We start from the raw sequence: 70,665 nt of genomic DNA on the forward strand, positions 1-70,665 counted from the left end.
TTTTCGTTGGATTCTGCTCATTTCTACTTCATTCCTTCGCTAGACTATTTCCTCCAGCATCTCCTGGATCTAGCGATTATGTCACCACCCGTGTTAGACCCAGCAAAATGTAATGTTTTTCACTACATAACCGATACATGAAATTAGCCTTATCAGTGACACAATTGCAACCACACTTTGATTAACTAATTGACGTAATAATTATTGTAATTTTTAAATACTCCTCTGTCCATAGTCCACTATTTACAGAACTATTTTTGATTCGGCATGAGTTTTAAAAAATAGCTCGATTTTTTGAAGAAACGTAAATGGGAAAGTAAATGAAATGTGAGATCCATTTTTAATACTGCTAGTTTTATATTGATTGTGAGTGTAAGAAATTAGTGGAATGTGAGGTCTGTATATAAAAAATGGAATAAAGTAAAGAGTTATTTAAACCGTGGATAACTCAACATAGCAAAATGACTATTTAAATGGTGGACAAAGAGAGTAGTGTTTTCCTAAAACAATGTAATTTTGTTATTGTTACCATTATATTTCTAATTTAGAAAACACTTCATCTGTCTTCATTTTATTTTTATCATTTTTTGTAATGATAATAATAATAATGATACAATACTAGTAATAATAATAATATAATCAACAATTATATTAATAATGCTTATAAAATTAAAAACATAAAAATTATTATTATATGCATAATTTTGAAAGTCACACAGAGTCAAATGTTGGGATAAAAGAAATATTATTTATTTGTATTATAATCAAAGTATGATTTATAATTTTAAAATTATATTAAAATTTCTTAATTATTTATTTAATTTATAATAAAATAATAATAATAATTTTTTAATACTATTATGATTCATAATTTAAATAGTTATATTAAAGTCATCATAACATATAATAATAATCATTATTATATAAAAATCTTCTTATAATTATTTTTATTATAATTATAATAATAGTTAGCTGTCACAATATAAACTAGTAGTCCATGTGTCCCAAATTATTTGAGTCGTATTCTATTTTGAAGTATCTCAAGTTACTTGAGGTATTTTCATTCATTGCGAAAAATAAAATAAAATATCTAATCTTATTTACTTTATTTTTTTTTACTATCTTCTTTCTTATAAATACTCAATTCTATCTTTTTATTTTATTTCTATTTAACTCACCAAACACAATTTCTTAAATTTCATGTAAAAAGGAAACGCCTCAACTAACATGTGACAAATGAGGTATAATTTATAATTTTAAAATATAGAGTAGTATTAAACTTTTCTTATTGAATCATGAATTTATTATATAATAAAAATAATTATTATAAATATAGTTATATACGATAATAAATATTATATATATCTAGAATCTTAAAATCTAAAAATGAAAAAAAGAATATCTAAGAAAAATCTCATTATTCAGAAAACGAAAATACGAGGGGCAAAGTGGAATTTGTTATAAAGTAGAAACAGTTTGTAAGAAAGTAGATAAAGATTTTAGCAGAAGGTCGAGGAGAGCTGCTGCTCCTGTTCCTGCTCCCTCGCATTCAAAGCCGTCGCCTTTTTGCGCGTCCGTTAATGGGTTTTCGACCAACTTCTCAGAGGTAAAAGCCTCTCCTTCTACTTTCTTCTTCGCATTACTTCGTCTTTGCTTGCCCAACTTTTAATTATATGCTGTTTGCGCCTGACTTGTATTTACCTTCACGACTCTATGTGAGTGAAATCAATTGATTAGCTGGTCTTCTTTGTATTGATTGTTGATGAAAAAGGCAAGGCCTTTCTTGAATTGAAGGAAATAAAGCTTTCAAATTTCTATGATAAGTACTTCTTAATAACTTAAGTAATTGGCGAATAAGTGTGTGCTCTTACTTGGTGAACGATTTAATGTAAATTGATTTTAATTGGTTTTCAATGGTGAAGGGACCTTGAAGTGAATCAAGTCTAATTCTTTTCCAAACCAAGACATGTGGGCATCTTCTGATGTCTTGTGGGGAACCAGAATTCAATATTCTGTGCTGCCATTTTCGCCAAGCCAGCAATGTAGAAGATGTACGGGAAAGTCCAAACCTCGAAACAGGAGAAAACCGGTATTTCAGTCATGGATGGGGAATAGGACTCGGCGATTCCTCCTTCCTGCTTTACGAAGAGGTATTGCCTGTATCCTTGTAGTCATTAGAGTCAGATTTTGCTCCAATATGTTGCTGAACACTCAAATGTGTCCAGTGGTTTCACAGATGATGAAAAGATTGCAAGATGTTCTGCAAGTTACTACTTGGCATCCAACTTGTTCTTTGGTGATTGCCATATCTCTCCCTCTCGTATTCCAAGGAATTCACATGTTACTGGAGCTTTCCAAGTAAGCGACCAGGTTGTGGAGGAACCTTGGCTAATGCAGCCGTCCCTTGTCTCTCACCATTTTGATGATACATGTACTTCAAGTGATATTGGTAATGAAAGTGAGAAATTGAACTGCTCGAATGGTAGTGTTCAGAACTCGGAAACGTTAAATGAATCCAGCCATGGTGGGGATTCCAGTAAGTATACTTATAATGTGAATGGAATGGATATCTTGGAACAGTCTGATTCTTTATTAACGAATTATATGGTTGAGGAGCCCTGGATTTTTGAATCTGTATGCTCTAGAGTCAAGGAGGCTTCAGGCGTGCTCAGGAGCGAGTTGGGTAATGATGAGGTTACTCAGATTGCACTCAGTGAACCGCATCAGCCCACAACACCTGAGAATCTGGTGCACGAGGAAGAAAATAATGAGACGACAAAGGAGGACTCTGTTTCCACCGTCATATTGATCAATTCTTCGATATGCACCGTTCAAAGGATTGCTGTACTAGAAAATAATAAACTTGTTGAACTATTGTTGGAGCCTGTGAAAAACAATGTTCAGTGTGATAGTGTATATCTAGGAGTAGTGACAAAACTCGTACCTCATATGGGTGGTGCATTTGTAAATATTGGCAGTCCAAGGCCATCTTTTATGGATATAAGGCCCAATAAAGGACCATTTGTATTTCCTAAATTCTGTGGCCCTATGGAGGAAACAGAGGTAATAAGCTCCACATCTGATAAACCTGAAGAGCATGTTGATTTTCCTGAAAATGGAGCCTTATCTACTGCAGTAGAAGAGCTAGATGAGGAGGATGACGACCAAAGCGAAGATGAATTGGTCAATGACGAGTTTGAACTTCATGGGAATCAGGCTAATTTTGATGTGTTAGATATCTTAAAGGAAAATCTGAATGGTAGCATAGTCGAGCATGGAGTTGACGTTGAAAAACCCAAGTTTGGAAAACATCTGAATGGAGAGGCTGAGCAGCTGCAGAGTAGAAGCCAACCCCAGGATGCCAGCATTAAGATTAAAGAGAATAAATGGGAACAAGTTAAAAGGGGCTCTAAGATAATTGTACAAGTTATTAAGGAAGGATTGGGTACAAAAGGCCCCACGTTAACGGCTTATCCAAAGTTGCGAAGCAGATTCTGGGTATCTAATACTTAGTGACCTCAACTTCTATGCTAAATGCTCCAGGATTTATATATTTGATCAAGTCTCTAAGATTGTCTTTAATGTTGTAGGTACTGATGACTTGCTGCAAAACAATAGGAATTTCGAAGAAAATTTCTGGTGTTGAGCGAACACGATTACGACTTATAGCCAAAACTTTGCAACCACCTGGGTTCGGGCTCACTGTAAGGACTGTTGCTTCTGGTCATTCACTGGAGGAATTGCAGAGAGATTTGGAAGGCCTCCTATCAACGTGGAAAAACATAGTTGATGATGGAAAATCTGCTGCTCTTGCTGCAGATGAAGGTGTTGAAGGAGCTGTTCCTGTTATGCTGCATAGGGCAATGGGCCAAACACTTTCAGTAGTTCAAGATTATTTTAATGAGAAGGTGACTGCATTGAATCTTTTTCTCTCGATCAAAGTTTCACTCCTTCGTTGAGTTTTATTGTTTTGTAGCACTACTTGTTAATTGTGAATCAAAGTCACAAGTCAATGCATCTGATCACTTTGACTCTTTGTTTCTTTAGGTGGAAAGCATGGTAGTTGATTCTCCACGGACTTACCACGAGGTATGAAAGCTGGTTGCTCGTTGCAACATCCTAGTTACCATTCTAGTTGTGCATCTGAGAGGATTAGATATTAGTCTGAACTGTTTAATTAGCCCTTACCATCTGAAAGGATTACATGTTGCGACAAGTTATTTTCTATTAAACCAAAAAGGAACCAATATGGTTGTATTAAAGCAATATATATGCTTCTTTTAATTCCAAATACAAGTTATTGACTTCTTTGCTATGTATTAGGTCACCAACTATCTTCAAGATATAGCTCCGGACCTTTGCGACCGAGTTGAGTTATACAGCGAAAGGACCCCCCTCTTTGATAAATACAATATTGAGGAAGAAATCAATAGCATTCTTACCAAAAGGTTAGTCTTGTTCTTTTGATCGTATCAATCATGAAAAGTAAACGCCCCATGAACATTATGCTTTTAGTCAGCTCTAATATTGTAAAGTTGCAATTTTATACTCCTACTCTAAAAAATCATCATAGTATCCTCTTTCTTTATCAATCTGATGGATGGTTGAAATGGGTTTCAGCACCAACAACTGGTTGAAACTTATAGCAACTAGAATGAAGCATATTTTTTACCCGGGGCAAAAGAAAATCACCACTGAATGCTTTAATCAGGTCACAGTCTTGAAGCATATGAAAGTGATGGGTTTAGTTAACTTTACTATGATATTAGACATTCCTCGTTTTAATTCAAATAGTAAGTCTTCCAATATCCACTCGTTGATGGGAACTGTGTGGCTCTATGTTGGTCCGTAGGTTACCTTTCCGAGATAATTATTCACGATTAAATTCTGGAGGTCTTTTCTCTGCTTTCTTGTTTTAATCTCATTTTTTAAAAATTTCTTGGAATGAGAAGAAAGTTTCTATCTGAAGCGTTAGGGCTATAAAATTTTCTTGCCATCAAGGACAGAAAAATGAAACAAAGTGCAAGGTTTTATTCTATACAACGAAAACATATCTCATATGATTGAGGTTACATGTCTGATAGGAGTATGTTAAAAGTAAAAAGTGCTGCAAACTTCATTCATATTCTTTAGTGCTATCTTTCAGTTGAATTCAGTTGCATGACTTGCGTTCATTATCACTCAACTTGGTCTCATATATGTATTTATTAATTTGCAAGTCAAGTTATTCCTAATCCTCCTACCTGAGAAGAATCTCATTTACTTTTTAGGGTTCCTCTGGATAATGGTGGTTATCTAGTGATTGAACAAACTGAGGCATTGGTATCTATTGATGTAAATGGGGGCCATTGTATGCTAGGTCAAGGGACTTCACAAGAGAAAGCTATTCTTGAAGTGAATCTTGCAGCAGCCAAACAGGTATTCAGATTCAGTTAGATTTGCTTTCCCTGTCTATGTTTTACTTTCTCTGTTCCACTAATAATGTCTCAAAACTGTGGACACACATATATTGAATGCAGTTTTTGTGTTTATAAATTAAAGGGACCCACTGGTTAAGGCACTTCTTTGGATTTGAGACATTATACATGGTACAACCCAAAAAATGATTTTGAGACAATATTAGTGGGACGGAGGTAGTGTTATGTGGTCTGTAAGCAAGACCCTTTAACATGTCTTATTTAGGAATACTTTGAATGATGAGATTCTTTATAGAGCCATTTATTTCTAGATGTAGATATGTGCTTTGAATGAACATGATTGATTTAGAACATCCTCATGGTTAAAACTTAGAAGCTATTTGTCATTTTCTATGTTATTAGTAGCATGCTGGGGTGATATTGTACATTAATTTGATATAGTTAACTATGCTTAGTATTGTTGTATAAATGAACTTGTAATTTATGCTGGACATGTTTTTCTTCCTTGTAGATTGCCAGAGAATCAAGGCTCAGAGATATTGGTGGAATTATTGTTGTGGATTTCATTGATATGGTAGATGATTGTAAGTATAAGAGTTTTTTTCTTTCTTCCTATAGCTTTGTTTTATGATTACCCTGTATTTAGTAAGACTTATACTTGAGGTTTGGTATTCGGCATGCTAATTGAGCTTCCTCCTTTCTCTAGCTCCAAGCCCATCCTTTACCCACACCCTCCACACATCTTATAAATAAGGCTCATGGTGTTTGTAAAGGGAAGGCTAATGATGAATATCTATTTGAGAAAACGTTACAACTTAGTAAGGAGGAGCGGACTTGTATTAGGAATGGAGAAGCTCAGAAGTCTAATGTATCAATGTCCTACGTCTCTATTTTAACATTTTTCTTTGATGGTGCAGCGAATAAGAGGCTCGTTTATGAAGAAGTTAAGAAAGCTGTTGAAAGGGACAGATCAACCGTGAAAGTATCCGAATTGTCCAGGAATGGGCTTATGGAAATAACTCGAAAGCGGGTATGTTGATATTTTCAAGATTTCTTGACAAATAGATATATTTAGTAGAGAAGGCATTAGCTGCTGATACCTTTTCTATTGTAATGCTTGATAGGTTCGACCGAGTGTTACATTCATGATCAGTGAACCATGCATCTGCTGCCAGGCAACTGGTAGAGTGGAAGCTTTGGAGACATCATTTTCCAAAATCGAGCATGAAATATGTCGACTTTTAGTAAGTGGTTTTCCTTGGGAATGGTGAAAGTTAGTTGAGAAAAATTACAATAGCTTATATTGGAGGATTTACTTCTGCCCATGCCTTCATCTTCTGCTGTATTAGTTGTTCGTTCACAACGTAAAAAAGACTTGCCTACTTCACGTTTTGATGTCTTATGTTTCACTGTGCTCTAACGGATGTCTTTTTATTTTGTCAGTCAACAATGGACCAGAAAGCAGATCCCGAGAAACCCAAATCTTGGCCACGATTTATCTTAAGGGTGGATCGACATATGTGTAACTATCTGACCTCAGGAAAGAGGACACGACTAGCGGTTTTAAGTAGTTCTCTCAAAGTTTGGATTCTCCTAAAGGTATGCAGAACAGCATTCATTTCCAGTCAAACTAGTGTTTAATGGTTTTATAACTTATACTATTTGAGTGCTTATCTATCTGCAGGTGGCTAGAGGGCTCAACCGAGGGGCATTCGAGCTGAAACTTCTGACCGATGAAGCCTCAGACAAGGGCCAATGCGACAGTGCTGCAATCTCAGTATTGCGGCCGAAAGAAGTTTCCCCCCCAAGAGTAACCCTTTTCCCCATAAAAAACTGGAAGACAGGTAGGAAATGAAACGAAACATAGCTCGATGAATCGCAGTTTTGTACATGACATTATTTAGCAGCAGGTTTCATGTAAATGATTTTGAGCATTTACTATCAATCTTGAACATTTACTTGAGAGCTTGTGAATGTGATTAGCAGTCAGTTTGAGACATGTATATATAAACAAATGCAGCCCTTCAAAGATGAAGGTAGACACACTCATAAATTGCAGGCACCTCTCCTATTTTTTTGAGGGTAGCTTCATCAGGTTCTTCATCCACCCCAATAGCCATTACGGCCTTCCCCCTCTTACCACTCCTTCCAACACTCATGTAGCTCACGTTTACGTTACGCTCGCCAAGAATGTTTCCGACTTGTCCGATCATTCCCGGCTGGTCTACTTGATGACACAGTATAACGTTCCCCTCCAAGCTCACGTTCACGCTGAAGGCTCCCACACGCGTCAAATGAGGCACCCCCTGCTTCACACTCCCTTGGATGCTAATCCTCCCGTTGTCCAACAACGTGCTCTCAAGTCTTGACTCGGCACCACTTATCTGTAGCTGAATCGACTCCACGGGTTGGTCCACTCGAGAGCTTGTACCTACCTTTTCCTCACTAATCCTGAGGTGCTTCTGCTTGGCTATGAAGTCTGCATTCACGAGGTTGACATGAGCATCGGAGATAGGCTCGATGATGCCCTTTGTGATCATAGCTCGTAGTATCCTAGTGTCCAAGTCATTTGGATCTCGAGGTGAAGCATAGAGCACCTTGACTGTTTGGATTCCAGTTCCTCCGGCAACCAACTGCACTGCTACTCTGCCCAGCTTCTCGGCTAGAGCAACGTAAGGACCCAACGCAGACATAACCTGGTAAGAAAGCAAGCACGAATTAATGGCAATGGGAAAAGCGTTTGCATTAGAGGAGAAGGCGCGTCGGTAGTGGTGACCTGAGGAGAAATGATGGGAGCATTGAGTGCAGTAGCAGAAAGCTCTCCTCTTAATGCACCAACAACAGCCTCTGCTATCTCCACGGCGACTTGCTCCTGTGCTTCCTTCGTGTTAGCTCCGAGGTGAGGTGTGGTTAACACATTCTCATGCTGCGCCAGTCGACTGGCATCTCCCGATGGAGGCTCCTCCGAGAACACATCAACGGCCGCCTACCCATAGCAACAAATTTCACCACATCAATAACAATCACAATCACAATCAGTGTCAAGATGGGAGAGGAAGAACCTGAGCAACAATTCCAGAATCAAGGGCTCTGAGCAAAGCATCCTCATCCACAAGGCCACCACGGGCAACGTTGATGAAGCGCACTCCCTTGGTCATCTTGGCAAAGGCTCGATCATCGAATAGTCTGTGAGTCGAAGGGGTAAGAGGCATATGCAGGGACACAAAATGTGCAGTGGAAAGAGCTTCATCAAAAGAGACCAAATCCACACCAATGGCGCGCACTGTATCAGCAGGCGCGTAAGGGTCGTGAGCAATAACACGCATTCCTAGCGCCTTACCGCGCCTTGCAACCTCACTTCCAACCCTACCAAATCCCATCACTGCCAGAGTCTTCCCAACCACAGTAACACCAACATTCTTGCTACGTTCCCATTTTCCTATCATCACATTTATAAACACACATGACAAATCGACAACACAATTTTTTAAGGTCTTGTCAATAATTATATACATACATACCAGCTTTCATGGAGGCATCAGCCCGAGCCACATTCCTCGCCATGGCGGTCAGCAGAGCAATCCCGTGCTCAGCAGCCGCGATTGTGTTGGCCGTGGGGGCATTCACCACCAAACACCCAAACTCGGTAGCAGCCTGCCTATCCACATTGTCGATCCCCACGCCAGCTCGTCCCACCACCTTCAACCTCCCTTTGGCAGCTTCAAACAGGCGGCGCGTGACCTTGGTCCCACTCCGGACAACCAGCGCATCAAACTCACCAATCCTCAAGCACAATTCATCCAAAGACAGATTGTAGAGGCATTCCACGTGGCCGAACTGACAGAGCAGATGGAGGCCGGCTTCTCCGAGCTTGTCGGAGACTAAGATGGAGGGCCAGGGGGATTCTGAATTTGCTGCAGAGTTCAAAGTGGTGGAGATGCGTCTCAAGTTGGTGGAGAGAGAGAGTTTGTGGAGAGAGGGAAGGATGGGATAAGATTGTTTCTTGTGTGTTTGGCTGCTGAGATTACAACTGGCACACCAAATAGAGGTTGCTGCTGCCATTTTTTTGCCTAAATGAGCCATGAACTACTTCATTTTATTTTTAAATCTAGTATTTTGACTTCATTCACTTGTAACAGTAACTATAATAACTGAAAAACGACAAAGCCAGTTTTTCTCTTTTTCTTTAAGAGTTTTTTGGCCTTATCTTGCCAAGTTGGAAGTTAAAAATCTTACAATAAAGAAATTGTTTATACATGAATTCTAAGTGGTATGTTTGACTTGAAAATTGAAGCACACAATATCATCAATTTGTTGAATATCCAAGAACAAAAATTACATTCAAGAAAATTGGGAAACCAGAAGCTAAAGAAATCTTTAGTAGCACAAAAACAAATGAGTGATTTAACTCATTCAGTTTCCTATTTAACAAAAAGATAGCAGTTTCATGATGTGTCTCTCTCTTTAAGCAGCTTCATGCCAAAATGCCTGCAACACAACAAGCATAATCCAACCATTATCATTAGTCAATATTTGCATATCTAAACAAGAGTTGAGTTTAGTTGAGTTGAGGTGAGATTAGATTACCTTCCCATCATGAGAAGAGTAGCCTGAGGGTTGGTGCCGGGTGAGACGGCAAACGTGGAGCCATCGACAACTCTAAGGCCTCCAATCCCGACGACTCTGAGGTTTTCGTCGACCACCTTCCCCATCAGACAGCCGCCATGGTAGTGCCATATCGTGCTCACGGTCCGCCTGCAGAACTCCCCCATCTCCTCGTCGCTGAGCTGATCACGAGGCAGTGGCGTCCCCACGTACCTAAACTCCCTCCCCCCGAACCACTGGTGCACCTTGAACTCATCCATGGACCGGGTGTTGAGCACGTCCCCAATCTTTCTCGTCCCGTTGATGCAGAGCTCAAGGTCAGTGGGGTTGCTGAAGTAGTTGAAGCGGACAACGGGATTCGTCCTAACATCCGTGGATGCCAATCTGAGCGAGCCGGTGGAGAGGGGCCCGACTATCTTCTCCATCAGAGTGGCAACCGTGACATAAGATGAGGTAGCCGGCCTAATGAAGATGGGGCGAGCAGGGGAGAGGAAGGGCACGATGTTGGATGCTGCTTCGAGATAGGTCCCAGCGTTCGTGATGCCAACAACTTGAATTAACGAATGGTCTAAAGGCACCGGTGGAACGATTGAGATCCCGTTTCTTGGGTTGTCGTACAAGAACCGGCCGACATAAGGGGAATGGAGCACGACCGGGATCCCCCACGACGCGAGATAAGGCCTCGGCCCAATGCCGCTGAGAAGCAAGAGCTGAGGGCTGCCTAAAGCGCCTGCGCAGACTAACACTTCGCCATTCTCACGCACCATTGCGTGGTGAAAACCCCCAATTCTGTCGCGGAAAACGACGCCGATTGCGCTCTGCTTCGGAGTTAGGGATGGATTAGGCGCCACCAGAATCCTCTCCACGCTGGCTTGCACCACCACTTTAAGATTGCAGGGATTGGCGTAGCTGAGAAGGTCGGCGGCGCTGTGCCTTGTGCCGGAGCTGTCGAAGGTGGAGCCGCCGATCTTGGTGCCGGCGGTGTGATCCAAGCTGAAGCCGTGGTAGGGATCGATGCCGGCCTCCAGCAACGCGTCTCGAACCGCGGATTGCCAGAGCCTCAGCTCCGGCCTGAACACGATCGCCTTCTCCACCCACTCATACGACTGATTCACCATCCTAAGATCCCAATCGATCCCTGATTTGGCGTAAAATTGGGGATCGGCTCGGCTGTAGAAGCCGGCGTTGATCGCGCTGCTGCCGCCGAGAACTCTGCCTCTGGCGTTGGGGACTCCGTCCTCGGAGGTGAAGGCTTGAGCAGGGGAGTCGTGGGCGTCGACTTCCATCAATGTCGTGAGGAAACCGTCGCGACTCATCAGATTCGGGACTCCAAACGGAATTCCCCCCCTTTCCAGCACAAGAACCCTAAAACCCTCCGATAGCGTCGCCGCCAGCGGGCAGCCGGCGGTGCCGCCGCCTACGATTATGTAATCATAGTAATCCTCCGCCGGGAAATCGGTGGCGTTCGATACCAGCCCTAGATAGGCCGGACCTGCACAAAGCACCACCAAAAACGAGGAAATCAGAAAAAATTAGAAAATTGATCGGATAAATAATCGGAGGTGGAGACGATTACTTTGCTGAGACTGTGAGAAAGGTAGAGAGATCAGAGCGGCGATTGCAGAGAGGATAAGAGCTGTGAAGAATCTTTCCGGCATTGCTGTAACAAGCTTGGATTTTCTTGAGATTTCTTTGAGAAAGAGAGAGAGGGAAAGAGATTGATGGTTGTGATTTGCGGTTAAGCTGAAGAAGTAGAGAGAGTTTTGGTGGGAAATTCAGTTATAATAATGGTTACTATATGAAAGTGAATCTACTGTGCCTCAATTTCTCAATTACTACTGAATTTACAATTTATAAATAAATTTGCGTCTTCATAATCTACCTCCAATTATTTTTGAAAACTTCTTAATTTTTTTTATGCAGTATTCATTTTCCAACTTCATTTAAGAAATAGTAAACTTTTCTTTCTAAGTCATTTCAAACACAATTAGAGCTTCGAATTTCCGTAGTAAATTGATATTGAAATTTGAGGTACAATTTATTTTTAGCACTCTCTTCTCTTCATCTCATTAATGTTGAATGATTTCTTTTAGCTACGAAAATTAATAAATAAATATTTTATAATAAATTTATCTAGGATAAGATAGATTTATGATAAATTTCTCTCTCTATCTATTATTTTATTAAAGCCTACCTCATTCACTACAAGATAAAATGGATGAAGGTAGTATGTGAAAGAATAAAAAATAGATATAATTAAAAAATTGAAAAGAGATAGATTAATTCTGTTTTTATTTTTGCTGAAAAAAGAAATAATACAATTATAATGGAACGACTCCAAAATGAAATACGAGCCAACAATAATAGGACAAAGACAGCACTAATTAAGTAAAACTGTCACCCAATCAATTTTAAAATTGTACTCTTTGACGTCTTTGTCCCACTATAAACTAACTGTAATTCATCTTGGACCGACTTATTATCAGTGAATCATTTCATAATACTTATTTTTAATTTACTTTTCAACCTTAATATATTAAACAGAGAGTAATATACCTTTATAAATTTACGTGTAATATGTGCACCATGATTTTCCTAACAAAATATTTGAAACATTGTCACAAATGATCAAGAACAACTTAATGGTACTAAATTATTATTTTTTTTGTCCAATTAGAGATTTGAATCACTAAAATAAATTAATGCTCGTGAGTATATATAGTTTTATTTTTATACAAACATGATTAATCAAAATATAATTTTTTATAGATTATTTATTTTGTGTTTAGAACTATCAAGAAAATCTATTAAAATTTGGAATTTATGTTAATTATTTAAATTTTAATTAACCAACAGATATAATATTTTGAGTAACAATTTGAATGAAATTATTATTTTTAATAATATAATATTAAAATTTAAATTTGTAAGGATTCTAGAATTACAAATAAGAATGTCTATGAAAAATTATAAAATAAAAATCTTGAAAATTTGTGTAGTATTCTTTTTTTTCTTATTTTCGGCATTCTTATTACTTTATTTGTTAGATAAATTAAATATCAAAATAACACAATTTAAAAGTTAAGAATCATAGTATATTTTTTTTCAAGTTACTAGAATATATTCTGCTAAACAAACGGCCACAATTCTTTTGTCACGACATCAGTTTTATTTTTGGTATTAGTGTATTGGAGGCATTATAGAAATTTAGATTTTTAATCTTTCAATTGTAAATTTATTTACTTTCCTGTTAAGTTCACATGAATACATCATGATAACATAAGAGCATCAATAGCATCAACAGGCGGACTTCCCCGACGCCCTTCCCGTTGCCCTCTCCAAAAACACCTCCTGCCACGTCATAAGGACTTCCCACCCTCCTGTCACGTCATAAGAACTTCTCACTGCACAATCCGCCCTTCCCATCACCCTTCCCACACGGACTTCCCGCAATTAAAAAAATTCACAAATTCACAAATATTCAATTTAAGTTACGAAATTAAAATTTCGACACGAATACAAACAAGGAAAATGCAACAACTTCATTAATTAAAAAAAATACATAGTCATTATAAAATAATAATAACCCAAGCTTCAACAAATGTGACCACTGGCTCACTCAACATCCTCCGCGTCGCCCCCGTCGCCAGTGCCGTCGTCGTCCCCGCCGCCAATGCCACTGTCGTCGTCCCCGCCGCCAGTCTCGGCGCCATCATCTCCAATGGGTGGCATCCCCAAATCGCGCCGGATTGTGTTGATGACATCCTTCAACATCCTCTTGTAGATAGGATCGGTCGTGTTATACCACATGTGCATGGTCCGTACCAGGTTAGCCATTTGTTGCGCGTGGGCGAGATTGTTATACTCTGGAGGGGCCTCCGAATGGACCTCTTCAGACCCGCTAGCGCTTCCCCTTGCCATCCGCTGCGCAGTTTTTTGTCTAATCGGGCGACGACGGCGGCGGGAAGACGATTGAGGGGTCGGGATCACTACCTCGGCTTTGGGGAGCTCGTGCGAACCGGCACTGCTGATGTACTCGCCGGAAGTGCTGATCTTCGTCCGCTTCGGCCAGCCCGCTTCAACCCCCGCACTAAATATTTAGGAATTCTTCACCATGAGAAAGACCTTCCAATGCTCGAATTCACGGAACTTCAACGACCTGTCGGGGTACTGCTGCATGGCACGGATCTTCACATCCTCCTCGGACATACCGCTGGTTGCCTGGCGGAAGTTGTTTTGGTAGAGACCGGCAAATCGACTAAGCTTAGACCTCAACCGCTCCCACTGTTTCCTGCATTGCTCGGGACCGTGATGCTTCCCATCAGCTGGTTTCCATTTGAGGTAGCTTTGACTAATGCGAAACCACATTCTGTCGATATGTTGGTTATTCCCGATGTAGGTGTCCTCGACTACACCGATCCAGGCCTTCGCAAGTACGACGTTTTCCGCCACGGACCAGACGGTTCTCCTTCCCGTCTCCTCCACATCCTCCTCGGCCCCCGTACGCGAGGAAAAGGCCGGGCCTTTCCCCTTGCCCTTGCCTTTGCCCCTGCCCCCTGCCGCTGCCCCTGCCTAAGTTGGAGTCTCCCTGACCGGAGATAAGAAAAGGTGTCGATGCCGGTGAACTGAGTATCCAGAGGAGTACTCTGGGGGAATCACTAGACAATAAATCCATATATGGGCGATAGACATTGTCCACAGGTGTTTGGGGCCCCTCTGGGGGAATCACTAGACAATAAATCCATATATGGACGATAGACAATAAATCCATATATGGACGTCCGCCCGCCCTTCCGCCTGCCCTTCCAGCGACAGCCGCGGTCTTCCGGTGTCCTCACCGGATGTCCGCGTCCTCCCCTTCGTGCCTCAATGACGCCCTTCCCGTGCGGACTTCCCGGAAGCCTCTCCGAAGAGCGACGGGAAGTCCGCCATTGGAGATGCTTTAATACTCCCTCCCCTCTGTAGCTGAGTTATATTCTCTTTTGGATTGTCCTACTGTAGCTGAGTCATTTCTTTTTTTGACAAAAAATACTTTAAGATCTCTTCATCACTCTATCTTTTTTCTTTCTACTTTATTCTCTTTTTACTTAATTTATTTAAACAATTTTTCTTAAATCCTGTGCCAAAAAGAAATGCCTATACTATAGAAGGACGGTGGGACTATGAATGACTAGTACCAGACTTTATCGTGTTTGTGTTTTTTATTGAGTTGACACGATAAGAACACGATAATTTTGAATCGAGTTCAGATTGATATTATTGTTATTTGTAATTGTCATACTTACTATGTTAGTAATAATGTAATTCAAAAAGTTTTGAAACTTTACTTTTGATTATTTCAACAAGATACATGAAAACTAAATGCCAATTTAAAAATTATACATTTAAAGTAATTTATTACCACGAGTCAAGACCATTTATTATTCACTTGGCATATTATCGAATTCAAATCAAAAGAATTGATGCGGTTTGATAGAAGTGGAAATTATTTTGTACTAGCATTTATTTAATATTTGGACATAGATATGGAGGGACGGATGTATATTTAAAATTACAGAGGAAATTATTTTGAAGCATTTATTTAAATTTTGAACACAAATAGGGAGGGAGATGTATGTAAAATTATTTCAGTATGCCATATTTATATTATTTCAAACTTATTACACAAATAGGGAGGGATGCCAAAATTATCTCAATTTGCATAATCAAACTTATTAACGTATGAGTTTTCTACTTTGAAAATAGGAGAAGTAAAATACAAAGTCCATTTGTTGGATTGGCGACGAATCCAATTTATAATCTTAACGAACATCTTTAATTATTTCGCTTTCTAGTTAACGAACACGTCTAGTGTGAGCACATTTGCATTGTTATAACTTATAATCTTATCGCACAAGTAGATATCCATATAAGGATTTGAATAAATATTATGGTTAAACATGTAAAATGTGTTCTATTTTTACATTATGAATAAAATTAGATATTTGTGCAATGGTTGATCAGATATTAAAAGAGTATATTGGTTTTAAAAAAAGGAATATTGGTTTTTGGATAATTTACGATAATTTTACATGACTTTTTTTAAGTGATCATAAACAGTAGTACAACGTTTGAAATTGTGCCACATATAAAAATATTTCGACAGATTTTGATCCTACGTGAAAATGAACATAGTTTGGATTATTATACGTAAAACGATACCATTTTGACTCCCAAATTCTTAAATTTAACATTGAATACTAAGCTTAATAGGATAACGTATGTCTTATAAATTTATCGGGTTTGAAGTGAAAGGATATGGGCTAGAATTAGATTAATATGAATTAATTAATTATAGTTGGGCTATAATTATATTAGTCCATAAGCCCAACAATCATGAAACCCTAGTGACTCTTCATCTATATAATGGTTATTTATTTTCCATTGTGGGAGAATAGAAATAGGGTAAAGAGAGAAAATACGTAAAGCTTTGTAGAGAGAATTCCTAGCATTCTTCTACGGAGCAAATTGTATCGGGATAGTTCCTGCATCGGATTGGATTGCACGTGGACCTCGATAGTAGTGGATTCAACTTGCAGGATTCAATCGAAGAAAAAAACTACACAACAAGTAAGATTTAATACCGTTGTGTTTTACATGCTCAACTTGCAATATGGTTATGAATCTAGATCTGTATTCTTGTATGCAATTTCCGCTGCCCTCATTAGATGAATACAAGAAAACCCAACAGTGGTATCAGAGCCCGGGGCTTGATTCATAATTGTTTTGTAATTTGGTTATATGTGGACGATTTTAGAAATCAAACCTTTTCTTTTGTAATTGGTTTAATAGTTTCGACAGAAACTGAAATTGGATTTCAAAGATGAGAAATTAGATTTCAAACTTCAACATTTCGAAAATTATTCGAGTATGGGAATCAGATTTCCACGATTTATGATTTAAGGAGAACTGAGAATTTATTTTTCATTGCAAACTTTTATCATGAACTAGATTCGAAACCTTTTGACATGTTTCGTATCTTTGAAACTGGAATAGGATTCCAAGCAAACTTTGAGAATTGAAAATTTACTCAATTATTTTTCGAAATTAAAGTTGAGAGCTAGAATGGTTTGGAAAACAAATTAACTTGCCTGCATCTTTTCGTAAACATGATTTTATTCAAAATTAGAATTGATACAATTCACTGCCTCTTGTTCGCTGCGTTGGACGCGGAACGAAAAGGGCTATGTTGTGGCCGTGCTGGGCACATCGGAGAAAGCACGGTGCTTGGCGTCGGAGAGAGCACGAGATCGACCATCTTTTGGACGAGTCTGATCGTGTTCTCATACCCAACGTGACCCCGGTCGCGATACTCCTCCTCTTTGTCTCTCCTTCACCGAGACGACGGCTTTTTGTGAAAGTAAACGGTCGTAAATCAGCGTAAGACGCTGGAATCGACGAAAGGAGAGCAGATTGGGAGGGGGCAGTTCATGGTGAATAGAGACGCGCCATCGATTACCGGCGGCAGGTCGGCATGGAGAGGTGAACACTGTGGCGGCGGCGCGAAGGCAGAACCATGGAGGCGGCGACTGTTCTTTTCCAAGAACCCTAATTGGGCATTGAAGATCCGGGTCGGATCCGAATCATGTATTTTGGGTAACGGCAGTTGGACTGCAATTTGAATGGAATGCCACGATTTGGACTTCAATTTTGTAATAACGTGACCATAGTGGGCTAAAGTAGCTAGGCTACTATTATCTACAATCAGATGGTTTTGGTCATTGTTACTTAATTAAAGTACATTATTAATTTAGAATTAATAATACTAATCCAATTACAAAATATCAATCAAGTTAATAAATTATTTACTATCATTATTTTGAATAATAATAGTGAATACGTTTTTAATATTAGTTTAGAATTAATATTAAATATCTGTTTATATTAGTTTGGAATTGATATAGATTAGATGATTAGTTTATTAATTGGATTAATGAGTTAGAATTTGTTAATATTATTTTTGGAATAATAAATAATATATATGCTTGATGATAATTTTGGAGTTATTACTTGATTTACAAATTTATTAATTTAGAATTAATATAGATTGGATTAATTTTGTTAATTAGATTAACAAATTGCGATATAGTTATCATCCAGAAATGATAATATGTACTCCACAGCACAATATTAATTTGGAATTAATATTATATTTAAAATTATATTGATTCGGAATTGATATAATCGTTAAGTCCACATGTAATTAGAAAATAAAGTTTGATTTTATTTATTGAGCATTATTTGATATCCTATGTGATAAGCATGCTATTTGATTTTTATGCCTATTTATTTAACTATAGTAGTTAGAGACCGTTTTATTGTCTGGGTAGGCGGCGCTCAGTATGTGTAGTCCGTGTTATACTATGTCTGGGTAGGCGGCGCCCAGTATTTGTAGTCCGTGTTATACTATGTCTGGGTAGGCGGCGCCCAGTAATTGTTTGAGATTTAATATTGGATATTATATTTACATAACTAGTATCACACTTTTTCCCCATAAAATATAAGTCTTGTTTTGAAACAAATGCGTCGTCCATCATAATTGTCTGATGTTCCTAGCCTTTTCGACCACGAGTTTTATGCCCTCGCGTTTACTCTAAATCCACGAGGTTTAGGCTCATTCATAGATGCATGGTTGGCATCGTGTGATGGGGTTGACTTGCTTAAATTATTTTGTGTAGCCCTCGCAACCAAAATAATTTATGGACGTATATTAATTAGATTAATAAACCAAGAATTGTAAAATTGTTGTTACAATTGGCTTGGAGGCCTACCTAGTGATATTATTGTAGTCATCAGCCCTCGCAGAGGCTACAACTATATAGACTTGGATCTTGGACCACTAAAATTTATATTTGATATAAATTCGTATTTTATGTTTGGGGGACATAATATATGTTAAAATTAGTGGGAGCCAATCAATACAATAAACCCTTGTTTGATTAGTGATGCGAATGTGATCTTTGTATGCTTTTCTAATTTGTTTTTCATTTTATTTTCTGTTCAGATAATATGTCAAACTTATCTTATAAGTGTATGATGGAAACAAACAAATTGACTAGGTCAAATTTCACGGAGTGGCAGAGAGACTGCCCAAAACTCAAGGCACAAGGTGCAATGAGTGGGAGCTCAACTATGTTTGTCATTGAGATAAATATGTCTATGAATAACTCACAATCCTGGGTATTGGATACCGCTTGTGGTTCACACATTTGTAATAATGTGGAAGGTCTAATAGACAGCAGGAAAGTGAGGCCTGGGGAAGTAGACCTACGTGTTGGAAATGGAGCAAGAGTTGCTGCCGAACGCGTGGGAACTTATAGATTAGATCTTCCCTCAGGACATAGACTAGATTTGCATAATTGTTATTTTGTTCCAGTTATTTCAAAGAATATTATTTCCATTCCGATGTTGGACATCGAGGGTTTTTCCTTCCATTTTGCAAACAGCAGATGCTCGTTTTCTAATAATGGATTGTTTTATGGAAATGCCTCTTTAGAGAATGGATTATATATGCTTGAATGCAAACGGAATATTCTCAATGTGCAAAATAAAAGACTTAAGCTAAGTAATACGGATAATGCTACTTATCTTTGGCATTGTAGACTTGGTCATATCAATGAGAAAAGGATAGCGAGATTGAGAAAGTTAGACTATCTAAATTCATTTGATTTTGAATCATATGGTGCTTGTGAATTCTGTCTCAAAGGAAAGATGACCAATAAGCCACTTTCTGGGAAAGGGGTGCGTGCTAATGATGTGCTAGAGTTGATCCACACAGATGTGTGCGGACCGTTTCCAACTCAAGCAAAAGGTAGTTATTCGTACTTCATTACTTTCACTGATGATTTGACAAGGTATGGATATGTGTATCTTATGAAACACAAATCTGAGGCCTTTGAGAAATTTAAAGAGTTTAAGTGTGAAGTTGAGAAACAACTTGGGAAAAGTATCAAAAGTCTTCGATCAGATCGAGGAGGGGAATACTTGAGCCGAGAATTTATTGATTACTTGAAATCACATGGAATTCAGTCAGACTGGACACCTCCTGGCACACCACAAATGAATGGAGTATCTGAAAGGAGAAATCGAACATTATTAGATATGGTTCGATCCATGATGAGTTTAGCTAGTCTCCCTTTATTTCTCTGGGGTCATGCTTTATTGACTGCTATTTACATTCTGAATAGAGTTCCATCTAAATCAGTTGAGAAAACACCATATGAGTTATGGTATGGCAAAAATCCTTGTCTTAACTATATGCGGACATGGGGTTGTCCAGCTTTTGTTAAGAAACAAATGACTGATAAGTTGGAATCTAAAAGTGAGAAGTGTTACTTTGTGGGATATCCTAAACAAACTAGAGGATATGAATTCTACTACCCTGGAGATCACAAGGTGATAATCTCTAGGAATGTGACGTTTCTTGAAGACAATTATGTCTTAAAGGTACAAGGTCACAACATTGTAGATCTTGAAGAAATTCAAGAACCACAAGATAACACTGAGGATGGGGTATTATCAAATGGTTTGAACAATAACTCAATGGGAGTTTTTGATGATCTATTGGGAGGGGAAATTACTCTTAGAGAGGACCTTAGAGAGACTCTCGAAGGACCACCTCAAGACAATGAGATGCATCAAAGACAAGATGATGCAATAGTTGCATCACCTCCACCTCAAGAAGATCATGGGGATATTCCTGAACCTTCTCACATACAGAATGAACAGCTTGAACCAGAGCAAAACCAACTCAATAGGCCTAGAAGGACTCGTCGACCACCTGAGAGACTGAATCTAATGGTTGAGAACCAAGATGATGAAGTTGATTTAGATGACGATGAGCCTAAAACCTATACCGAGGCGGTGTCAGACACCGATCGAGAGAAGTGGCTTGAAGCCTTGATATCTGAAATGGACTCGATGTACTTCAACTTAGTCTGGGAATTAGTTGACTTGCCAGATGGGGTTTACCCTATAGGCTGCAAATGGATCTTCAAAAAGAAGAGAGATGCAGATGGCAAAGTACAAACCTACAAGGCTAGGTTAGTGGCAAAGGGTTATAGTCAGCGCGAAGGCATTGACTATGATGAAACATTTTCGCCAGTTGCTAAGATCAAGTCCATTAGGATATTACTTGCAATTGCTGCATACTACAATTTTGATATTTGGCAAATGGATGTCAAAACTGCATTTCTCAATGGAGAATTAGAAGGCGATGTCTATATGACACAACCTGAAGGTTTTGTATCGAAAGAAATGCCGAATGCAGTGTGCAAGCTAAAGAAGTCCATTTATGGACTTAAGCAAGCTTCGAGGAGTTGGAATATTTGTTTTGACAGAACAATCAAATCGTTTGGTTTTGTCAGAAGCAAAGAGGATCCATGTGTTTATAGTAAACGCGAAAATGGAAACATCGTATACCTTATCATATATGTTGATTACATCTTGATTATGGGAAGCGATCGTTCCATGATGCAATCCGTGAAAGAGTGGTTGTCTAGATCCTTTATGATGAAGGATCTGGGTGATGCTTCCTATATCCTTGGAATTAAGATCTATCGAGATAGACCAAATAGGATGTTAGGATTATCACAATCCACTTACATAGACAAGTTGTTAAGGCGCTTCTCAATGGAGAATTCTAAGAAAGGTTTTCTTCCTATGGGACATGGCATTGTATTGTCAAAGAAGGATTGTCCTTCTAATGACAAAGAAAGAGACAACATGAAGAGGATCCCATATGCTTCGGCTATAGGATCTATTATGTATGCCATGATATCTACTAGGCCAGATGTGGCCTATGCGCTTAGCATGACAGGCAGATTTCAGCAAAATCCCGGTGAGGAACATTGGAAAACTGTTAAGACTATTCTTAAGTACCTTAGAAGGACTAAAGAATATTTCTTAGTCTATGGTGGACAACCAGAGTTATCAGTTACTGGGTATACTGATGCTAGTTTCCAAACAGACCATGACGACTATAAGTCTCAGTCTGGATATGTTTTTATCCTCAATGGTGGAGCAGTGAGTTGGAATAGTTCCAAACAAGGTACAACTGCCGATTCCACCACCGAAGCCGAGTATATTGCTGCATCTGAAGCTGCCAAAGAAGCTGTTGCTTTGTTAGAGTTCGTTAAGGAACTGGGTGTCGTTCCGAGTGCCAGTAGTGCAATACCTTTGTACTGTGACAACACTGGTGCTGTTGCGCAAGCAAAAGAACCCAGAGCTACGAACAGGAACAAGCATGTTCCTAGAAGATATCATCTGATCAGAGAAATAATTGAAAGAGGCGACATAAAATTAGAAAGAGTACCCACTGATGATAATTTAGCTGATCCTTTCACTAAACCGTTATGTATAGCAAAACACAACAAGCACTTTGAGAGCTTAGGTGTTAAGCATGTTGGTAGATGGCTTTGAATCAGTGGGAGTTAAAGTTTTATATGTCTTAGAAACATTTTGTGTTGAGACAATATTACTTGATCACATTCTATGAAATTTAATTTTCTATGGGTTTTGTGCACTTATTAGAATAATTGTTTTAAATGTTTGTCTTTATTCTAAATATTTGTTCCCTTGAATTATGACTGTCGTTAATGGAGTGAGACATTAATAATATAGTATAATTCTAAAATAGCCCTAACCAATGATTATCAAGAATGAGATATTGATGATATGTTACAGGTTAGCATGGGGTTTGCATCACATTCTTCGAGAATATAATTGTTCTCACAACTATGAGATATCAGATACTCGTGATGGACACATGGTATACTTTGGAGAGTATTGGTATACCCTACTATTAAACTGTTTTGTTAAGTGTCTACAGTTTATTAGTGCATAAAGTATGTAATAGTCCTTGAATCTGAGGTCATTACACATTTTGTTTGTTGAGTGGTGTGCTTTGATCTTGTCCAACGCTTTGCCTCCCAAAGGAGGATTGAGACACGGACCTGTGTTGGGTATATCATAAGATAAATGAAAATGGTAGTTGAGCCAAGAATGAGATTCATTCCTCGATTAGAATTTCGAGAGAACACTTAAATTCTCTATATTACTTGACCATTAAGTCATTGGCCAATGCAAAGATATATTCGATTAAAGTAATTGAATATGATCGAATGGGTCATTTAATAAAGATGAGCTAAAGTGATTGAGCTATTTGGATGACACATAGCAAATCTTAGGCTCAATCGGGTGGTTCGTGAATGAAAGGATATTACTATAGACTTTATGTAGAGGCTTGTTTACCGAATTCACGTAAACGTCCTTCATATATCGAGCTACGCTGCCAACGCAGTCTAGGAGTTTTGTGCAGACTTCGATTAGATCGTCGTCGATAATGAGGGCCTAAAGGGTCACACTATAAGTGTATTTTGATCCGCTCAAGGGTACAAAGTTGGAACTGCGTATTATATCTAATGCTAGTCCAAGTGGGAGATTGAAAGGATATGGGCTAGAATTAGATTAATATGAATTAATTAATTATAGTTGGGCTATAATTATATTAGTCCATAAGCCCAACAATCATGAAACCCTAGTGACTCTTCATTTATATAATGGTTATTTATTCTCCATTGTGGGAGAATAGAAATAGGGTAAAGAGAGAAAATACGTAAAGCTTTGTAGAGAGAATTCCTAGCATTCTTCTACGGAGCAAATTGTACCGGGATAGTTCCTGCATCGGATTGGATTGCACGTGGACCTCGATAGTAGTGGATTCAACTTGCAGGATTCAATCGAAGAAGAAAACTACACAACAAGTAAGATTTAATACCGTTGTGTTTTACATGCTCAACTTGCAATATGATTATGAATCTAGATCTGTATTCTTGTATGCAATTTCCGCTGCGCTCATTAGATGAATACAAGAAAACCCAACATGAAGAATGGTCAGCCATACAATATTGACACCAATCTTAAAATTTGTGATTTCTAATATTCTAAATTAAACAGACAAACACATTCCATAAACTTAAAGCAAAAAATAAGAATAAATGTAGTGGGGAGTGTTATATTGCTAACTCAATGCTTAATTGCTAACTACAACTCAATAATAGCCATTAGATATTCAAATTAAAGGCCTAGATTATTAACCACAAAATATCAATACGATCAACAAAAAATGTCAATAAAGCTGTAGGATTAATTCCAATAAAAATCAATAGGGGTATTAATGTCAAGTTAGTTATAACTAACTTTTAAAAGAAATCCCAAAACTTTAAATTCATATAACATATATCAAATTAAAGATAATTTTATAAGGATTCCAACGATATACTACATGCATATGTTCCGACGTCAAAATTTGAAAAAAAAAATCTAGAATTTTTCGTATTTTTCGTACACATACTAATGTCAATACAGCTGTCAATATAAAGCATATACAATGTCAATCCTAAATTTGTGTTGCCATTATCAAAGCATTGTGTTGATATTTTCGAAACACTATATTGACATTTTTATCCAAAATCCTAATTTAGCGTTTTTTTTTAATTTTTTTCGATTTAATTAATAAAAACAAAAATTACACGTGGCAAATAGTAGACCACACATTTTTTAAAATCATATAGCCTTAAATTAGTTGTAGTTAACAATTAAATAATGAGTTAGCAATTGATCACTCCCCTAAATATAGCCCTAAATGTAGTTGTATGCCTAGTATCCAATTATTATGGTTTGGAGGCATTCACTTTTAATAGATTTGATTTGATTCGATGTATTTAATTAGGTAAGTACATAGGAGCATTTACGAAACTTAATCAACAAAATCAAATAAATATGACTTCTGATTAATTCCAAAATCTGTCAATTTCTCTACTGTAGTTGGATTCAGCTTTCTTATGAGGCCCGCGGCGAGGCAACGGCGGCGCTCCGATCTAACCCTACCGATGCCGCAGCGCGACACCTCGCTGGCCGTCCCCCTCCCTCTCCCGCCGAGCGCCTCTTCCCCTCTCCAATTACAGCACTCCGAGCTCGAGCGCGTGAGCCGCATCGGCAGCGGCGCCGGCGGCACGGTGTACAAGGTCCTCCACCGCCCCACCAACAAAATCTACGCCCTCAAAGTCATCTACGGCAACCACGAGGACGCCGTCCGCAACCAGATGCGCCGCGAAATCCAGATCCTCCGCGACGTCGACAACCCTAACGTCGTCCGCTGCCACAACCTAATCGACCACAACGGCGAAATCCAAGTCCTGTTAGAGTACATGGACCGCGGATCGCTCGAGAGCCGCCACATCCCCAACGAATCCCCCCTCTCCGACCTCTCCCGCCAGATCCTCTGCGGATTGCACTACCTCCACCGCCGCAAAATCGTCCACCGCGACATCAAACCATCCAATTTACTCATCAATTCGCGAGGAATTGTGAAAATCGCCGATTTCGGAGTCTCGCGAATCCTGGCACAGACCATGGACAACTGCAATTCGTCGGTGGGGACGATCGCCTACATGAGCCCCGAGCGAATCAACACCGATCTCAATCACGGGAGATACGACGGCTACGCCGGCGATATTTGGAGCCTGGGAGTCAGCATTCTCGAATTCTATTTGGGGAAATTCCCCTTCTCCGTCGGGAGGCATGGGGATTGGGCGAGTCTAATGTGCGCCATTTGTTTGTCTCAGCCGCCGGAGGCGCCGCCCACCGCCAGCCGCCAGTTTAGGGATTTCATCGCTTGCTGCCTGCAGAGGGATCCGGCGAGGCGGTGGACGGCGGCTCAGCTGTTGAGGCATCCGTTCATCACTCCGGTGACTGTGACCAATCATCCTTCATTTAACTAATAATTTACCTGTTAATTTTATAGAAATGATCTTGTTTAGCATGATCAACAATGTTATATCGAGGTTCGGTTCGGTTGCCATGACGTATCTTATATCTTTTCGGTTTTATTTGTCTTAAAAGCATGATGTAACAATTTATTTAGGCATGATGCCAGAATTAGATTGTATCCTTTGATTAACTAATTTTACTTCAGGGCTCCTGTGACTACTTTGACGTGACGCTAATTATTAGTTTAGATTGTATCCTGTGATTAACTAATTTTACTTAAGGGCTCCTGTGACTAATTTGACGTGACGCTAATTATTAGTTTAGATTGTATCTCGTGATTAACTAGTCTCACTTTACTCCTACCATTAGTTTAACGTGGCGTATCCATATTACATCTAGCTATTATTTTGTGTGACGAATTGAATACCACGTGAGCTTACTTAATTCATTGCATCAAGCTGTCTCTGTCTATGCAAAAGAAACGATAATAAGCAGATTCGTTTTGGCTGTGGTGGAATGAAGGGAACCTTATCCTTTGAGATTAATCCAACTTGGATTAAATCTAGCAGTATCATCTTGTTCTGTGTTTTGGGAGATGTTTTCCAAAACCCTATCAAATCTATATTGTCTTTCTCCAACTTGTTACTTTATCCCAATCAGAATCAGGAAATTATCAATTTTCTTGGCATTATATGCCTTCTTCATCACAATCCGCTGATTTTAAGAAATATAAAAAAAAAATTGGTGAAAAAAGATAGTGCAATATATATCTGATTTTTATGTAATAATTAAATATTAAAATGTGAATAGAATGTGATTAGTGGAATATGGAGCCTATTACTATTTATAGATATTCTAACTGAAACTCATAATGTGGGACTAACTAAATGGTAAAAAGAGACTCCTAAAGTAGAATCAAAGCCCAAGAGTATTATCTTAAGTTTCCGTAAAACAATACGTGGCTTAATGGACAAGTCATTCAATGAACTTCAACTACTTATATATAGATAATTCATAATTGTAGCTATTTTCTCCATTCTATCATAAGCGAGTCACTTTCATTTTTGGGACATTTCACCTAAAATTAGTAATTTTTTTAACAAAATATAATATCTTTCCCTCTCTTACTTTATTTTCTCATTTTCATTATTTTCTCTTTACTCATCTACTTAATTCTCTCCCGACTTAACTCTTTAATTATTTAAGTCTAATAAAAAAAAGTCTCACTTATGTCAGAACCAGAGAAAGTATATATCATCATTAACGGTAAATGATCCATCATTACTACACCATGCAACGTCATCAATAGTTATATACCCCATCCGTCCCACAAGAATATGCACTCTTTCCTTTTTAGTCCGTCTCACAAGAATATGCACTTTCTAGTTTTGAAACTCTTTTCTCTCTAATGAGGTGGGACTCATTTTCCACTAACAGTATTTTATTTATTTTTTTTCTCTCTACCTCTTTCTTACTTTACCAATTTGCATTAAAACTCGTGCCGAACCCAAAGTGCATATTCTTATGGACGGAGGGAGTATAATACTACTATGATACTCCCTTCGTCCTTGAAAATTTGTCACTTATTTCTATTTTCGTCGCTCCCTAAAAATTTATCACCTTTCATTTTTACTATTTTTTGTAGTGGACCCCACAATTCACTAACTCATTCTCACTCACATTTTATTATGAAACAAATATGTAAAAGTAGGATCCACGTGCCACTAACTTTTTCAACCCACTTTCTATTATATTTTTTAAATTTTGTGTCGGATCAAATGGTGACAAATTATATGGGATAGATGAAGTAATATCAACGCAAGTTTCTGTAAACAAAGTGTGGTTTAATTGAACAAGTCATCATACAAATTTTAAGTCATGTATAGATAATTGGTGCTACTATGGAGTATCACATTAACAATGGATTTGTGGTTTAATTGAACAAGTCATCATACAAATTTTAAGTCATGTATAGATAATTGGTGCTACTATGGAGTATCACATTAACAATGGATTTCCTTGAATTTCTAATACAAATTGAATCAAATATCAAAATATCCCGTTTAGATAATCATTAAATAGGGTTTATAATATATATATTATATATGATATCAAAAGCCAGCCATTTACTTTCGAGAAATCATTAAATAGGATTTTGTATATCAAGTTTACAAAAAATAATCATTAAATAGGGTTTATAATATGTATTGTATCAAAAGCCAGCCATTTACTCTCGAGAATGATAAAAATTAAAAAAGTCTATGTTACTTAGTCTCATATTAAAAGATCATCGGAATTTGATGGGACAACTTGTGACTATTGAATTTGATGAGTGGAATTTGGATGGACGAGATTTTGATGGCTTTTTAAATCCGGACTATATGTACAAACACCATTCATCAAGATTTTTCAAAGGTATATATCATGTTGGAACCGTGAAACCGCCAGTTAACCGGGTGTTCGGTCGCGGTTTCAGTTCGAAAAAGTTGGAACCTGAATCGAAACCACGGTTCTAAAATTCACGGTTTTGGTTCGGAATATTCTCGCAGTTTCGGTTCGGAACCGTAACCGGCAGTTATGGGTTCGGTTTTGGTTTTAACCGCCGGTTCGATAAACCTTGGGCAGCTCTAGAAGGGTCTATTTTAAGAGCCTATCTTTATTCCTATTTCCACATCAATATTTTATCTCTAGGGTCTATCTTCTTGCAATTGAAGGGCCTAACTAAAGAATTATCCTACTTCCCATCGCATTTCTACATTATCACTATTTTATTTTAATTTTTTTGCACTTCTGTATTTAATATGTTATCAAATAAATTAAATTAAAATGCAAAAAAAAAATACTATAATACACAAATCTTCGTTGTTTCGCCTTTGCTATCACGCGTTGTATCACGCAGTTAATTGCTTTGTCGTCGGAATCGATAACAGAAGCCATTGATATTCTTAAAGAGAGAGCAAAACTAGAGAAAAGGAGAGATGATAAGATTTTAGTGTAGGAAATGTAAAGAATGGGATGAGGCCGTTGCATCGGCTCCGGGGTATGACGAGTGAGGGGCCGTTCTTCGGCCAGTTTCCCGGAGATCGGCCCTCCCATTGCCAACGCTCTTAGGATTCATCTATGCAGTTCATAATAATTTAACGTAGTAAGTAAAGATAAATTAAAGAGATTACTTAAATACAAAATCCATGAGTTCACTTATGGATGAAAAATTTTAGTTCTACATCGACTCAACCTGTATACCAATCAGAATGACGCCAACTCAGTTATACACATTACACACAATATCATCACACCAGTAATAAAATATCATTACATCAATTATACAATGTCATCACACTAGTTACATTTTCATACCAGTTGGTACAATGTCATCATATAAGTCGTACAATATCATATGACTCTGTACAATGTCATTCTAACAATAAAAAAGTACTCATCATAACTCTAACAAAAAATCATTTTTTTAATTTTCATATAGTAATAATTAAGATTTCATTTGAATTACATAAAATTATATATAGTTTGATATATAGTATTTTTTTGTGAAAAAATAACTTAAATCAATGAAGTTATGTGAAATTAAATTCTTTTGAGTTATTTTAAGGGAAAGAGAATGATTTCCATAAGTGGTATCAATGTTAAAAAAAATCAAGAAATAACCTTATGTTAAAATGGTGTTAGTTTAAACCAACGAATTTAGAAATTATATTTGTTCATTTTTATGGTCTTATATGATTATATTTATAGTTATACTTCTAATTCAATATTACTAATTATCTTACATATTGAATTAAGATATAAATGGACATGAGTGAATGTTACGTGTTTCATTATAGGGGGGAGTACTCTTTAATTTCTTTGATTGGGGCCTTCGTAACGGAGGAAAAATGAGGCTGAACAGCATTATGAAAATTAATACCAGTGTTAGTTTTTTTAAAAAAAATTATAAGCAATATTATTAAAATTTCATAGTAGTAGTATCCCACAGAGTTAGGCTCGTGAAAATGGTAAAATAGTGTATTTTTAGAAAATGACCTGGTGGTTCCTTTTATAAAGACATAATATCATTTTTTTTCTTTCAATTCTTCGTTAGGATGAAAATTTATCTTTTATATTCAAAAAGTGTGACATGAAATGTGAAATAACATTGAATAGGAAGCACCAGTAATACAAACACATATTCCATATTCCATACTAGAATAAAAACAAGAAATACTGTATATTTTAAAGTTGCAGTTTCAAATAATAATTGTGGCTAAATTTGGAGAAAACTCTATTGAATTTAGATGCTTAGGATTTTTAATTTAGTAATTATATAATAAAGATATTTCATATTTTTGAGTTATTTATTTAAATTAAGTTGTGGTATATATGATTGGTTTTGATTTACTGTATCTGCCACATAATTTGAGAGGAATAATGATGTTGCATAGTTATGGCGTGGTTGAGGTTTTATTGGAGCATCGATTACTATTTTTTACTACTACTATATTATATTTTTTATTTCATGATATTTTATGAATGGTTTCACATTCTTGTTTTGGTTTCACTTGCTTGTTTTGCTTGTATAATTTACATTCTTGTTCCGGTTTCACTTGCTTGTTTTGCCATCGCCATTCTCCAACAAATTATAATATAATAGTGGGTGGGTCGATACGATATATCGTATCGAAAACGTTGTATCGTGTATCGTATCGAAAATATCGATATGAAAGAATTTCATATCGTTATCGGATCGAAAGTTTCGATATATCGAACTTTCGATATAAAAAAATTTCATATCGTTATCGTATCGATATTTCGATATATCGTACCGAAATTCGATATATCGTTAAATATCGATATATATCGAAAATTTTGATATATATCGAGATATATCGAAAATAAAATATCGATATATATCGAAAATATCGATATATCGAAAATTTTCGATATATATCGTATTTTCGATATAAAACGATATATCGCGATATAAGGAAATTCATATCGTTATCGTATCGAAAACTTACGATACGATATCGTATCGTATCGAAAAATACGATATATCGAAAATTCGATAATTTTTCGATATTTTTCAATACGATACGAGCGATATATCATTTTTTCGGTATTTTTCCCCCGCCCTAATAATACAAATGAAACTGTGACAATTGATACAATCTAATTGGACAATAAGTAGAGGGGAGACGCAAACCATGTGGCCTCTTTTGGAGGAGAGATAGAAGCTATCTAGGATTACAATTTATTTTGTTAATTATTAAGAATGTGGAGAGATAGATTGACGATAAAAAAAATATGGTCTAATAATCAACGAATAAAATTAGTTTGAAATGAAGCAGTGAAGTAATGAATTAAAAGTTCTAGACTCCATCATTTTAAAATTAATTGAGACCTTTGTTTTCCATGACATTTAATAAATTAGATAGAGAAATAATAAAATAAAAATAAATGAAATAATAAATAACTGAAGAAAAAATAAAACAAAGAATAATACAAATAATTAGAAATAAAATGTGTTAAACTAGATTAGTGGGTTGTTCGATTTTCAAAATTATATCCCGGGACTAAATATGGACTTATGTCTGATTCATGAGATTGAATCTCTCAACTCAATCTTAAATGTATAATTATATAATAATTATTTATTATCACCTTTATTAACTAAATAATCTCATAATACTATTTCATGTAATAATTTATTTAACAAACCGAACTATTAAAATGATTTCAAATAATTTGAAAACAAGAGACTACTAACAATAATAGAATAAAATAGTTGAATTAACGTGGGAACTAACGGTGATAATAAAGTAATATCCACGACTTCCACGTTTCATCAATAGACAAGAATCACATGACTTTAGGTTGTGAAGGTAAACTTTTAACGCGCCTAACCAATTCCACTCTCTCGAAAAATAATTGATCGGGAATAAAGTGTAGGGCCAATTGCATTATAATATTTGTTGGGTCCTTCTCTTTTGTGAACTCTAATTTTATAATAGAAAATAGGATTTGTAAATCTAGTTATTTTTATAGAGAATAGGATTTTATTCGATTTGGAATACGAAACAAATATTAATGGTGATACACTTGTGATTCTCTAATCAATTTTGAGTGTGTGTCATATTCTTACTTGTGTATTAGTTGACATATTCTTACTTGTGTATTAGATGACACTTACTTGTGCATTAGTATAACCTCACAATAATTAATTAGAGTTCAATATACTGAAGTTAGGCGCTCTTTACCATTTATTTACATTTGTTATAGATTATTAATTAATTTACATTGAAGGACGAATTTGGATATTCATATTTTTTATTATCTCTTGGTCTATTTTGATAAGAAACAATTACCACGTGGATACTTGGTACATGGATTAAAGGTTGATGTCTTTATTGTCACGAACGCATATGATTGATAGTCCACAAGAGTTAGAAGTGTCCGGGAGAAGTAGAGATTGTTGAAATGTGGTATGTTTTGTTGGTACCTTTTTACTTGCTTATTTTTATTTGTTGAGAGAAAGTACTTGGGTGGTTGTGGGCGTGGCTTGGCATGGTAGTAGCTAGTCTTATGTGATTTTTGCGTTTTGAATCTGATAAGATTAGTTGTAGAGGCTGCTTCGTTTTTGTATTTCGTGATGCAATTGTGATTGTTCAGTTGACAGACTCCTAGATAACCAGTGATTTGGTTTGAGCTTTTCTTTTCATAAAAGAAAAAGAGTGAACTACCTCAAAAGTCCCTAACGTTTCCATTTGTGACGCTGCAGGTCCCTAAGAAAAAAAATATCTCCGGAAGACCCTAACATTAAATATAATCACGAATCATATTTTTTCGGACCAAAATACCTTCAGCCCTAAAAGGGCATTTTTGTCTCTCCATTATATTATTGACATGTGATTTCTGCTACATTTTTGTCAGAAACTTCTTATGTAATTTTCTAATAAATTCTAGTACTTCATACATAATTAAAATTTTGTTATTATTTACACTTTCTAATTTTTTTTATAATATGCATATTTATCATTATCTGCATTAATTAATATGAAAATAATAAAATGAGACCCTTTCTTCCTTATAAAACTCATTTTCAGGTATTTTCGATGTTTTCTATTTCCTCTAATGTTTATTTGTTTTTTACCTTTATTTATCGATCGGTTTTATTTATTATGATAGTACCCCAATTTTGGAGTATTAATTTATAAATTTACATTGTCTTAATTTCTGATACTATTATTAATAAAAAAAAATCTACAAGAATTAAATAGCTAATGTCACATGCTTAAATATTTTTAAAATATTACTCATGTTTCAATTTTATCATGAATGACATGAAACAATGCAAATTTATATATAAAGATTGAATATTCATATGATGTTAAAAATTTCAGTTTGAACTAAATTAAAATTTTTAATAAAATATTAATAAATATAAAATCGTCTTAAAATTAGGCTTACATTAACAAATTAGTTTAATGAAAAAATATTTTAAATGTATGTGTTTCAAGAAAATAATATTGTATCATTTAATTAAATATGAAATACTTTTTATTCAGTGTATTATTGATTCAGATTTTATTTCATAAATAACTTCACTTTTCCATATTTTTGTTGTTTCTCAATGAATTTTCTATATGATATAACTAGTATATTGTTACCACTAACTAGAAATAGAGGAATATAAGATTTTTTTTTGTACAAATATTGACAAAACTTTAATTACGTATGAAGTATAAGAACTTATTAGGATATCACATAAGAAGTTGATGACATAAATGTAATAGAATTCATATGTCAGCGAATTTAGGGATTGCCAAAAATACCCTTCAAGGCATTTGGGTATTTTGGTCCGAAAATTGGCTGCAAAAACAAAATTCGTGATTATGTTTAAGGTTAGAGACTTCCGGAGATATTTTTTTTTCTTAGGGACTTGCAATGTCACAAATGGAAACGTTAGAGACTTTTGAGGTAGTTCACTCGAACAAAAATTGATATGGGGTTCTAAGTTAATAACTTAATTTTTATAATAATATTAAAATAATAAATTTAATAGTGAAATACTAGTGAGATATAAAAAGGACCTTTGTCCATAAAGTCATAAACTTTGAGCGAAATTTGCTATTTTCACCGACTTTAAAGTTGGGAGCGAAAATCATAAATTTAAGCTTTGAAGTGCTTTTCCACAAAATCAGTTCTTTTCACAATTTATAGGAATTTCATTACAAATGATAAGTTCATGACTTTTCCGATAAAATTCTAAGTGAATGAAATATATATCAAATTAAATCAAAATTTATGATTTTAGAGACTAATTAATTTTACTAAATCTTCTCTTTAAAATATTTGCACTATTAATTAGATGAATGAATACGATCACTTGGATTTGAAATCTTATAGTGTACCACACAAAATATTTGATTTCACATATTTCACGTAACAAGAATATTAGATACTACTGTGACATTAATACCGTTTAAAGAACTTTTGTGTGAGAAATAAGAATAAATTCTAAACAAACCTATTAGTCCCCAAAATCATATACTTTGGCCTTACTTTCTATTCCTAGGAGCATTAAATTTGGTCGAAAAATTGATTTCATGGAAATTTCATCATAAAGCTTTAACTTTATGATTTTTGCGATCAATTTGATAAATAGTACTAGAAAAATTCCAAATTTTGGAAAAAACTGTGGGACAAGAAAAGGTTCGTAGTATTGGAAATAACTGTGGGTGTGGGACAAGAAAAAGTGATTATGTATTTTATATGATACACATAAACCACGTGCACCACTTTGATTCAAACGTGTGTATTCTATTCTCTTTTCCTCACTCATTATATATCTAACTTAATTCCTCAACCTCACATTCTCTCCATCTCCCTTTCGCTATCTCTCTCTCTCTTTCTCAAAGAATCACTCCCAAAAATGTTTTCCTCAATCTGGAGCAAGAAAAAGTTGTCAATCGATAGCTCAAGCAAAGCCAAAGCAGATATTGAAGGCCTCAGAATTCTTACAAAATTGGAAATCTCAAATTCAAACGTTGTTGTCAAACCTATTTCCCTGCTCAAATCTAAGTCCAAATCCTATGATTGCTACCTCAAAGTGTGCAATCTCTGCATCAAACCCTTAAATTTTGAGAAAGACATCTACATGTATAAGGATTTGGGGTTTTGCAGTGTGGAGTGCAGAGAGAGGCAGATTTACATGGATGAGACTAGAGAAATGGAGGCCAACACGCAGAGAATAGTCTCCGCTTTCCGCCGTGGCCGCTGCGAGACCACCCATCGCCGCCACACGCCGAGAGAAAGAGTTGTTTTCTCATATAGTTGAAAATATTCAGATTTATTTAGGATTTTTGGACTCATTTTTTAAATAAACAAGAGAGGGTTGTCAATAATTTTTTTTTTCTTATTGAATTACTTTGATTGTCATAAGAACACCATGAGAATGAATATAGAGGTAAATCATTACATAAAATTCTAGCCACTTTTCCAACTTAATTACTACTATATATGTATAGATGATATTTTGTTATATTCTCCCATTTATACATGTAACGTCGTATACTGAATAAAGTAAGAGATATGATTTTTGCTAAAATGAAATGACTCACTTATAGTGGGACATTTCAAAAAAGAATACGACTCGCTTATCTTGGGACGGATGAAGTACTTCAAATTCAAGCTCCAAATATATTTCCTACATCAAATTCAAACTCAAAATACTTCCTCCGTCCCTAAAGAGTATGCACTATTTTCTTTTGTGTTCGTCCCCAAAGAGTATAAAATTTCAATTTTGGAAACTCCCCTTTCTCTCTAATGAGATGGATTCATTCTCCACTAACAATACTTAAAAACACTCTCTGTCTTACTTTACTAATAATGCATTAAAAACCATGTCGAACTCAAAGTTCATATTTTTTTGGGATGGAAGGAGTACACTTTGAACCACACATCACCTTAAAATCAATAAATTTATATAAAATGAAATATTATTGAGATTTAATTGTTAATAAATTTACATGTATTGAATACAAAATTACCCAACTTGAAAATTTACTTATATAAAAAAAAATAATTTTTGTTCTATTGTTCGAAGCCACTTTTGGGAATGTATTATGTTTTGTAATGACAAATTTTTATTTTGAGCAAAGGCCAAAATTGGTCTTAAACATATGATCATTTTACCTTTTTATCCTAAATTTTATCTTTTGGATTTTTTGGTCCTGCACATATGAAAATTTGATCATTTTGGTCCTCCGTCAATAGTTCCGTTAAAAACTAACGGTCAACAGTGATTTTGACCAAATTAAACTCTTAATTCTGATTTTTAAGTCACAAATTAATCTCCTAGTTATTTAACAAGTATCCATTTAAAATTAGAATTAAATCTAGGGATTTTATTTTCTTGGCGGAGGCGGGAGTAATGGCGACTGGATTGGGGGCTGAAGAAGACGAAGCGGAGATAGATGAATCATCGGTGGCTAGCTTCACAGCGGCGGTGGTCCGAGCCGATAGTTTGCGGACTTTTTGGGTGCGAATTGAAATTTTGGAGGGATTGTGGGGATTGTTGTGGGAGATCTCGGTGGGGATGGCGTGGGATGCCTCGAGTACGGAGGTGGCGGGCTGGGGGTGAGGGATTTGGAGATTGGGGTCGGAATTGGGGTCGGATTTTGGGCGGTGATGGATGGGAGTTAGAATCTTGATGCGAATTGGGTTTTTCGATTTGAGATTCTGGTTTAGGTAGGGCTTCCTCACCCATGAGAATCTGTTGCAGCGTGGAGGGGTAGTGAGGGAGAGGGTGTCGGCGGCGGCGGCGGCGACAGTGGATGAGGATTATGAAGGAAGAAGATGAAAGATTAGAGGAATGAAGAAGAAAGAATAAAGAGTTTAATTTGGAGATTAATTAGGAGATTAATTAGTGACTTAAAATCAGAATTAAGAGTTTAATTTGGTCAAAATCGCCGTTGACCGTTGAAAAGAGTGTAGGTTGCGTACAGTGTGTTCAAAAGGGAATATCAGGTTCCCTAGATCCAGCAAATCCACTAGATCACACGGTCTAGGAACTCGTTGGTCGCAGGAAATCCTGGTCGTCGGACACACAGAGCACTTCTTTCAAAAACCCTCAACCACTTTACTAAACCTAGTATAGGGAAGTAGGGATCGATCCCACAGAGAAGGGTAATACTCATGTTCAAGGATTTGGGTGTTTTTTTTTTGTGTTGGCTGCTGCCACGCATTTTCTTGGTTTGAGGAAAACAAATTAAACTTGACTTGGGAATCTTTAAAACTCCTAAACTAACAGCTAGACCTAGGCAAAATTATAAAGGAACGTTGCAAAGGAATTTAACTGCTCAACACTTGATCTAAGAAAACTGCTTCACTACTAGACCTAGGAAACAACCGACTGTGGGGACCATGACTGAAAAAAAAAACAAAGTACGAACGAAAAGCTGGCAGAATAACTAACTCTCGTACTAACTAACAGCGACATCGTCTTCTACAACCAAATTGCGTAAAACTCATAAGAAATTCAACATGAACGAAATCAAAACAGAGCAAACTAATTTTAAATCAAATCTATGCATGAACTACGAAGAACTAAACAGATGTGCAGACACTAGACGAAGCAAAACAGAAAACAAGAAGAAAACTCGAATTCATCTAACAACTTTCTTTCCTCACGTCGAATCCAACCTCAGACGCTAAATCCACTCCGGATCCAAGCGTCCAACACGAACTCTAACCAACAGAAACTCTTCATCACTTCAGATTCGAACAAAAAACTCCAAACAATCAATCAACCACAGATCTATCACCAAATTCCCATATCAAACACCACAACAACAAAATAAAACAGAGATCGACAAGATACTTGTAGAAATGAACTAACAGCAGAGAGATCTATGCAAATTGACTTGAAATTCAACTGCTAAATGCAGATCAACAAAACGGAAAGACAATAAATATCATCAACAGCCAAGTCGACTCCCAAAAGTGAAGTTCGACGGTAAAAACGAGCAAAACAACTGAAATTAAAAGGAATTGTATCTTCGTCCACACTCGGACGGTGTTGCCAACCACGAAATTTCTAAGAAAGTAACCTTCCGTTCCCGACTACCCCAGATCTCCCATTCCCAAGTGTGTGTAATATGTGTGAGCTAAGAAGAGTAAAAACTGATGATTCTTGCGTTGCATGCTCTTCTATATATAGGCGTTGGAGTGGGGCCCAGCGAGGTATAGATAAGACTTTGTTGCCCTCAGCTATTGACTCCTCTGTCACGCCAATCTTCCCTGTAAATCCTGCTCACTTCGTTCCTTTCCTTCGCTAGACCATCTCCTTCAGTACTTCCTCGATCTAGCGATTTTCTTCACACTCTTGGCTTAGGAAACGTGTCAGACCCAGCAAATTATAACATTTTTCGCACATAACCGATGCATGAAATTAGCCTTATCAAACTGGTCACACTTAAACCATACTTGTCCTCAAGTATAAAGACAAGAAAAGAGAAAGAATAAGGCGAATTTCAAGCAAGGTTATCTCTTGACCGACTCCTAGACCTAGACACAAAGAAAAACTAAGAAAATATAAGAAAAATCATTCAAACACATAATCACATATACATGAGCTAGCTTCAATTTTTAGGCATCTGTCCCCACAAGATTAAGATCAATTCAATAGGTTGCACTCCTCCAAATAGGCTCTTTCCCTTCCTTTACCTAGCCAATCTGTCAGCTTGTCAAGATAGCTTTCTACTTACCCGATTGTTGGATTCTCTCGATCACTCATTCCTCACCAGGGATGTTAGGATCGATTCTCTCTTAAGTTAATGCTACACCACTGAAGTGTCGGGTTATGAGAGTTCCTCCTTCCTGGGTTAGGCTATTGTCATTCCTGCTTTCTAGACCATTTCCCCCTGGACTTCGTCCAGCTTATTCCTCCTCTTTTATATATATATTTTTCTCTCTCTTTTTTTTTTTTTTTTTTTTTTTTTTTTTTTTCTTCTGGACTTCGTCCAGCTTATTCCTCCATTTCTCCTTCCTTCTGGACTTTGTCCAGCTTATAACGCCTTACCCTGGACTTCGTCCAGCTTATACCTTCATAACCCAATTCCCAATTTTTTTTTCCTTCACAGCTCTTCTCCCTAAGCATTCAGTGGTGGCCCTTAAACATGTGTTAGCTCGAAATTATTTAAGGCTTATAACTCACTATATAATAGGGCTTCACAACTAAGTAAGTAGAGGCATCCTCCATCGTTCTTGCTTCATTCAAATTAACTAGGCTTATTTAAGGAAAAAGCTTCTAAGTTGAAATGCCTCCTATCTTCAATTACTTTTACTAAGGGAATCATGCCATATTATATCTACTGGCTCATGCGACAACACTTAAGACTTACAGACTCTTAACATGCAAACAAAGGTAATGCATTGACTCCTCTCCCCCTCCCACTTCACTCAAGCTTGTCCCCAAGCCATCGTCGTGAAGGGGGGAACAGAGAGATCAATGCGAAATAACAAAACAGATTATATAAACACAAACTTCTCACACTTAGACCAAGCAATGGGCTAAGTGGGAGAAGAAACACAATAAACAGAAAACACAAGAAAACAAACACAACAAACAGAAAATACAAACTTCTCACACTTAGACCACGCAGTGGGCTAAGTGGGAGAAGATACAACAAATATTAAACACGTATATAAGAGGAATAAAATAAAATAATAAAAAACAAAACTAAAAGAACGAAAAATAAAAGTTACTTGGTCAAGAGATGATGGGTCACTTTTGGGGCTGGCTCCCTCTAGAGCCAGACTGGGGCGGGATTCCGGGTCGGGTCACTTTGATTTTCTTCTTTGCTGGCTGCTCCAGCTCTTCTTCCTCCTGTGTTGCTTGTTCAGGTACTGGCTTTCTCACGATAGACTTTGGTTTTGGTGGGGCTGGAACTTGCATGGGAACGGTCGGGGAGATCAACTGCTTGAGTGATTGCTGCGACTGCCTGACGGAGGGACTGCTCTGAGTGGGCTGCCTGACTTCACTGCTGGACCCAGGAGTTGTCCTCGACTGGGTCAAGGGGAGCGTCTGCTGCAACCACTTTAACATCTTCAATGAAAGCTCCACCGCTTCCGTCATTCGCTCATTCTGTTTGGCGCACTTCACCGCCAAATCAGCAATGTTGCCCCTCAGGGTCTGTACTTCCTCCCGATTCCCTATCAATTCCTTCCTTATCCCACCGAGCTCCTTGATCATTTCTTTCTTCATCAGCTGCATTTCTTTCTTCACGTCCTGGACTTCCTTGCGTAGCTCTTCAAACTCCTCACTTGGCATGGCTTCCTCGGCTTCCTCCGGCTCTGCCTTCACCTTGTCTCCCAACAAATAGAAGAGAGTCTTGGTGCCTTGAGTCTGCAGCAACCCCTTGTTGAAGAAATAATCAACACTAAACACCTCTGGGGGTTCGCACATGACTACCAGCGGAGCGGCCTTGGCAATTCTCATTTCTATGTTTCTCTGAATGTAAGCGCCTATGAGGTGGCAGGTGTACATATGACGCCCCGGGTTACTCGTCATTTGGTGGCACGCCTGCGCCAGCCAATATCCGAGGTGCACCTTAACACCTTTCGCCATGCACCATGTGAAGTAGAGGTCGGTAGTGGTGAGAGCTGAATTTGCGCTGCCCATCAAATTATAGCTGACAAATGGTTGAGCAAAGCGGAGAACCCGGTCTTCAATGTGGGAGGCCTTGGAGTAGCTGGACTTAAACGCCCCCGACTTAGGGTGCGTGACCAGTTCCCATGCCGTCTGTACTTTGAAACCAGGCGTGTTCTTTGGCATTCCAACCATCCTGTCATTCCACGCCCCCTCTTCATCTTCGGCCTGGGTAAACAACCCCATCCTCAGAGACCAGTCCCTAATGCTCAACTCATATTCCTGATTGAAAAGCCTGAACGTGATAGAATCCGCGTCGAGGTCAGTGGTATTCTTTAAACGAAAAGTGGAGAAAAACTCCCTTGCTAAATCCACTGGTACCCTCTCCTGGCTGTGCTGCAACAGCCACTCAAACCCTATCGCTCGGATACAGGCGCGGAATTCTTTGTCACATGCAATCATTTTGAGCTCCCTCGAGCTGTACTGCTTTCCTGACTTGGCCATCTTCCCGGCGCTACACCTCTCCTTGTACACCGCGATCCTCTTTTGGTCATCGAACTGCCTCATCTCCTCTAGCAATTCTTTAGTCAGCCAGATTATCGGTCGTCCTGGAATCGGCTCCTCTTCAACTTCATCAGAGTTATAGCTGGGTTCAGGGATGGGCTCGTCTTGTTCCTCGACAGAGGGTTCCTCGGTTACAGGGGAAAGGGTCTCCTCGACCTCCTGGACGGAGGGAGCTTTTCTAGACCGGGTGGATGAGGTCGCTGCCGCCTTTCCTTTCCTTGCCTTTTCCTTGGCCAAGCGGCGCTCCTCTGCCTCTGTTGCGTCAGGCACTAAGTCATCGACTTCATCGAGGAGGCTCCTCCTGGTGCGCCTCCTTTCTGCCCTCTCATCCACCTTGGGCACATCTTCTTCCTGGTCATCAAACAGGTCCACGATCAGTTTTAGCCCTTCCTCGGGCTCCGGTACTTCAGTTGTAGGTAGTTCTGATTCCTCTAAAAGCTTTTCTAGGGTTTCCCCCTCACCAACCAACATTGGGGTTGCCCCCTCGATATAAATGGGGTTCTCCCCCCTGACATCTCCTGGGGTTGCCCCCTCTTCCACGAACTCAGGGGTCGCACCCCTGAAATCAACCGGGGTCTCATCCCCCGTCTCCATAGGGGTTTCCCCCTCAGCATCTTTCTCCAAAACAGGGGTTTCCCCCTTACGAACTTCATCAGAAATAGGGGTTTCCCCCTCACACACTTCCCTACCCTCAAGATTAGGGTTCTCAGTTTCTTGCCTTTCTGTCTCCCCCATGGTCTCGTCGTGAGCCGGTTCATCACCTTCTGCCCGTTCGTGTGATGCCCCCTCTTCCTCCGCTTTTTGTGAAGCGGTTTCTGCATGCGGAGATGTAGAATCTCGCGGTCCTTCCTCAGGAAGATTCGCCGGTTTTGCAGCCGAATCTGCCGGAATCATCAGTGGTGGTGCGACCGACGCAGACGGCTTTAGGCTAGCGGCGAATAGGGCATACACCTCCTTCGCTTTCTCGACGCTCCCCACCTTCTGCGTCAACTCCGCCAGCAAGGTTGGGTCATACACAGTGCTTTGGGTAGAATCCATCGGTGTAGATCTGAAAAATGAGAGAAAACTGGTCGAATTTGGTTAGGGTTTAGTTTTTTTTAGAGAGAGAACGAAATTAGAGAGAAGGGAGAGCAAATCAATTTTTCGTCGAATTGGGGATAATTGGAGAGAGAAGGACGACGGTTGCCTTTCTGGTGAAAAGGTGGTGCGGTTGCAGGCATGATGTAAGCAACCGTACAACTTCCATAATTATCGGCCAGAATTTGAATTTCAAAATATCTTTTCCCTCCTCGACTCCTTCCTCCAATCTTCCCTTGACTTCTTCTCTCAGGTTCTTCTTTAGCTAATTCCCTCGACCATGTCCTACAAAAACAAAGAAATGAAGGTTCCAGACTCCTAGGTCAAGGTTAGAGCATAATATATCGGTTCCCCTTGGAGTCTGGTGCTTCGAAAATATTTTTTTTTGGATTTTCTAAGTAAAAAAGCAATTAAACTATTTACATCCTTATTGTATTTCTGAGATTCCCTGGTTCAATTTGAATTTTCAAAATTGTTAACTTACTCCTTGACCCAGGAATTCATCGGAAATTTCCCTCGTCCGTTTAGGCGATAGTAGGGAGTGCATGTAGTGGAACTTCGTCCACAACACACAACTCGGAATTATCCCTATAGACTTTCACTCTATGACCGTTCACAAGGAAAGGAACAGAGTTTGGAGCACTTTCCTGGATCTCCACTGCTCCATTTGCTCGGATGCCAACGATGGTGCATGGGCCGATCCATTTAGACTTCAGTTTCCCTGGCATTAGCTTGAGCCGAGACTGAAAAAGGAGCACCTTCTGTCCCACATGAAGTTTCTTGACCCGGAGATTTTTATCATGCCATAACTTCGTTCTTTCTTTGTACCACATGGCAGACTCAAACGACTCCAGCCGAAGTTCCTCCAACTCTTGTAATTGTAACTTCCTCTCTTCTTCGCAAGCTATCGGCTTCATGTTCATTTCTTTCACTGCCTAATACGCCTTGTGCTCAATACCAACAGGTAAGTGACACATCTTGCCAAACACAAGTCTGTAAGGCGACATTGCAATAGGCGTTTTAAAAGCAGTTCTGTAAGCCCACAATGCGTCCCCGAGTCTCTTGCTCCAGTCCTTCCTTGACGGATTAACTGTTTTCTCCAATATCGCCTTGATCTCGCGATTAGAAATCTCTGCCTGGCCATTAGACTGAGGATGATAAGGAGTCGACACTCTATGGTGAACCCCATATTTCTTCATCAAGGCCTCGATGGTACGATTACAGAAATGAGTTCCTTGATCCGAGACAATGGCCCGAGGAACTCCATATCGGTTGAAAATATTGGCCTTCAAAAATTTCGCCACCTCCTTCGATTCACATGTTATGGTGGCCTTAGCTTCTATCCACTTAGACACATAGTCTACTGCAACCAATATATATGTATTCCCACAAGACGACGGGAACGGTCCCATAAAGTCCATTTCCCACACATCAAAAATTTCGCACACTATCACTGGGACCTGAGGCATCTCGTCTCTTCTCGAAATCCCCCCCGTCTGCTGGCACCTCTCGCAACCTTGGCAAAATTCAAAAGCATCCCTATTTAGCGTTGGCCAATAAAAACCGCTGTCTATGACTTTCCTCGCTGTCTTCCTTGGCCTAAAGTGGCCTCCACATGCTAACGTGTGGCAATGAATTAACACATCTCTTTGTTCCCATTCGGGAATGAAGCGCCTAATCACTTGATCTGAGCACATTTTCCATAGGTAAGGATCGTCCCAAAAGTAATATTTAGCTTCACTTCTAATCTTCATCCTCTGGGCCCGGGAAATCTCGTCTAAACTTGGCATCTCTCCCGTGACCAAGTAGTTGGCTAAATCAGCAAACCATGGTTCTGCATTCAGTGTGCGCTTCCCCTAGACCGGTCAAAGCCAAAACTGCTTCCCAGTTAGATGGTCTAGGAAATTTCTCCAGAAGGTATAAATGCTCCTCGGGGAAGGCATCGTATATGGCCTCTTATGTTTCCCCCTGATGTATTCTGCTCAAGTGATCAGCCACTCTATTTTCCGTTCCCTTCTTGTCTCTTACTTCCCAGTCAAACTCCTGCAAGAGTAATACCTAACGGATTAATCTCGGCTTAGACTCTTTCTTAGCCAGCAAGTACTTAATCGCCGCGTGATCCGTGAAGACTATAACCCTCGACCCAAGGAGATAGGGTCGGAATTTTTCAAACGCGTATACGACAGCCAACATTTCCTTCTCCGTGGTGTCATAATTTTTCTGAGCATGATTCAGCGTCTTGGAAGCATGGAAGATCACATAACTTTTTCCATCAATTTTCTGTCCTAGGACAGCTCCCACAGCGAAATCGCTCGCATCACACATTATCTCGAAAGGATGGCTCCAGTCTGGTGCCCTGATAATTGGTGCTGATATTAACCTATCTTTAAGCAGCTAGAATGCCCTTTCGCACCCTTCGTCAAAGACGAACTCCACATCATTATGTAACAACCGAGTGAGTGGTTGCGCGATTTTTGCAAAAATCCTTGATGAACCTCCTATAGAACCCTGCATGGCCTAGAAAACCTCTCACCTCTTTTTGATTCGTAGGGTATGGTAATTTTGATATCACATCCACCTTTGCCTTGTCTACCTGAATACCCCTCTCAGAAACCACGTGACCCAGGACAATGCCTTCAGTCACCATGAAATGGCACTTCTCGAAGTTCAACACTAAATGTTTCTCCTGGCATCTCTGCAACACTAGTTCAAGGCTGGCTAAACAAGTATCAAATGAGTTCCCATATACAGTGAAATCGTCCATGAATATCTCAATGCATACTTCCAACAGATCCGAGAAGATGCTCATCATACACCGTTGGAAAGTTCCCGGTGCATTACACAATCCAAACGACATTCTTCGGTATGCATATGTACCAAAGGGGCACGTGAATGTGGTTTTTCCTTGATCCTTTGGATTAACGTAGATTTGAAAGTAGCCGCTGTATCCATCAAGGAAACAAAAATACTGTTTGCCTGTCAATCTCTCCAGCATCTGATCAATGAAAGGTAGGGGAAAATGATCCTTCTTTGTGGCTTCGTTCAACTTCCTGTAGTCGATGCACATCCTCCATCCTGTCACTAATCTGGTGGGTACCAACTCATTCTTTTCATTCTTAACAACCTGTATCCCAGACTTTTTCGGCACCATATGGACAGGACTGACCCACTCACTGTCAGGAATGGAGTAGATGATCCCTAGAGCAAGCAACTTCAATACCTCCTTTAGGACCTCCTCTCGCATGTTCGGGTTCAGCTTCCGTTGTGCATCTCGATGAGCCTTCGCACTTTCTTCTAAACGAATGTGGTGCATACAAAGATCCGGACTTATTCCTACCAAATCTGAGAGAGTCCATCCTATTGCTTTCTTGTTTCTTTTGATGACCTCCAATAACTCCTTCTCTTGCTCCTTGGTTAAGTTGCTGTTGACTATTACCGGAAATGTCTCATCCTCCTCCAAGTAAGCGTACTTGAGGCCCGGTGGAAGTGTCTTCAGCTCCTTTTTTGTTCCATTCGTCTCCTGGGGCAAGGGATTTTTGTCTGTAATTTCTGGTAAGGTCTCCTTCCCAGACCCAGGAGATTTTTCCAGACTAGCCACATAAGCTGATCCCTTAGATCTAGCTGATTCAGGGCTTCTGCAGAATTCCATAATGGCCTTTGTGAGTTCTTCATCTGTCAATTCTGCTGTGTTCATTGCTGCACACCATCCCACAACTTCTTTGTCAATCGAATGGCTCAACTCCGAGTTGTCGATTTGTTCCTGCATCAATTCCGTCTCAAGATATTCTTGGACCAAAGGGTTAATAACATCAATAGCATAGAGATTCTCAACATCTAAAGGCCTTTTCATCCCCTCATCTATGCTAAAGGTATACTTTTCCCCATTATAGTCCAAGCAAATTGTTCCATCAAAAACATCGATAATGGTCTTAGCAGTACGCAAAAATGGTCTCCCCAAAAGTACCCCACTGGACTCAGCAGACTCATTATCATTCATCTTGATCACATAAAAATCAGCAGGATATAGAAAATCATGCACTTTGACTATAACATTTTCCAACACTCCTTCAGGGCAAATGCAAGTCCTATCTGCCAATTGGATCACTACCTTGGTAGCAACCATTCTTACCCCAGTCAACTTCTTATAGATCGAAAGTGGTAAAACATTTATTGACGCTCCTAGATCACACATAGAATGCTCAACCTTGATATCCCCCAGAGAGATGGGTAATGTGAACATACCTGGGTCGGTGCATTTTGAGGGCATCCTTCTCTTTTGTATCACAGCAGACACAGTCTCCCCGATCACAATCTTCCCATCTGGCTTGGTCTTCCCTGCAATAAACTCCTTGATGAACTTACTGAAGGCGGGCATTTTCAAGGCTTGCAAGAATGGCAGGTTGATTTCCAACTTGCTGAAAATCTCCATGAGATCCTCTGTATCATCTTTTTTTTTCTTCGCCTCCCCACGATATGGAAATGGTTTTGCTCGCTTTACTGCATTTGTGGAAGTCCCAGCCTGGGTTTCATCAGCTCCGTTGTTTCCTTCCTTACTCGCTTCCTCAGGTTCGGGGTCTAGGAAGAACGGGTCCCTCGATCGAGGTAGGGATCCCCCTAAATCTCCCTTCTGGAGGTCTCCCTGAATAAGGATCTCCCTCGGTCTAGTGCCTTCCTCTTGATGTTTCTGACTCTGTTTCCCTTCATTAGCTTGCACAGGCACTTCCTCATCAGTTTCCAACGTCGGCCCTTCATAACCCCGCCCAGATCTCAAGTTGATTTGACTAATGTTTGCTCGGTCCGGCGGTTTGACGGTAGTAGGAAGTTTGCCTTCATTCCCTCGCATCTCATTCAAGGAAAATGCGATCTGGGAAAGTTGTTTTGCCATCATGTCCATGGCGGCTTTATGTTCAGACTGAGCATCTTGTAACTTGTGCACTATGTCATTGTTGGACTGTAGGTTACCTTGCATGAACTGCTGTGAATTCACTAGATCATGGACCATGTCATCCAAACTCCGCTGTGGTCTGGAGTTGAATTGACCAGAATTTTGTCCTTGACCTTGGTTCTGTCGATAGTTGCCTTGATGATTGTTGTATTGGTTATTCGACCCTTGATTTCCCTGATGGTTATTGTACTGGCTACCAGACCCTTGATTCCCTTGATGATTCAGTTGGGAATTCTGGTAGTTTCCTTGATTATTTCTCTGATGAGGTGGCACATAGGAGCTTCCATAGGAGCTACCAGACCTATGGCACATAGGTGACCATAAAGGAACGTTGCAAAGGAATTTAACTGCTCAACACTTGATCTAAGAAAACTGCTTCACTACTAGACCTAGGAAACAACTGACTGTGGGGACCATGATTGAAAATAAAACAAAGTACGAACGAAAAGCTGGCAGAATAACTAGCTCTCGTACTAACTAACAGCGACATCGTCTTCTACAACCAAATTGCGTAAAACTCATAAGAAATTCAACATGAACGAAATCAAAACAGAGCAAACTAATTTTAAATCAAATCTATGCATGAACTACGAAGAACTAAACAGATCTGCAGACACTAGACGAAGCAAAACAGAAAACAAGAAGAAAACTCGAATTCATCTAACAACTTTCTTTCCTCACGTCGAATCCAACCTCAGACGCTAAATCCACTCCGGATCCAAGCGTCCAACACGAACTCCAACCAACAGAAACTCTTCATCACTTCAGATTCGAACAAAAAACTCCAAACAGTCAATCAACCACAGATCTATCGCCAAATTCCCATATCAAACACCACAACAACAAAATAAAACAGAGATCGACAAGATACTTGTAGAAATGAACTAACAGCAGAGTGATCTATGCAAATTGACTTGAAATTCAACTGCTAAACGCAGATCAACAAAACGGAAAGACAATAAATATCATCAACAGCCAAGTCGACTCCCAAAAGTGAAGTTCGACGGTAAAAACGAGCAAAACAACTGAAATTAAAAGGAATTGTATCTTCGTCCACACTCGGACGGTGTTGCCAACCACGAAATTTCTAAGAAAGTAACCTTCCGTTCCCGACTACCCCAGATCTCCCATTCCCAAGTGTGTGTAATATGTGTGAGCTAAGAAGAGTAAAAAGTGATGATTCTTGCGTTGCATGCTCTTCTATATATAGGCGTTGGAGTGGGGCCCAGCGAGGTATAGATACGACTTTGTTGCCCTCAGCTATTGACTCCTCTGTCACGCCAATCTTCCCTGTAAATCCTGCTCACTTCGTTCCTTTCCTTCGCTAGACCATCTCCTTCAGTACTTCCTCGATCTAGCGATTTTCTTCACACTCCTGGCTTAGGAAACGTGTCAGACCCAGCAAATTATAACATTTTTCGCACATAACCGATGCATGAAATTAGCCTTATCAACTGTTTGTTTTTAACGGAACTATTGACGGAGGACCAAAATGATTAAATTTCCATATGTGCAAGACCAAAAAATCTAAAAGATAAAGTTTAGGACCGAAAAGGTAAAATGGTCATATGTTTAGGACCAATTTTGGCCTTTAATCTTTTATTTTATTTATGGGTCGGTGGTCTATCTATACCCCTCATCCACACTATATTTTTTTCATTAAAAAATACTACCTCCGTCCCTTAAAGTTTGACACAGTTTATCATTTCGGTCCGTCCCTGAAAGTTTGACACACTTCACTTTTTACCATTTTTGGTAGTGGACCTCATATTCCACTAACTCATTCATACTCACATTTTATCATAAAACTAATACTTTAAAAGTAGGACTCACATCTCACCAACTTTTTCAACCCACTTTCCATTACATTTCTTAAAACCCGTGTCAGGTTAAAGTGTGTCAATATTTGAGGGACAAAGGTAATATTATATAAAAAATTACTATCATCTTTTTTATCTATCGAATTGTTTAACTAGGTTTTGATTTACTCATTGTAATTTTATTATTTACATTTTATCTTAATTTTATGTATTTGAAACGTGTTTTGATTTTTAGGATTTATTGTTATGTTATCAAGTAAGTGAGGTGAATTAAATGATGGGGTTTGCATCAAAAAAATATATAAATAAGAGTTTAATCTATTTAGATCAAATCCATTCACGCAGTCATTATATCATGCATAAAACTTGAATTAAATCATGTTTTTGATTAATTGAAGTCTAAAGCATGTTTACAACGGAGATAGTTTGATTGATTGAAGCCTAAAGCATGTTTTGATATGACCACTGGTGCTAGACATAAAGAGTCTTCACTTCGACGTGAGCCATGAATTGATTGGGGTCCAAGGATGAGAGAGAAGACATGCCAAGGATCCAATAAAGCTAGAGGGTCTCCCGAGGATGCGAGGAATAGAGAAGGCTCGGATTTGAGGACAAATCCTTTCCAAGAAGGGGAGGATGATACGATCATGGAAGCCGTGCATCGAGGATTTTACATACAACTGGATTCAACCAGTGGTCAGCCTATCAAGATGACGTCCAAATTCTCTGAAAATGCCACCAATGTCTTCGTCTTTGAAAGATCTTCGTGTAGGTACCTTGCACGTCTCAATCGGAGTCCGGTGGAGAGAGTTATGACCGATTTACTAAAGTCGCGCAGAAGAGAGGACGAGTCCAAAAAAAACTCGCGGCCGGGCGAAATGAGCCATGAAAAACGCCCGGTCCGGCGTTTGGTCCAATTTTGGTGAGTTGAGGAAAGTTCGCCCGGGCAGGCAAAATGAGGTGTGGAAAACGTCCGGTCAGGCGTTTTGCACTATGTTAGCGATTTTCTCTATTTTTTAGGCTTTTTCTTGGGTTTTCAACCCCACCTATATACATACTCATTGGTGAGACTTTAGACTTAGTTGTTGATGAAAATAGATGCTTGAGAGACTTGTTTCTCTTGAAGAGGGTTTCCTATCAAATTCCTAGTTATAGGTTGCTTTTCCCATCAATTGCTAATTTAAGTATGTAATTTTCATCAATTGCTAGTTCAAGCATGGATCAAGAGAGGTATACTTTGAGGATTGTGGTATCCTTGAAGGCTTAGCCATGAGTGCATGTTAGTATGGTGTAAGTGTCATAGCTTATTCCATCAATGACATTTCATCTCTTATTCCACATTATCTTTTGTTGATCTTATTTCTTTTTGCTTAGATTAAATGGATATTGGTGGATCTATGTTTTATCTTTGATTGCCTTGATAAATTAAAAATATATATCACAAAAATATTACATCAAACATGTTCAATTTGGGTATTCCTTGGGAAATGGATCTCACAATACTTGGTTCTTTATCATGTCTAATTTATTTAGCAGATTATTTAGATTAAATCTATTCTCAAAGAATTGCAGATAGCTTGCGACTTCTCAACGTGAAGATCTTTAATACTAGACCATAGATCTTCTGACTGGTTCTTAAATAATATTTCGATACAAGGGTGGACTGATCTTATCAGAATATATAGGACTTAAATAAAAAGAGACAGAAATCCCACAGAGAATGAGAGAAGAATTTTGGTCGCCTACTGCAGAGAGAGAAGAACGAAATTTTCAGTGCATTAACTCCGTCTCTCATTTAATAAGTTACATATTTGGTCTAATCAGGGATCTATGGAGGTTTGGATGTAAACCACACCTATTTAGCTTTAACTAATTAAATTGCACCCCAATTTAATTCAAACACAAATAGTATTATTATTAGTCACTACAGTAATAATATTGACTTACCTATCAAATCCGAAATTATAAGTAATCTGGATTTCCTCATGTAATTAATTATCTATCACGCTTAAGGTATAAATGTTCATTAATTAATGTCAACTATTGACTTAATTAAATAATAGTTTATTTACTCCAAGAGTATTCTTTTTTATAAACTCTTATAGAAAGGAGCAAAATAACAACTGATGTCAAGAGGGCTCAAACTCGGTACCTCATACAATAATGTCTAAGCTCCTTGCCACTAGGACAAAGGCTCTGGACTTTTAGTTATTTTATTTATTTATTTATTTATTTTATTTATTTAATTAATTTATTTATTTTATTTTATTTACTCCAAGAGTAAACTTATTAAGAAATGCTTATTTATTATTCATGGAATAAAATTCCAACAAGTTAGGTTCCGAATAATAAAACTTTATTTTAAACTCTTTTTGAGGACATTATCAAACCAGACCCACCTGTGGTGCGATTCAACATAATAGCAATCATAGTACCGCTATATATTACTACCAAAAATATTATAATTCTTGGGTTACGAAAAACCACACCATTTGATAAATCAAAGTAATACATAATCAATAACAATATATTAATTAAGAAATGTTAGTTTATCAAGATTTCATCTTTCAGTGAAACATAAAAACTTGTCTCGCTATTAAATCCGTTCAGTGTTATACCACACCAGTGTCATCTTATTTCGTCAAGGTTTGGAATATACTGACTGGAATTGCAACCTTCCACGATAGGTAGTCAAAGCCTATGTAGGTTGTGAAATACTCTTTTCCTTTGTTTAGAGCTGACCGTGTTACCTTAAAGTGAACGACGCCTACAACCAGTCTATTAATTAAGAAATGTTAGTTTATCAAGATTTCATCTTTCAGTGAAACATAAAAACTTGTCTCGCTATTAAATCCGTTCAGTGTTATACCACACCAGTGTCATCTTATTTCGTCAAGGTTTGGAAATATACTGACTGGAATTGCAACCTTCCACGATAGGTAGTCAAAGCCTATGTAGGTTGTGAAATACTCTTTTCCTTTGTTTAGAGCTGACCGTGTTACCTTAAAGTGAACGACGCCTACAACCAGTCTACTAAAACAAAGACTTTGATTTGTTTTATATCTTATACATTTAACTATGCAAAACAACAATTAAATGTTTAACACCATTATGACAAAATAATCTGTTTTATTCCTTGGAAAATAAAATACTCTCTCCGTCCCACAAAGTTTGTCATATTTTATCATTTTCGTCCGTCCCACAAAGTTTGCCCTAATTGGAATCTTTCCTAAAGTAAATATTAAATACACCATCAATCTCCTCAATGTAGGATCCTAATTCCACTACACACCTCCATTTAATACAAAGTCAAACAATTTCTTATAACTCATGTCAAGGCAAACTGGGACAAACTTAATGTGACGAAAGGAGTAATAGTATTTACAATATTCAATCACTCGAAAGGTGATTGAAAGTATACAAACGTTAACATTAAACTCAAGATTCATCAAGTTGTCGACATCTGGCTCAAGATTTACATTTTGTTGCAGAATTTAGATAGTCTTAATGTGCTCAAGATTCAAAATATATTTAGCATTTGGGCTCAAGACTCAGTTTTCGTTGTAGGTTTTTGACAGATTTGTAAATAATCTTCACATAACAGAATATGTATAGAGCAAATGGCTTTAGATAGATCTTTAGTAACAATGTATTTTATAAATTATGCAATATATCAATATACTCACTCACTTTGTGCAGGTCCCATTTTTTCATTAAACTGGCTAATATGGCATTTTGGTTCGCTACATTTTATTAATACTCCCTCCTACCCTGATTAAGAATCACACTTTTTCATTTCGGTCCGTCCTCAATTAAGAGTCACACTTCATTTTTACCATAAGTAGTAAGTAGGTCTCACATTCCATTAACTCAATTCACTCACATTTTATTATAAAACCAATATAAAAAATGGGTCCTACATTCCACTAACTTTTTCAACCAACTTTTCTTTACATTTCTTAAAACTCGTGTCCGGTCAAAGTGTGACTCTTAATCGGGGATGGAGGGAGTATAAAATTGTGTACTACGGTGGCTTCACTATGTAGGTTTTTATAGAATTGCAGGACAACTATTTTAAATATTACTCCCTCCGGCCAAAAAAAAATAGGATACATTGTAAATGACACATATTTTAATGTAGAATTGGTAAAGTAAGATAGCATAGAAAAAAATAAGAGAGTAGTAGTGCTAATGGAATGTAGGGTCTATATTATTAGTAAGAGAAAAGAGAGAAAAGTAAGAGAGAAGTGGTGTTAGTGGAATGTAAGGTCCATATTATTAGTAAGAGAGAATGAAAAAAGTAAGAGAGAAGTTGCTGAAAACTTTCCTTTTTTAAATGTGTTCTATTTTTTTTGGACGGAGGCAGTATAATATTTCAAGTGTATCAAAAATTTTAAACTACACTAGTTGGAAGAAGATTAATACTACCAATTTCAATTTTACTAGTTTTGGCAAGTGGACCCCACATTCCACTAACTCACAAAAAGAATTTAAGATCATCCATATTCATGCTCTTGCCAAAGAGCATGGCCGTGGCGGACGTACTTTTATTCATTTTTTACTCCCAGCTCTTCCGTAAGCGCACAACACCCACATCCATGCTCTTCCGCAAGAGCATGCTCAAGGGTCCCACCATTCTATTATTCAATTTAAATACTTCAATTGCTAAAAACATTCCCACAATATTAAAATTCATTAAAAATACTCGAAATACGATTACAAATTACTAAAAAAATAAAAATTACATAATTAAAATCCTAAAAATTAAAAATTACATAATTAAATTCATAAAGTTAAAAAACCCACTACTCGTGGTAGAATTTCACCGATATATGTTGGATTAGGTCTTCTTGTAGCTCAATGTGGGTTTTGGTATCACGCATTGTGTGTCTTCTTTCGATCCTCTCGCGCACCATCGTATACACACCTCAGCATGGGGGAGACCTTGCGGTTGAGCTTCCGGCTTCATCCTCGTCGCAAAAGTTAGCCACCCTCGGTCATTCGTCAGCTATAATCATATTGTGCAAGATAATACACATTTACATGATGTCGGCAATATTCTTTATGTACCAAATGTTGAAAATTGGGCTTGAAAGACCCCAAAAGATCATGTGACATCTTTTCGAGCAGCCTCTTGACGTTTTGCATAAAGAACCTATTTTGGGTCTTGCGGCATGTTGAGCGTCTTCACGAAAGTCGACCACCTTGGGTAGATACCATCGGTGAGATAGTACCCCATGTGGTATGGATTTCCGTTGACGGTGAAGTCGATCACCAGTGCTACACCATTCAAAACATTATTGAAGAGGGGTGAAGAATAGAGCACGTTCAAGTCGTTGTTGGATCCGTCCACACCGAAATATGCATGCCAAATCATAGGCGATAGTTGGTGACCGCTTTAAGGATAAGCGTTAGGCCGCCGCCTTTGAGGCCGCTTAAGTGTTGTCCCGTCCAAGCATTCAGACAATTCTTCCACCTCCAATGCATGCAGTCAATACTGCCAAGCATACTGGGAAATCCATGGACTGTTTCGTGAAGATGAAGCAACCGTTAACAATCTCTGGTGGTGGGTGCCTGAAGGAATTCCTCACCGAAAGCAAAACGAACGCTGGCGCGAAAATATTTTAGGCATAAGATTCCAGTTGACTCCCCCACATGCAAATACTCGTCGAACATATTAGCCGTTTGCCCGGTTACAAGTTGTCGGAGGGCACAGATACACTTCTGCAACGCTGAGAGACTTTGCCGACCAGTTGCGTCTGTACGTGATTGGAAGTATTCAACACGGGCGGACAATGTGTTGACAATACGCATAAACAAGCGTTTTGACATGCAACGGCGCCGGAAGTAAGCTGCTGGAAACCGGTCTTTCATGGGCTTCCTCCCGGTCACGAGGGATGTAGTGGCAATTTGATCTCGTAGGTCGAGGAGGAGGGGTGGGGGCAACGGCGGCGAAATAGGCTTCATAGACGGCACGATATTATTGATAGTATTCTTGTTCTTCGCGCTCCGCTTTCGCAATGTTATCGTTCATATCCATTTTTGAATTTAAAGAGCGTTCGAGTGAGAGAGGAAGATGTAGGTGAGTTGTATGAAAAAATATGAGAGAAGTATGAGTGAGAGATAATTTGATGTGAAAAATGGATGATAAATGTGTGCACTTATAGATGATTTTGGGATTAAAAATTTTCTTAAAAGAATCAAAAAATTAAAAAACGGTAATAAAGCGACTATATTTTTGGGAATCTGAAAATATATATCTTTTTTATTTTTGAGATTATTTTCGATTAAAAAAAAAAGAAATTCCAATGAAAATTCCGTTGGCCAATCACACAACGCCACTTTGCCCTGCTCTTCGGCGCGGCGGTGTTCAATGTTAAGTCAGGGTCGTGCCATCGGCAAGAGCACAGCGGTGAGCAGGGTGCTCGCTGCGCCGTCGGCACGGCACCTGCTCGTGGCGACGAGCACCGATGTAGATGCTCTAACTCACAATAAAATACTCCCTCCATCCGCTAATTAAATACGCATTTTGACTCGGCATGGATTTTAAGAAATTGTTTGACTTTATAAATAAAAGATATGAAAATGTTAGTAGAATGTGAGTTCCATTTTTTATATATTAATTCTATAATAGAATGTGAGTTAATAAGTTAGTGGAGTATGAGTCCACTTACTAAAAATAGAAAAAAGATAAAAATGTATCTTTAAATGGCGGACACCCCAAAATAGCAAAATGTGTCACGTTTCGGCGAACTTAGGGAGTATCAATTTATGTTTATGCGTTAAGTGTCTTCAACTAACATCATGGATAACAGCCTATTTATAAGATAAAATGGACTTTTGAGGGCTTCAAGCGTATATAATTAACTAACTCATTAACACAAATCTATAATAACTATAAAATAACTCCTAAAATCTTTGATGACTCGAATATTCTGTAGGTTATTTATAACAAAAGGTACCTTAAAATGACCCATGACTTTGGCCGCTCTCACTTTAACCAGAGTTGTCTTCACTATAAGTAGTTATTTATAAAATTTTGCTTGAATACAATGTCTCTTACGCTAACTATTTTTCAAATATTAAAATATTTTAAAATATTTCAAGCATAAGCTGTAAAGTTGTAAAATCTTAATCTTTCTAAGCTTCTTTTAGTTAATATCGGCATTTGATTCAAGATTTAAATTTGACTGGAATTTAAATAGACCAATCTGCTCAAGATTCAAACTACTTCTAGCATTTGGACTCAAATTTAATATTTTTGGAGGCTAACTACATTGTAATAAGTCTTCACATAACAATATACTATTATAATGCACATTGCTCGAGATAGACCTTCAGTACAATACATTTTTTTCCCCTTTTTCCATGAAAATAGAATAGTTTTGCCTAACTTTGTTATGTCCCTTAAAATTAGGCTAGTTCTGAATAGTGAACTTTTGAACAACTAAACACTACTAATAATGTATATTCTCCATTAGGTGAACCCCGCATGGACAGCCCCGTGACGAGGTTAATGACAAAGCGACTCCAAGAGGGACTCTCCAATTTCATCCAAAAGGTGATGCGAGAGGAGTCGATATAGGACGAGGAGCCGACGGTGCAGTCCATGGTGAAAATCGAGGGCGCCCACCCGGTCGGATGGCGCTTGTGGCACAAGCTCACCCGGCCGGGTGCTCACTCGCGAGGAACGTCAAGGCAGAGGACATCCACCCGGACGGGTGCTCTTTGACCAACCCGGGCGGGTGGCGCTCAACCAACCAAACCACCCTGCCGGGTGGCTAGCCGAAGGGGTCGCGCAGTGGCGGATCCTAGGGGTGGGTCGATACGATATATCATATCAAAAACGTTGTATCGTGTTTCGTATCGAAAATATCGATATGAAAGAATTTCATATCGTTATCGTATCGAAAGTTTCGATATATCGACTTTCGATATATCGAACTTTCGATATGGATAATATCAATATCGTTATCGTATCGAATACCTATATATCGAAAAATATAATTTCAAAACTGAAAAATAACACAAAAATTAATAAAACTTCAACACAATAAAATAAATAGTGTTCTTATTAGGGTTTCATATATATATTTTCTAAATATATGAATGAATTAAATGTATTATATATATTTATAATTTTAAACTTCAATATGTATTGAATTTCAATATGTTTCGATATATTCGATATAAAACGATATATCGCGATATAAGGAAATTCATATCGTTATCGTATCAGAAACTTACGATACGATACCGTATCGTATCGAAAATTACGATATACCAAAAATTCGATAATTTTTCGATATTTTTCAATACGATACGAGCGATATATCATTTTTTTGGTATTTTTCCCCAGCCCTAGCGGATCCAGTGACCTTAAACCGAGGGCACGAAGCGAAATAAAAAATAAAATTATAAAATATTAAATATCATTAACTTCAATACTGTTTTTATAATAATAAAAATAACATATTACAATTCAAGTAGCACTTGCATCCGTTAATCGTGACAACTGACTTCTATGAGTATCCATATCTGGAAATGTGTCAAGATTCTTTCATTAGAAACAGTGGCGAAGATGTACCTTTCATTGTATGTCACCAAAAACTTTCGTTCAACCATTCATCTCCCATTCTATTACGTCGATCAGTCTTAAAAATACTCTTTCAACAGATGCAGTTGCCAAGGGTAAGATTAATACCAATTCAATCAAGCGATAAACTAATGGAAAAATTATATGTTTCTTAGTTTCTACCATCTTCCCCGAGCTAGGCCACCCAAATCTTCAATACCAATCGGTCATCTTTTCTCATCACACTAACAAATAGTTCAAATTCTTCAATCAACATTATACGTTCATTCGATGAGAAATCTTTTGGATACAGACTAGCAAGATGAGCAAGCTTATTAGCATCAAAAGCAGCAAGTCATTTTTCGGATCGAGACATGCTATACAACAAAGCAAGTATGTGGATGACTCAGAAAAACGATTTTCCATCTCTTACATAAGTAGGTCATTGACCTAATTGTTCAAGCAAAATTAAATATAAAAACAAATCTAATGTAATAAATTAATAAGGTATTAAATTTTATCAAATTACCTGGCAAAATATTTCTAACACGGTAATGATGGTAGTTAGTGATGTTTGTATCATTCCTCATGCAAATTCGTTTTGGAGCACAATCATCCATTTTAGTGACTGCAATGTCATTTGCCCGACAAAAATTATCCACTTGTTGCAAGAAAGTATCCCATCCAACTTCTCAAAATGATCTCAAGCTTTCTTTAGCATTCTCAATCAAGTAAATTGCATTTAAAATATCTTGATCTCTTTCTTGCAAGGCACATTAAAGTGGTTGAATCATCCCTAACAATTTTTTCATCAAGATCATAAGAAATACAAATTCATATGTCTCTGAAGCTACTTGAGATGTGACAGTACACGTGTAGTGTGTGTGCAGTGTTGCGATATTCAAATAAGGCAGGTTCCCCAGATCCAGCAAGTCCACTAGATCACTTGGTCTAGGAACTCGTAGGTTGTGCGGAATCCCGGTCGTCGGACACACAAGTACTTCCCCGCTTCAAAAACCCTCAACCACTTTACTAAACCTAGTATAGGGAAGTAGGGATCGATCCCACAGAGAAGGATGCGTAAGACTCGTAATCAAGGATTTGGGAGTATTTTTGGTGTTGGCTGCTGCCACGCATTTTCTTGGGTTGAGGAAAATTAAAATTAACTTGACTTGGGAATATTAGAAAGAAACTTAACCTAACAGCTAGACCTAGGAGATAATTCTACGGTGGGACCACATCTAAGAAAAAGCAGAGTACGACTGGAAAGTGGCAGAATAACTAACTCTCGTACTAACTGACAGTGACATCGTCTTCCACAACCAAATTCGCATAAAACTTCTTGAGAAAACACATAAGCAAATCAAAAACAGGGCTACTAACTTGAAATCAAATCTATGCATAAATAACGAAGAACTTAACAGATCTGCATACCTAGACGAAGTGAAATAGAAAACAAAGGAAATTAAACAAGTCTATCAACTACTGTTTCTTTCACACGCCAAAACCAACTTCAGACGCTAAATCCACTCCGGATCCAAGCGTCCGACACGGACTCCAAACAGAAGAAATTCTCCATCACGTCAGATTTACAAATTTAAGCTCCGAACACTCAATCAACCACAGATCTGTCACCAAATTCCACATCAAACACCTCAATAACGAAATAAGCAGAGATCGACATAGCAATTTAAGAATTACGCTAACAGCAGAGAGATCTAAGCAAAATAACTTGAACTTAAACAGCTAAACTCAGATCCATGAGCGATAAGCAGTTAAACATCATCAATATCAAAGTCGACTCCTAAAAGTGAAGTTCGACGGTGGAAACTAGCAAAAACAGCTGAAATTAAAACAATTGTATCTTCGCCCTCACTAGGACGGTGTTACCAAACTCGAGATCTTTAGAAAGTACCCCCCCCTATCACGATTATCCCCAGAATTTTTCCCAAGTGTGTGTGTAAATGTATGAGCTAAGAAGAGTAAAAAAAAACTCTCTTGCGCTGCATGCTCCTCTCTATTTATAGGCGTTTTAGTGGGTCCAGCGAGGAATTGATAATGACTTTGTTGCCCTCAGCTGTAGACTCCCTTTATCACGCCAATTTCCTCGTAATTCCTGCTCATTTCGTTCCATTCTCCTGCTAGACCATCTCCTCCATAACTTCCTCGATCTATCCATTTTCTTCACACATCTGGCTTAGTAAACGTGTTAGACCCAGCAAATTATAACATTACTTTGCACATACCGATGCATGAAATTAACCTTATCAAACTGCTCACACTTAAACCATACTTGTCCTCAAGTATAAAGACAAGAAAAGAAAAAGAATAAGACAAATTTCAAGCGAGGTTATCTCTTGACCGACTCCTAGCCCTAGACTCAAGAAAAACTAAGAAATATAAGAAAATCACACAAACACGCAAAACACATATATACATGAGCTACTTTCAATTTTAGGCGTCTGTCCCCACAAGATTAAGGTCATTCCAATAGTTTGCACTCCTCCAAATAGGCCCTTTCCCTTCCTTTACCTAGCCAATCTGTCAGCTTGTCAAGATAGCTCTCTACTTACCCAATTGTTAGGTTCACTCGATCACTCATTCCTCACCAGGGATGTTAGGATCGATTCTCTCTTAAGTTAATGATACACCACTGAAGCGTTGGGTTATGAGAGTTTTCTCCTTCCTGGGTCAGGCTATCATTATTCCTGTTTTAGACCATTCCCCCCTCTGGACTTCGTCCAGCTTATTCCTCCTCTTTTTTTTCTTTTCTTCTCTCTCTTTTTTTTTTTTTTTTTTATCTGGACTTTGTCCAGCTTGTTCCTCCATTTTTTTCTCCTGGACTTCGTCCAGCTTATGCCTTCATAACCCAATTCCCCCTTCTTTTCTTTCTCCTTCATAGCTCTTCTTCCCTAAGCATTCAGTGGTGGCCCTTAAACATTTGTTAGCTCAAAGTTATCTGAGGTTTATAACTCACTATATAGTAGGGCTTCACAACTAAGTAAGTAGAGGCATTCTCCGTCATTCTCGCTTCATTCAAATTAACTAGGCTCATTTAAGGAAAAAGCTTCTAAGTTGAAATGCCTCTTATCTTCAATTACTTTCACTAAGGGAATCATGCCGTATTAAATCCACTGGCTCATGTGACAATACTTAAAACTAATAGACTCTTAACATGTAATACGGGTAATGCATTGACTCCTCTCCCCCTCCCACTTCACTCAAGCTTGTCCCTAAGCCATCGTCGTGAAGGGGGGAACAGAGAGATCAATGCAAAACTAAAATCATAAAACTTCTCACACTTAGACCAAGCAATGGACTAAGTGGGAGAAAGACACAGAAAAACATAGAAAAACAAATAAAACAACAGAAAACACGAACTTCTCACACTTAGACCACGCAGTGGGCTAAGTGGGAGAAGATATAACAAGTGATAAACACATATATAACAGGTAGACAATAAAAAAAAAGAAAAGAACGAAAAATAAAAGTTACTTGGTCAAGAGATGTTTGATCATTTCTGGGGCTGGCTCCCTCGGGAGCCAGACTGGGGTGGGACTCCGGGGCGGGTCACTTTCACCTTCTTCCTAGCTGGCTGCTCCAGCTCTTCTTCCTTCTGCTCTGGGATTTCCGGTACTGACTTTCTCACGATCAATTTTGATTTTGGTGGGGCTGGAACTTGCACGGGAATGGTCGGGGAGATCATCTGAAGCGACTGCTGTGGTCGCTTGACGGAGGGACTGCTATGGGTGGGCTGCCTGACTTCACTGCTGGACCCAGGAGTTGTCCTCAACTGGGTCAAGGGGAGCGTCTGCTGCATCCACTTCAACATTTTCATTAAAAGCTCCACCGCTTCCGTCATCCTATCATTCTGTTTGGCACATTTCACTGCCAAATCAGCAATATTTCCCCTCAGGGTCTGCATTGCCTCCCGATTTCCCATCAATTCGTTCCTTATCCCACCGAGTTCCTTCATCATATCCTTCCGCATTATCTGCATCTCCTTTTTCATGTCCTGGACTTCCTTCCGCAGCTCCTCGATCTCTTCACTTGGCATGGCCTCTTCTGCTTCCTCCGGCTCCGCCTTCACCTTGTCTCCTAAAGAATAGAAGAGAGTTTTGGTGCCTTGAGTCTGCAGCAACCCCTTGTTGAAGAAATAATCAACACTGAACACCTCTTGGGGGTCGCACATGACTACAAGTGGAGCAGCCTTGGCAATTCTCATTTCTATATTCCTCTGGAGGTAAGCGCCGATGAGGTGGCAGGTGTACATATGACGTCCTGGGTTGCTTGTCATCTGGTGGCACGCCTGCGCCATCCAATATCCGAGGTGCACCTTAACACCCTCTGCCATGCACCAAGTGAAGTAGAGATCGGTAGTAGTGAGGGCTGAATTCGCACTGCCCATCAAATTGTAACTGATAAATGTTTGAGCAAAACGGAGGATCCGATCTTCGATGTGGGAGGCCTTGGAGTAGCTGGATTTAAACGCCCCTGATTTAGAGTGCGTGACCAGTTCCCATGCTGTCTGGACTTTGACCCCAGGTGTGTTCTTTGGCATCCCCACCATCCTGTCGTTCCAAGCCCCCTCTTCATCTTCTTCCTTAGTGAACAACCCCATCCGTAGGGACCACTCCCTAATGCTCAACTCGTGTTCCTGATTGAAGAGTCTGAATGTGATGGAATCTGCGTCCAGGTCTGAGGTATTCTTCAAACGAAAAGTGGAGAAAAACTCCCTTGCCAGATCCACTGGTACCCTCTCTTGGTTGTGCTGCAACAGCCACTCAAACCCTATTGCCTGGATATAGGCGCGGAATTCTTTGTCACATGCAATCATCTTGAGCTCCCTCTTGCTATACTGTTTTCCCGACTTGGCCATCTTTCCTGCGCTGCATCTTTCCTTGTACACAGCGATTCTTTTCTGGTCGTCAAACTATCTCATCTCCTCCAGCAAGCTCTTAGTCAGCCAAATCACGGGGCGTCCGGGAATTGGCTCTTCCTCAACCTCCTCAGAGTTATAGCTTGGCTCAGGGATGGGCTCCTCGTGCTCGTCGACAAGGGTTTCCTCGGTCTCAGGGGAAAGGGTCTCCTCGACCTCCTGGACGGAGGGAGCTTTCCTTGACCGGGTAGATGCAATCGCCGGCGCCTTTCCTTTTCTTGCTTTCTCCTTGGCCAAGCGCGCCTCTGTCTCTGTCGCTTCAGGTATGAAGTCATCAACTTCGTCAAGGAGGCTTCTCCTGGTGCGCCTCCTTTCGGCCCTTTCATCAATCTTGGGCTCACTTGTTTCCTGGTCATCAACCAGGTCCACGATCAATTTTAGCCCTTCCTCGGGCTCCGGTTCCGCCGTCGAATGTAGATCTGACTCCGCCAACAGCTTTTCTGGGGTTTCCCCCTCTTCAACCACCATCGGGGTTGCCCCCTCGATATAGATGGGGTTCTCCCCCCTGACATCTCCTGGAATAGGGGTTTCCCCCTCAGTAGTTGTTTCAAACATAGGGGTTTCCCCCTCAACAGCCTTCTCAAACACAGGGGTCTCCCCCTCAGCAATTTCAACAGAAACTGGGGTTTCCCCCTCACGAACTTCAAACACAACAGGGGTTTCCCCCTCACATATCTCAACAGCAATAGGGGTTTCCCCCTCAAGAATTTCATCAGCAGTAGGGGTTTCCCCCTCATACATTTCCCCACCCTCAAGATTAGGGTTCTCCGGTACATTACCTTCTGTCTCCTTCAAGGTCTCGTCATGCGTCTGTTCACCGTCCTCATATTGCCTGTGTAAAGCCTCCTCTGTCTCCGCTACTTGCAAAACGCCCCTTGCATGAGGTAGTTCCGCGACTTGCGATCTTGTTTCAGAGAGATTTGCCGGTGTTGCGGCCTGATCTGCCGGAATTGGCAGTGATGGTACAGTCGGCGCAGACGGCATCAGACTGGGGGTGAATAGGGTGTACACCTCCTTCGCTTTCTCTATGCTTCCCACCTTCTGTGTTAATTCAGCCAACAAAGTGGGGTCATACTCAGTTCCCTTGGTCGAATCCATCGGTATAGATCTGAAAGAAAACGAAAAGAACTGGGCGATTTTGTTGTTAGGGTTTCGTCTGTCTTTTAGAGAGAGAGTGAATGAAGAGAGAAGGAAGAGCAAACACAATTTTTTTGTCTAATGAGGAATGATGGAGAGAGAAGGACGACGGTTGCCTTTTCTGGTGAAAAGATGGTGCGGTTGCAGGCGTGATGTAAGCAACCGTACGTCTCCCATAATTATCGGCCAGAATTTGAAATTCAAAATATCCTTCCCCTCCTTGACTCCTTCCTTCAGGCTCTCTCCTGGCGAATCCCCTCGACCATGCCCTACAAAATAAAATTTGAAGATTCCAGACCCCTGGGTCAAGGTTAGGGCATAAAATACGGGTTCCCCTAGGAGTCTGGTGCTTCGAAATTATATACACATAAGTACATTTTATTTTTTTTATTTTATTTTATTTTTTTTTTTAGAGAAAAATTAAACTATTTACATGTTGTATTTCCGAGATTCCCTGGTTTAGTTGTGAATTTTCAAAATTATCAGCTTACCCCTTGACCCAGGAATTTATCGGAAATTACCCTCGTCCTTTTAGGCAATAATAGGGAGTGTGTGTAGTGGAATCTCGTCCACAACACACAACTCAGAATTATCCCTATAGACTTTCACTCTATGACCGTTTACAAGGAAAGGAACAGAGTTTGGAGCACTTCCCTGGATCTCTACTGCTCCATTTGCTCGGATGCCAACGATGGTGTATGGGCCAATCCATTTAGACTTCAGTTTCCCTGGCATGAGCTTAAGCCGAGACTGAAAAAGGAGCACTTTCTGTCTCACATAAAGTTCCTTGACCCGGAGGTTTTTATCGTGCCATAACTTCGTTCTTTCTTTGTACCACATGGCAGATTCAAACGACTCCAGCCGAAGTTCCTCCAACTCTTGCAATTGCAACTTCCTCTCTTCTTCGCATGCTATCGGCTTCATGTTCATTTCCTTCACTGCCCAGTATGCCTTGTGTTCAATTCCTACAGGCAAGTGACACATCTTACCAAACACAAGTCTGTAGGGTGACATTCCAATAGGTGTTTTAAAAGCAGTTCTGTAGGCCCACAATGCGTCCCCGAGTCTTTTGCTCCAGTCTTTCCTTGACGGATTAACTGTTTTCTCCAATATCGCCTTGATCTCGCGATTAGAAATCTCTGCCTGGCCATTAGACTGAGGATGGTAAGGAGTTGACACTCGATGGTGTACATCATATTTCTTCATCAAAGCCTCGATGGTGCGATTACAGAAATGTGTTCCTTGGTCTGAGATGATGGCTCTAGGAACTCCGTATCTGTTGAAAATGTTATCCTTGAAAAATTTCGCCACCTCCTTTGATTCGCAAGTTGTGATGGCCTTGGCTTCTATCCACTTAGATACATAATTCACTGCAACCAATATGTAGGTATTCCCACAGGATGACGGAAACGGTCCCATAAAGTCCATTCCCCACACATCAAAAATTTCGCACACGATCACTGGGATCAGAGGCATCTCATCTCTCCTTGAAATTCCCCCTGTCTGTTGGCATCTCTCACAACACTGGCAGAATTCGAAAGCATCCTTATTCAATGTTGGCCAATAAAATCCGCTGTCTAGAAACTTCCTCGCTGTTTTCCTTGGCCCAAAGTGGCCTCCACATGCTAACGCGTGGCAATGATTTAACACATCTCTTTGTTCCCATTCGGGAATGCAGCGCCTAATCACTTGATCTGAGCACATTTTCCACAGGTAAGGATCATCCCAAAAATAAAATTTGGATTCGCTTCTAATCTTCATCCTCTGGGCCCGGGAAACTTCTTCTGAAACCGGCATCTCTCCTGTGACCAAGTAGTTGGCTAGATCAGCAAACCATGGTTCTGCATTCAGCGTGCGCTTCCCTTTATCTGATTCCCCTAGACCGGTCAGAGCTAAAACTGCTTCCCAGTCAGGTGGTCTAGGAAATTTCTCCAAAAGGTACAAATGTTCCTCGGGAAAGGCATCGAGTATAGCCTCTTCTGTTTCTCCTTGGAAGATTCTGCTCAAATGATCTGCTACCCTATTCTCCGTTCCTCTTTTATCTCGTACTTCCCAATCAAATTCTTGTAAAAGTAACACCCAACGGATTAACCTTGGCTTCGACTCCTTCTTAGCCAGTAAGTACTTTATTGCTGCGTGATCCGTGAAGACTATAACCCTTGACCCAAGAAGGTAGGGTCGGAATTTTTCAAAGGCATACACGATGGCTAACATTTCCTTCTCCGTGGTGTCATAATTCTTCTGAGCTTGATTTAGTGTTTTGGAAGCATAGAAAATCACATAGCTTTTTCCATCAATTTTTTGTCCTAAGACAGCTCCCACAGCGAAATCGCTCGCATCACACATTATCTCGAAAGGATGGTTCCAGTCTGGTGCCCTGATTATTGGTGCTGATACTAACCTGTCCTTAAGCAGCTGGAACGCCCTCTCACATCCTTCGTCAAAGACGAATTCAACATCATTTTGTAACAACCGAGTGAGTGGTTGCGCGATTTTTGCAAAATCCCTTATGAACCTCCTATAGAACCCTGCATGGCCTAGGAAACCTCTCACCTCTTTTTGATTCGTAGGGTATGGTAATTTTGATATCACATCCACCTTTGCCTTGTCTACCTGGATACCCCTCTCAGAAACCACGTGACCTAGGACAATGCCTTCAGTCACCATGAAGTGGCACTTCTCGAAGTTCAACACTAAATGCTTTTCCTGACATCTCTGCAACACTAGATCCAGACTGGCTAAACAAGCATCAAATGAGTTCCCATAGACGGTGAAATCGTCCAGAATATCTCAATGCATACTTCCAACAGATCCGAAAAAATGCTCATCATACATCGTTGAAAAGTCCCCGGTGCATTACACAATCCAAACGACATTCTTCGGTATGCATATGTACCAAAAGGGCACGTGAAAGTGGTCTTCTCTTGATCCTCCGGATTAACGTAGATTTGGAAATATCCGTTGTATCCGTCAAGGAAACAAAAATACTGTTTGCCTGCCAATCTTTCCAGCATCTGATCAATGAAAGGCAAAGGAAAATGATCCTTCTTTATGGCTTCATTCAACTTCCTGTAGTCGATGCACATCCTCCACCCTGTCACTAATCTGGTGGGTACCAATTCATTCTTCTCATTTTTGATGACTTGTATCCCAGACTTCTTTGGCACCATATGGACAGGACTGACCCACTCACTGTCAGGAATGGAGTAAATGATTCCTAGAGCAAGCAACTTCAATACCTCCTTCAAGACTTCCTCTCGCATGTTTGGGTTCAGCTTCCGTTGTGCATCTCGATGAGCCTTTGCACTTTCTTCCAGACGGATGTGGTGCATGCAAAGATCTGGACTTATTCCCACCAAATCTGAGAGAGTCCATCCTATTGCCTTCTTGTTCCTTTTGATGACCTCTAACAACTCCTTCTCCTGTTCCTTGGTCAAGTTGTTGTTGACTATTACCGGAAATGTCTCGTCCTTCTCCAAGTAAGCGTACTTAAGGCCTGGTGGGAGTGTTTTCAGCTCTTTTTTCGTTCCATTCGTCTCCTGGGGCAAGGGAATTTTTTCTGAATTTTCTGGTGAAGTCTCTTTCCCTAACCCAGGAGATTTTTCCAAACCGGCCACATAAGCCGATCCTTTGGACCTAGCTGATTCCGGGTTCCTGCAGAATTCCATAATGGCCTCCATGAGCTCTTCATCTGTCAATTCCTCTGTGTTCACTGCTGCACACCATCCCACAACTTCTTTGTCAATCGAATGGCTCAACTCCGAGTCATCAATCTGTTCATGTATCAATTCTGTCTCAAGATATTCTTGGACTAAAGGGTTAATAACATCAATAGCATAGAGATTCTCAACATCTAAAGGTCTTTTCATCCCCTCATCTATGCTAAAGGTATATTTTTCCCCATTATAGTCCAAGCAAATTGTTCCATCAAACACATCGATAATGGTCTTAGCCGTACGCAAAAATGGTCTCCCCAAAAGTACCCCACTGGACTCAGCAGACTCATTATCATTCATCTTGATCACGTAAAAATCAGCAGGATATAGAAACTCATGCACCTTGACTATAATATTTTCCAACACTCCTTCAGGGCAAATGCAAGTTCTATCTGCTAGCTGGATTACTACTTTGGTATCAACCATTCTTACCCCAGTTAACCTTTTATAGATTGAAAGAGGCAAAACATTTATTGACGCCCCTAGATCACACATGGCATGATCAACCTTGATATCCCCTAAAGAAATGGGTAATGTAAACATACCTGGGTCCGTGCATTTTGAGGGCATCCTTCTTTTTTGTATCACAGCAGACACAGTTTCTCCAATCACAATCTTCCCATCTAGTTTGGTTTTCCCTGCAATAAACTCCTTGATGAACTTACTGAAGGTGGGCATTTTCAAGGCTTGCAAGAATGGCAAGTTGATTTCCAACTTGCTGAAAATCTCCATGAGATCCTCTGTGTCATCCTTTATCTTCTTCGCCTCCCCTCGATATGGAAATGGTTTTGCTCGCTTTACTGCATTTGTGGAAGTACCAGCCTGGGTTTCATTAACTGCTTTGTTTCCTTCCCTGCTTACTTCCTCAGGTTCGGGGTCTAGGAAGAACGGGTCCCTTGGTCGAGGTAGAGATCCCCCTAAATCTTCCTTCTTGGGGTCTCTCTGAACAATGATCTCCCTTGGTTCAGCGCCTCCTTCTTGCTGTTTCTGACTCTGTTTCCCTTCTTTGGCTTGCATAGGCGCTTCCTCATCAGCTCCCAACGTTGGCCCTTCGTAACCCCGCCCAGATCTCAAAGTGATTTGACTAATATTTGTCCGGTCTGGCGGTTTGACGGTAGCAGGAAGTTTACCTTCATTCCCTCGCATCTCGTTCAAAGATACTGCGATCTGGGAAAGTTGTTTTGCCATCATGTCCATGGCGGCTTTTTGCTCTGACTGAGCATCTTGTAACTTGTGCACCATGTCATTGTTGGAATGTAGGTTACCTTGCATGAACTGCTGTGAATTTACCAAATCATGGACCATGTCATCCAAACTCCGTTGTGGTCTAAAGTTGAATTGACCAAAATTTTGTCCTTGACCTTGGTTCTGTCGAAAATTTCCTTGATGATTGTTGTATTGGTTACTCGACCCTTGATTGTTGTACTGGCCACCAGACCCTTGATTCCCTTGATGGTTCTGTTGGGAATTCTGAAAATTGTCTTGGTTATTCCTTTGGTGAGGTGGCACATAGGAGTTTCCTGGGTTGTTTTGATTTTTGTTTCCCCAATTAGCTTGATCCTGATTCCTGTATCCCAGCTGCAATTGTCCTTCTTGTCCCTTCCCTGGCCAATTGGACTGCCTCTCCGGAGGGTGTGCAAAATTCGTGAGCTGCAAGGGAGGTTGCTGGCTTTGATCATGGTCAGTCCATCTGAAGTTTGGGTGAGTCCTCCATGGAGCGTCCCTCTGTCTCCCTTGATTCCAACTTCCATCGGGATTCCAACTTCCCATCGAACTTGCTTGAGCGTGGCACTCTCCTTCGTAGGGTTGACTGTAGTATGGTTACAGTTGTCTTTCCTCTTGACCAAGGGATTTCTCATTTTCCACTGGAGCATGCGGATTGCATTTCTCGATCGCACTTAGCAAGGCCTTTTCCAGTTTATCGATCCTATCTTCCACCTTCTTGTCTTCTTGATCCATCACTGCATTAGCTGATCCTCTCCTCAATATGCTTCGTGGGTTATCATAGGCCTTCTTTGCCTCAATCAATCTCCCCAGCGTTTCCCTGGCTTCACTTGCTTTGTTCTTAGTAAAATTTCCCCCGCTCGAGGAGTTCATCAAGTCCTTTGATTCAGGGTTTGCACCTTCATAGAACAAATAGTAAGTCTCCGCTTCTATCATCCTGTGGTTTGGACAAGCATCCAGCAGCCCCTTGAAGCGGGACCAATAAGAACTTAGGGACTCATCGTATTCTTGTTTGCACTCCTGAATCTCCTTCTTCAAGGCATTCGTCTTATTAGATGGAAAAAAGTAATCCAAAAATTCTAGTTTAAAATCCTTCCACGTGTTGATCGAGTCCGGTGGAAGCCTCAGCAGCCAAGTGTTCGCCTCCCCTTTGAGAGCAAACGGAATTGCTCGAAGACGGTAGTCCTCTTCTGTTGCCTCGTTGGGTCGCTTCTGAATGCTGCATAGTTTACTGAACTCGTTCAGAAATTCATAAGGGCATTCATTCCTACGCCCAGAGAAAGTAGGTAGAACTCCAAGCACATTTGTCTTGATGTCGATCGACCTCCGTCGTGGATTCGAGACTATAGCATGAGCGGGTTCACCGTCAAGACGTGCGGTGAGCGACCCTATTTCCGGATCGGGGTCTAGTAGATGAGCCATATCTGGGTCCTTCTCCTCCTCGGTCTCGGAATGCTCTGGTTCGGTTGATGTCCCTGGATTCTCCTCTGTCGATGAATTCCACTCCTTTTCACTTTCTGACTCGAACGGGAATGGATCTTCCGTTCTCAATCCTGATCTAGTAGTGATGGTAGATGTAGATTGCTTGATTCGCCACTCGTACTGGCCACTCCCTGATCCAGATGAACTTGCCCAACTTCCAGATTGGAAGCCCGCTTTCATAAACTATCAGGGAGAAAGAAAATAACAAAAATTAGAATATTTACACCAAATCCTTAATAACAGCAAACGCCATCCCTCCCCGGCAACGGCGCCACTTGAAGCTACTTGAGATGTGACAGTACAAGTGTAGTGTGTGTGCAGTGTTGCGATATTCAAATAAGGCAGGTTCCCCAGATCCAGCAAGTCCACTAGATCACTTGATCTAGGAACTCGTAGGTTGTGCGGAATCCCGGTCGTCGGACACACAAGTACTTCCCCGCTTCAAAAACCCTCAACCACTTTACTAAACCTAGTATAGGGAAGTAGGGATCGATCCCACAGAGAAGGATGCGTAAGACTCGTAATCAAGGATTTGGGAGTATTTTTGGTGTTGGCTGCTGCCACGCATTTTCTTGGGTTGAGGAAAATTAAAATTAACTTGACTTGGGAATATTAGAAAGAAACTTAACCTAACAGCTAGACCTAGGAGATAATTCTACGGTGGGACCACATCTAAGAAAAAGCAGAGTACGACTGGAAAGTGGCAGAAT

At 39.1% G+C, this 70,665-nt stretch overlaps 3 protein-coding genes and 2 pseudogenes across 3 annotated transcripts; 3 read left to right on the top strand and 2 right to left on the bottom strand.

Annotated features, from left to right (window-relative positions):
* Window positions 1-1,458: 1,458 nt before the first annotated feature.
* Window positions 1,459-7,416, top strand: RNEE/G (RNAse E/G-like protein). The gene is made up of 12 exons (XM_048104092.2): window positions 1,459-1,606; window positions 1,923-2,150; window positions 2,237-3,498; window positions 3,591-3,908; window positions 4,048-4,089; window positions 4,324-4,448; window positions 5,271-5,418; window positions 5,929-6,001; window positions 6,335-6,447; window positions 6,542-6,661; window positions 6,861-7,016; window positions 7,102-7,416. Exons 2-12 carry the CDS (start codon window positions 1,967-1,969, stop codon window positions 7,270-7,272), a joined length of 2,712 nt encoding a protein of 903 aa, XP_047960049.1. The 5' UTR covers window positions 1,459-1,606; window positions 1,923-1,966; the 3' UTR covers window positions 7,273-7,416.
* LOC125205265 (D-3-phosphoglycerate dehydrogenase 2, chloroplastic-like) lies at window positions 7,267-9,494 on the bottom strand. Its single transcript, XM_048104094.2, has 4 exons — window positions 8,939-9,494; window positions 8,480-8,856; window positions 8,194-8,403; window positions 7,267-8,113 (listed from the first exon to the last, which is right to left on the bottom strand). Exons 1-4 carry the CDS (start codon window positions 9,477-9,479, stop codon window positions 7,442-7,444), a joined length of 1,800 nt encoding a protein of 599 aa, XP_047960051.1. The 5' UTR covers window positions 9,480-9,494; the 3' UTR covers window positions 7,267-7,441.
* Window positions 9,495-9,588: 94 nt separating this feature from the next.
* LOC125208472 ((R)-mandelonitrile lyase-like) lies at window positions 9,589-11,818 on the bottom strand. Its single transcript, XM_048108099.2, has 3 exons — window positions 11,599-11,818; window positions 10,005-11,514; window positions 9,589-9,905 (listed from the first exon to the last, which is right to left on the bottom strand). Exons 1-3 carry the CDS (start codon window positions 11,678-11,680, stop codon window positions 9,863-9,865), a joined length of 1,635 nt encoding a protein of 544 aa, XP_047964056.1. The 5' UTR covers window positions 11,681-11,818; the 3' UTR covers window positions 9,589-9,862.
* A 9,967-nt stretch (window positions 11,819-21,785) lies between these two features.
* Window positions 21,786-22,481, top strand: LOC125220581 (secreted RxLR effector protein 161 pseudogene; annotated as a pseudogene).
* A 2,341-nt stretch (window positions 22,482-24,822) lies between these two features.
* Window positions 24,823-26,051, top strand: LOC125204191 (mitogen-activated protein kinase kinase 4 pseudogene; annotated as a pseudogene).
* Window positions 26,052-70,665: the final 44,614 nt, after the last annotated feature.

This window comes from Salvia hispanica, chromosome 6, assembly GCF_029641045.1.
Source record: "Salvia hispanica isolate PSC_SH4W2 chromosome 6, Shi_PSC_v1, whole genome shotgun sequence".
Lineage (NCBI taxonomy): Eukaryota > Viridiplantae > Streptophyta > Magnoliopsida > Lamiales > Lamiaceae > Salvia > Salvia hispanica.

Excerpts from the sequence above, each read along its gene's own strand:
- RNEE/G (XM_048104092.2), top strand. The coding sequence starts at position 1,967 with ATGTGGGCATCTTCTGATGTCTTGTGGGGAACCAGAATTCAATATTCT. Across the intron at positions 3,499-3,590 it reads AGTTGCGAAGCAGATTCTGG|GTACTGATGACTTGCTGCAA; the intron begins GTATCTAATACT and ends TTAATGTTGTAG. Across the intron at positions 4,449-5,270 it reads AATAGCATTCTTACCAAAAG|GGTTCCTCTGGATAATGGTG; the intron begins GTTAGTCTTGTT and ends TTTACTTTTTAG.
- LOC125205265 (XM_048104094.2), bottom strand. The coding sequence starts at position 9,479 with ATGGCAGCAGCAACCTCTATTTGGTGTGCCAGTTGTAATCTCAGCAGC. Across the intron at positions 8,857-8,938 it reads TGATGCCTCCATGAAAGCTG|GAAAATGGGAACGTAGCAAG; the intron begins GTATGTATGTAT and ends ATGTGATGATAG. Across the intron at positions 8,114-8,193 it reads CTCCCATCATTTCTCCTCAG|GTTATGTCTGCGTTGGGTCC; the intron begins GTCACCACTACC and ends CTTTCTTACCAG.
- LOC125208472 (XM_048108099.2), bottom strand. The coding sequence starts at position 11,680 with ATGCCGGAAAGATTCTTCACAGCTCTTATCCTCTCTGCAATCGCCGCT. Across the intron at positions 11,515-11,598 it reads TTTCTCACAGTCTCAGCAAA|GTCCGGCCTATCTAGGGCTG; the intron begins GTAATCGTCTCC and ends TGCTTTGTGCAG. Across the intron at positions 9,906-10,004 it reads ACTCTTCTCATGATGGGAAG|GCATTTTGGCATGAAGCTGC; the intron begins GTAATCTAATCT and ends GTTGTGTTGCAG.